Source organism: Enoplosus armatus, chromosome 8 (genome assembly GCF_043641665.1).
Source record: "Enoplosus armatus isolate fEnoArm2 chromosome 8, fEnoArm2.hap1, whole genome shotgun sequence".
Classification (NCBI taxonomy): domain Eukaryota; kingdom Metazoa; phylum Chordata; class Actinopteri; order Centrarchiformes; family Enoplosidae; genus Enoplosus; species Enoplosus armatus.
In genome coordinates, this window is record NC_092187.1 from 1,109,080 (window position 1) to 1,181,168 (window position 72,089).

Consider the following 72,089-nt stretch of genomic DNA (forward strand, 5'->3'; position numbering starts at 1 on the left):
TTACACTCCGTTTTAACTATTTAACTGACTTATTTTTGTCTCATCTGATAACCATACTTATATAGTATGTATATATATAAGTATATATAAAGTATATAAATCTATGGGTACAAGTTTGATAAAACAACACATGACCCACCAAATGTCCCATTTTATTCTGTGTCCCCAGATTAAGCCAACACCACCCCACCACTCATCACAGCTACCACTGCCATTATGCCTGGTGAGGATAAACCACCCCAACGTACCCGCCAGAGGAAAAAGAACAAAAAGTCCCGCTCCAAGGGGATAAGCCCGGGTGGGAGTCCCAGTGCTGGCCTGGGAGGCGCCATAGATGGCCAGGATGACCATGTCTTATCCCTCCTACTCCAGCCTACTCCTAAAAAGCAGGCAGAGGAGAGGCCGAAAGTGTCCGTCGCCAAAGTGGAGGAGGAGTCATCCGTTGCTATCTGCCTTCAGATACTTTTCCCCTACCTGCTGGCCGGGATGGGCATGGTGATGGCCGGCATGGTGCTGGACAGCGTGCAGGTGAGGCTGGTTTTGACACAGTGGCATCACAAATTTCAAGGTTTGTGGATATTTGTTATTACATCTTCAATAACTTGCAAAGCAAAGTTGTCAAAGTTGTTAGAATATATTCTAATAGTGTTTTTTTTAAGTTTGACATTTAGAAAAACGCGTTATAACAGCTGCTGTTAAAGCTAGCGAAATGTCCTCTGTTCTATGCCACTGTCTAGTCGTCAGTCTGTGTCTTCCCTTTGAATCAATGTGGAGTGTGTGTGTGGTCCCGTTGTGTCCTTATACCCTGCCAGGTCTCCCTTGCATTTGGTCTGCAGCCAACTGGGCTGAGAGAAATCAGTCACACTGCTGTCTACTTATGATGAGCCGGTACCACTGTCTTCCTCTCTGTCCCCCACTCATACGCCTGTGTGAGTCCTCATATGGCTTATTCCCTTCGCTCCATCTGTTGCTCATCAGTATTCCTTCCACCCTCTCCTCCACAGTATCTGTTGCCCTATTGCGTCCGAGGGAGGACGACTAGTCATGAGTTTGGCTGAGTGTTGTGTCTCAATGCGCAGGGGACGTAGAAGGACACGGAGACAAGCCTATCTGAATGGAAAGGAGATAAAGACAAGAACACTACACTATCAGCAATTAGCCTGTTGTTGGTTGTGGATCTTGTCTGAACAACCACCTCCATGTAATGTCCCACATCCTATGTCAACCAATGGGCTTTTTCAGTTTCTGTCCCCCACAGTTTGCCAGTACTTTCCAAGTTATGGCTCTCTCAGTTTTACCATGCTTGGTCTGCATTGCACAATTCTGCGAATATATTTCTGACGGCTCCATAATATTATTTGTTGGATTGAAATGGACACTTTGACATGGTTTGACTTAAGTTGATGTCATGTTACTTTTAATACAGGTTTGCGAAAATGTTGCAGCTGCGTTATTTATTGGTCATGATGTTGATGTGACTTGTTATATTTGTCACACACAATGAAGCACATGAAATTGGAAAAGTGGGATTTCGGCCAGGAAACACACAGAGCTGTACCCAGCCCAGCCAGCAAGAGATCCGTGGGCAGACACCGGTCTAGCGGTCCCTGGTTGGCCCTGTGTTGACCCTTTGGTTGGCATGCTGCTCGGAATGCAAATGTAAGGATTCGGTGAAGCTGAATAAACATGTGGTAGAGCTTTTGGATTTTGCCTTTTAGTTGATGACGGCGCAGAACAGTCAGTGTGGTTTGGGTGGTTTGCAGGTGAAAAGATATCTACCCATCTATTTAAAGTGGACCGAAATGTATTGTAGATTATAACCTTCTTTTCAACAACATTTCGATGACCATATTTACAACATGTAGTAGGTTCTAAGGGATCCTCTGGACAGATATCTTGATAAATGTGTCCTTTCATAGGTCAGTGTCATTGCACAGGTTTAAAAATGAGGTGCCACTGCAGTGGTGACGGCTTGTTTACTTCCGTCCTTAAACTGGATTCATCTACTTAATTCATCAATCAAGTCTTGAATACTACTCTTCACATTACATGTTTCTTTCTTTTTAAAGGGGCACTTCACTGGTTTTAGGTTTGTTACTAGTTAGCCTATGAAAACAGTTGTATAATGTCTTCTGGGGTTCTAGAGGAGCTTTGTCAAGTCCCAAAACCCCGGTGATGTCATCAGGGTGGTCTTTAGTTGCATTGTGGGAAACATTTCGATCCACACTAGGGACTAAAAGTCATTATGCCTCTGCCTCAGCTGCTTTACCCATTCTTTTTTTTTTTAACCTGTTTCTTGTGAGTCCCCCAACCTTTATGAAAGTGCAATACTAAATTGCTGGAGTGGCCCTCTAAGTAGCGCCCTGGTTATTCTGAGAAAGAAAATGTATGATACATCCATATTTGAAGCTAATGAGAGACACAGAGAGGTAGATCAATGGAAGCAGTCTTCATGTATTGATTTGATTAGTATTTTTCAAAAGGAAACTGTACCATTTTGATTTGACAGAAACACATTTGTCAAATGTTTCACCCTTAACAGTCTAGTGAGTTTGATTGTTAATGTCTTTATGACTAAAGGAAAAAATCTATTAAGAAGCAAAAGACCCTTAGTAGTGAGGTGGAAATCAAATTTGAAAATGATAAAAGTAGAAAGTGACAGCATTGTAAACGCATGTTTGCATTCAAGAGAAAAGTGATTTATGCCCTTAAATGAATCAATAACTTAGTTCAGGGAAGCTTCTGGAAAGCAGGGCGATGTTTTTTTGTCACACATTACAGCAAGTGTGTGTTTTATCTCACATGTGGCGTCGCAGAACAAAGAAACACAGTGCCGGGGCCTATGACAGGATCGAATATATATCGGGTGGACCGGAGGTAGAGATGGATAGAACAGACAGAGTGAAAGAATGAGTCACAACGTAGACGGAGAGATAAGAAAAAGAGGGATGAGAGAGGGAGAAACGCAGCGGAACAGGCGCCGTGGAAAGGAGGATGTCACATGGAAAAAGGGAGGTAGGACGAGAGGCAGACACGCAGCAAGAAAATAGCGAGAGGGAGACTGAGGCGGTAAGCCGGTCGTTTCCCCCATGAGTTGGCATGTCGGGCAGTGCAGACAGCCCTGCCTCTTTCTCTGCTACGTCACAGCAGAGCAGAGGGAGCAGGACTACCCTGATGCTGACAGGAGGAAAGGAGCACTCCAGCCTGCCAGAAGCCGGCTGCTGCATCTTGTCAGTGGACCTCTCAGAGATTATGGACATTATGGAGCGCATTTTGTCGTCCTCTTCCCCCTAATTGTGAGCCTGCCGAAAGAGAGGAGCGGGATCGACAAAGACGTAAAGGAATCCGGCTGCCTCTAAGTCTTGAGACCTTTTGGACTACTCTTCATCTTCCGGCCGCTGTCAATCATTCAGCTGTCACAGCAAGCATTCGTCGTGCCTTTACAATGCGGGTTAAGTGGATTTCAGACTGGATCAACTGGATTGAGGACTAGATCCAACAAATACTGAAGTCCTTTGAAAAGACTTTGAACTACATCAAATTCACTATGGAGTTGATCAGAGAAACTGGATCTTAATCAGGACTTCTTGACAGCTCCATTGTCGGGTTCATTCTCTCTAACCTCTGCGTGCCATCTCACTAACCTTTACGCGAAAAAGGCAGGTTGGTGAAAGGCAAACTCATTCTTTGACTGCACATCCGGAGCATCTGTGCTTGTGGACGAACATCGTGACCTATGAAATGGTTTGAATGATTGTGTTCCCCATTGGTCCTGACGAATGGATACCTCACCACTGCTGACTCACCACTGGGCCAAAGATGCCACACTCCATTGCCCTCAAGTCAGTTTGATTTTGCCAAGGAAAAAAGATTATTAATTGAAGTGACTTGTTTCAGTAGATTTTCACTTCTGAACATCTGAAGACATGGCAGTAGCTGATAACTTTATTCTTCAATTTTCCTAGGAGGCAAAAAAAAAGGGTTAATATAAGGTGATTGTTTTGCTTGCTCATTGTCAAGAATGATTGAAGAAAAGCCTGTCGTTTCTTTGGAATCCTCTGAGTGCAGTACAACCATGGATTCACAAATCTTGTCCGGCAGTCCGTCAAGATTGGCTTTGGGGACTGCTTGAAACATTTTGCACTTGCCCTTTTTAAACCAATGACAACAACATTGATTGGTTTCTTCTTCAGCATTCACCCTGCTCGCAACTTAGGAAAGGTTCCAAGTTTATTTGGACATATCTGAAGGTGGTTTTCCTTTTACATTTGGATTGCAGATTACACTTACCATGGGATAACTATATGTTGAACTAATTGCTTAAGCAACCCCTCGTTCAACATGGTGGTGACTCGTCTGGAGCTGGAGCTACGCTACCAGGGCAAGAAGCTACGTGGCGTGACATGGAAATTGACTCGATCTGAACATGGTTTCCTACCCGAGAGCTCCTGGCTCATTGCTGCCCAGATTCTAGTGCCGTACCTGGTGTCAGGGCTCGGAATGGTCTCAGCTGGTATTGTTATGGACCTTATACAAGTATGAACATTTAAGAAAAATAATTTCTTTTTGAGAGATCGATTGATAGCTGGATGAATGGGGTTGGGTACCATCTAAAATGGTTAGATGTTAGTGCTCGGTGCTGATACCAAAACAATAAGATAGTAGTTATGGCAAGTTAGCTGTGGCTATGGTAATGCTAGGGCTAAGCAACTAAAACACTTAAGTTCGGGAAAGGTCATAGTTACAGTTAAAAGTAATTGCAGGTCTGTAACGGGACCTGACTCCGATCAGCATGAAAGTCGGACTCGTTACACGCCTGTCCATGACCCTAACCTACACACCCTCGCATTCCACCTCGCTACAAACAGTATAGGGAACACTACTCTCTGCAGAAAGTTGCATTGGATGTAAAGGTGCGGAATCGTCCAATATGGAAGTAAGTCCGAGGATACGGGGCTGAAACAACAACACAAGTAGACCTACAAGAATCTTTACTGCAAAAACTTGCTTTTTTTTTTTAAATTTGAATTAGTCTGATCAAAGAGGAGTATTAATCTGAGCAAGAATTGACTTTACAGTACTATGGTACCATGGACACATTTCGGTAGGTCCCATGGAAGTAAGCAGTCCATTTAATTAAAGTGATTGGAAGATGAAAGAAAGGAGGCCAGAGAGAGGGGGAGGTTTAAGAAACTTTGATTTCTTGGTATCACATAGAAGAAAGGAAGTACATAGAAATGCAGTCAAAGAAAGTCCACGCTGTTGGCAATATTTCCAATATTTCTTCCATTAGTGTTGACCTAAAATGTAGCTTGAACCGTTCTGAAAATAGCTTAAGTGCACATGCTGACGATACAATAATGATGTCTCTAGAGAGATGTGAAGTATTGATACCAGTGATCGTAATGACAATAAAAACAAAAAGTATTTCTTCAGAGAGCTCTGGTGTAGCACTGTGTTTAGTTACCTTGGCTTCTAGCCCATAACACTCGAGCAGCAGCCGCAGCAGTATTACAGCAGAAGTGGGCCATGTCCCAAGATAGCCTCCCAACATGAGGAAGCCGACATAGGCGTCAGCTAGATCCACCAGTCCAGAACCTGACTCCATGAATACATAAAAAGCATACCTCTGCCGTTCGCTGTATTCTCCTTCATGCCTCTGTCCGCCCTTGTGGCCTTGTTTAGCCCTCTTAAACCTCATCGCCCCCTCCCTAGTTGCTGTTACATAAACAATTCAGGAGGCAGAAATTATCTCACGGGTTGTGTTTCACGTTGGTGGGTGGAGCTAAAGCACAAGTGCACAAGAGATAATCTGGCCAAGAATAAATCCAAATATTAAAAAATATATTTTTTAAACATATTCTTGAACCTGGCATTCATGACTTTGGGTAAGCAGGCTGGCTAACTACCTAATGCAAAGAAAAGGTGGAACATGTTCCTGAGGATGCCAAGGATACCAAACACAGAAATATAAAAAGAAAAACAATGATACCATTTTGTTTTGTTTTTTTGGAGCTTGCCACATAACTTTCAAGGCTGTCAAAACAGAACCCAGATGTTCCAGTTTCATTTTGGCTCTTTATAGATAACTGGTGGGGGGGCGGAAATCAGTTTCTGTCATTTCTCCACTAGCAAACTATTTACTTCTGTCATTGCATCCATTTAAATTTAATTGAATCACTTGGAAGCGTTTTTTTTATGACAAAACTCCTTATCTGATTCCTTTTCCATCCTTTCCCCTCTTTCCGTGCTCCATTTCCGGCCTGTTCTGTTCTGTCAGTCCCCTCCTCTCATCTACAACTCCCTCCCTGCCCCCTGCTCCACATCACTCTGCTCTTGGCAGCTATGTTGTTCTTTTATACGTGCATCTATTTAAAGATCTAAACTGTCTTGGACCTGCCAGCTGGAGTTGTTGTCAGAAAATCAGAGGCAGACTCTGCGAACTGAACGTCTTCTAAACCCATTGAACCTGTGCGGTATAGCGTGGCGTCATGACAATGCTCAGAGATGTGGAAAAAGAAAAGTAGGCTACTGGGTTAGCCTAGAATATGTGATGTGTTTATTTTAACTGCCATCAGTAAGGGGGCGAGGTTCAGAGGGTTCATCTGTGGAGGTGGAGATGTCACTGCTGTTGAAGTATGTCGGTGTTATGATGGAAGAAATGTTGTTCCTTTATATATATATGTGTGTGTGTTTTGTGTTGTGTAATGCTCTGCAAGTGTTCATACGATATTTATTTTCCAACGTGTGTGTTCCAGCACTGGGAGGTGTTTAAGGTGATAACGGAGGTGTTCATCCTTGTACCTGCACTGGTTGGACTCAAAGGGAACCTGGAGATGACCCTGGCTGCTCGCCTCTCCACTGCAGTAAGGGCTCGCTGTTCAATCATGTTTAGCTCCTCATGCAAAATCGTATTTGGTTCAGAACTTGACAACTTTCTTCAAGCCCTATGTTTGTTTGTCTAATTTTGTCAAATCCATATAACTTGAATGATTGAAACTGCCCCCCCCCCCCCCACATTATGATTAAAATGACTGGTTTCTCCATGTTTTTAGGCCAACACAGGCCAAATGGACGACCCTGGTAAACAGTGGACCATGATGTGCAGCAATCTGGCACTCATACAGGTAACATACTTTCGGTATACTAACATAGCTTACTGTGTTCACCAGTTTATAACCATTGCGATACTTTGTTTTGGTACCTGTGGTCTAGTTTTAGTTTGCGTTTAGTGTTGTAGGTGCTATACATAGTGTCTCAGCTGCAGTGTCAGTGGAGTGTACTGCCCAAATGTGTCCAAACATCATCTTTATATCATAGTTTGTGAGTGCTGATTAGAAACACAGTAAAAGGTGGCATGCTTTGTATTCTGTGGCGTCTCACAGAATGTTAGTCAGGACTGTGAAATCAGGTTACTACAAACTTCATAACTGATGCAACATTTGAGTTGTATTTGTGGAAAATGCAACTAAAACCTTTTGCACACGCGTCGCAGTCTAGTTGAATCTTCTGAGAATGCCCCGTCTCTTCGTTCTCTGCAGGTTCAGGCGACCGTGGTGGGCTTTCTGGCAGCAGTGGCAGCCGTGTGTTTAGGGGCGATTTCTAGAGGGGGGGTTGAGCTTGACCAGGCGGCTGTTCTCTGTGCGAGCAGCATCACCACTGCCTTTGTCGCTGCTCTTTCCTTAGGTAAGTAGCCAAGGATGCTTTCGTTGTTTTGCATCACAAGTTGAATAAAACTGACAATAGTTTTTTGTTTTTTTTTCAATTAGCAAAACTCTCAATGCTGTACTAATCTCACATAACACACAAAATGAAAACAGGTCATCAAATTGGGTAAGGTTTGCAATTGAATATAAAGTGGTCACCGAATGGCATCGAGGGACGCTGCTAAATGGTGACTATTTTTCATCAAAGCCGAGTAATGTTTATTTTCTCAAAATTTTACAAACGGCAGTGAGGGGGGAAAAAAAATGTGTTTAAAGGTAAGAATTTAGTCAGAAAGGCTTTATTGCAGAGAGTTAGATGAGAAGATTGATACCAGTCTCACGTCTGTTCATTAGATACTGCACGAACCCACAGCCAGTTAGCTTAGCTTAGCACTGAAAACAGGGACACTGCTAGCCTTGCTCTGCCCAAAGGTAATAGAATCTGCCTACCAGCACCTCTGAAGCTCATTATTACCACGTTATGTCTCGTTAGTTAAATGCATACATGAAATGAAGTATAAAAAGGGCAACAAGTGGTTTTACGGTGCTGGACTCATTCCTGGCTGGGTGCACTGACCTCCTGGACTCTCTGCTGGGTTTTATTATTTTTTTTTTTACCTTACCTACCTCATAGTACCAGAGATCAACCTTCTCATCTAACGCTCAGCAAGAAAGCAAATGTCTTTTCCAAAATGTCACAGTGTTGCTGCAATTGAAAGTCAAAGATTTACACATTTACTCAGTCCAGCTCAGCATGCAGACCTAGCAGGTTTTCCACGTAGCTGCAGGTGAGTCTGTCCCCATAGCACCCTCCCCCCTCTGTAGTTGCTGCGTAATAGTGTTTAGCAGGCTTGATGAATAGCCCCTCAACATATTTTGCTAATGTCTCAGCAGGGAGTAACCGCTTCCTCGTTTCCCTCTCCTTGCGCTGCCATTTTTAATATTTCTCTGTAAATCAGTTTTCTCACATCCCATTTTTTTCCTCTTCAGTTGAGAGTGATGATAGCTTTGCTTTTTTCTCCGTCATCCCAGTTTCCCCTTTCACACTAACTCAGTTCTCTCCTGTTTCTGTCTGTCTTCACTCTCGCCCCCCCCCCCCCTCCCTGTAGGCCTGGTGATGATTGGAGTGATCATCGGCTCCAGGAAGGTGGGGATCAATCCTGACAACGTAGCCACCCCCATTGCTGCCAGCCTGGGTGATTTGATCACCCTGTCCCTGCTGGCCGGGGTCAGCAGCACACTCTATGAATATATAGGTGAGGAAGTGCTGTAACGCGTGAGCTAGCTGGTCTGTCTCTGGTATGTTAAGGCTGTCAGTAGTCAGTGACTCCTTGTAGACCCCCTCACACCCATGACTGAATAGGCCAACAAAACTCACTTCTGGATTTATACATTTTCTCCCGGTAAGAGGACATTTTGAATGTCTTTGTTTTTTGTAGTAATGAGAACAATGTTGGGGTGAATAACGTGATTTTATTATTGATATTAAGTCAAATAAGAGGCATTTTGACAATTACACAATGTTGGGTTTTTTTGGGTTTGTCATGCTGATGTCCAGAACACAAGATGGCAGCAGAAGTCAGCTTGTCGTGTGTGTGTGTGTGTGTGTGTATGGATCCAGTGAAGTACAGCAGTGTATTGCTTGTATGTGTGCGTTCATACTGCATCTCCTGTATTCACAGAACCTCTCTTTGTTTAATTTAATGTAAGCAGCCTATCCCTCACCTGTTCTAGGGCCTGTGTGTGTGTGTGTGTGTGTGTGTGTGTGTGTGCGCGCAAATGTGTGTGAGCCTCTTGGCTCTAGGTTCACAGTTTGGGAAAGTGTTTCGGCATGTGTGAGTGGGTGCATTCTAAATGTTTATCTTGCATATATACTTTATAGTCTGGAGTACAATGAGACCTGAACTTGGAGTTTATCACCTTTTCTCTTTTTAACTTGACATAAATATTAGTGTCCCCTGTACAACGAAATATAAGCCAACACAATATCCCCTCTATAAGTTCTACATTTGTACATCTTATGGTGTTTGATGTTTTGATTGAGCGCTGATTATTCCGTTTCATATATATATAAAATTCTTCGGTGAGCGTCAATATAAGTAGGATATAAGAGGATGTCAGTTAATTTCTTCACCTCCTCATTCCTGTCCCTGTGCCCACAGATATATGGTACCTGTCCCCCCTGGTGTGTCTGGTCTTCCTGGCTCTGATCCCACTGTGGGTGGTGGTGGCCCGACAGAGCCCTCAGATCAGGGAGGTTCTCCGCTCCGGCTGGCAGCCTGTTATAGTAGCCATGTCCATTAGCAGGTACACATCCAAACATGTTGTAGTTATTTTTCTTGAATTATGAATTCACACATAATCGTATTTAGCACAATGTATAACTGATGTGTGAAGACACTTGAACTCTGTAGCTGAGCACTATAGAACAAACAGTGCTGTGAAAATCATCATCTATGTATTTTAATTGAATCCATCACAGTAGTAAGATGTTCACCCTGGCGGTGACTGCATGTAAGTCTGATTCCCTCTCTGTGTTTGTGATTGCCAGCTTCGGAGGTCTTATACTGGACAAGACAGTGAGTGATCCCAACTTTGAGGGCATGGCTGTCTTTACGCCCGTCATCAACGGTGAGCTGACACTTCAGAAACATTGGTATCATTTAAAATTAAGTCATTGTTGCACAGGGGTTTATACGACGGCGTCTGGCGGCACAGGCTGCGCTGTCCAAACAAACTTATATCGATGTAAAAACAGGAGTGAATGCGGTCAAGGTGGTAAAGGGGAAGTCATACAGGGAAAAATCAAACAGAATGTCAGTGATTGGGTCATCTGATGGTCAGCTGACACTCGGTCACATAGTCAAACCTGTCCCTGTCTCGGAAAGCTCTGCAGTCACATTTGGAGGTCCAGGTTGTGTTCTTTGGGTGGTTTGTTGTATGAATCTGAGTTGACAACGCAGCCCGACTCTGGGAACAGAAAAATCATGCTTCTGACTGAGAGTTCACCGAGATTTGATGTCGAGTGCATCACTCATCCCCCTCAACATACCTTGGCGTCATCAAATGAGGTTTTTGGTTGATTTCTTTCCTTCTAGACATCCAAAGGCAGCTGGTAGTCTCATCTTCTTTTCTCACTCACAAGTTCTATTTGAAAACGCTTAGTAGTAGGTGAGTTTAAGGACCCCCCCCCCCCGACATGTGACATTAGAAATTGAAATGCTGTAAAGCATTGCTGTCAGGAGCGGTGTAATCAGAAAATGGAACCAACCAAAGACAAACAACAGTATCACTAAAAGGATAATGTGAATGTGGTTATTTCTTGTATTTAAAGGTGTCCTGTCCAGCGTGCGTCAACAAGTAGGGCTGGGTGTCAATACATTTGAGGTGCACAAACGTTTGTAATAGCAGCCGAAGGCAAATTTCTCAAACGTTAAATGTCAAATATAAGCGGCTGTACGCAAATATTGGCTGAATGAAATACAGTCTGAAATAGGCAAAATTATGTTGTACTTAGTCACATTCATTGGTTTGTTTACTGATTTCTAAGCATTTGGTGCAAACTCTCTGCACTTTGATGCTCAGTACCAAAAAAAAAGTATTATGGTACGATACCTAGTCCTAGCAAGAAGGGTAGTGATCAGAGCGTCCCTTGCTCAAAACTGATTTACCACACAAGCTGACCTATCGCTATTTTTCTTCAAGTTGATTTGAGTTGCGATTGGGAAATGAACTGAAACCGGTGACAGCCTGGAAGGAAGTCTTAAAATCAAAACACCAAATTCGCCCAAATGTTCTGCAAATGAAGCCTTAAAACCACCGGAAACATTTCGCTGCAAGATCTAAATGGAGAGAAACAATCAGGAGCAGAGGGAAGAAGAAAGTGGAGAGGAAACATTTCGCAGTGTGCACTGACAGTTTAATTTGACTTTTTGGACTTGGCGTGCAGGTGTTTTCAGTCAACCGTCGAAATCAGAGGATGAAACTATGTCTGAAGGTTACTTTATACTCACTGAAAACTGACTTTCACTCCATAATGCCATTTTAGAAGGAGGAAAAATGCAGAGACAGGGAGGCAGAAGAGAAGCAGCCTTTGGAATAAGTGGTTTGGCTGTGAGGTGATGCATGCAGGAATCCACTGAGTGTAGGACAGAAGTTGATATAAACCATTAATGGCGCGCACCCAGTGTCCTGGCACAGCTGGCGGCCCCCGTCATCTAATAATAATTGATAACCACCGACTCTCACTGTCACTGCTTCTCATTTTGTCCTTGCCCGTCTTACTGCTGTTTCTCTATCTCCCTCTCTCTTTGCACCACTCGCTGCTAAATTCTAAAATCTGGTTTCCCATTTTCCCCTCACTGGCTTGCATATAAACCAGTATTATGTTTTACTAAAAGTTCCCTCAAGTCTTTTCCGTCTCACAAAAGAACATCTGTGCCGTCTTTTTTGGGGGTAAATGCTTGGAAAGGTGTTTGATGGAACTGAATTAGGCGCAGATACCCTTGTCAACACCCAAATTAAAATGGACTTTGAAAAAAAAAAAAAAGTCTGCTTGTTTTGCGTTCCACAGGGACGCACAGGCTCAACAGAGTGAAAGGATAAAACCTTATCTTATGTCCCTCTTATGTTTAACCCCCGGTGAGCTGTTGTGTTGCTTTAAAGCGCGTCACATCTGGGACCGGTTTTATCAAACAGATCGGATATGTCAACACAGAGTTTTGAATTTCAGAATTTCAGAAAAGGCACATAATGGTTTTTGCACTGCCGGGGTCACATTTCACTGTTGGCCCCATTTTTTTTTTTTCCATACGTTTCTGCTCTCTTGTCTTTCGGAGGTATCGGGTGGAGTATGTGTCTTTTCAAATTCTGGGACTCCACTGGCCAGATTTGAGCTGTTCTTCGGCCTGCGTGGCTTATTAAGGCGGACTCTGCTCTCTGTAAACCCCGGCCTGGATCACGGCTGAGCCAAGCTTTTGTCATTACTTGGCTCAAATTTGACTGATTCTGAAGCTGTTTACTGTCCCTTGTGGGGGAATAACTTTCTGTTTCGGGTTGATTACGATTAAACAAAATCAGTATGGGCTTTTCAAATCAATCTGTGTGGGGAAAACAATAATGTCTTTGTCAGACATACGTAGGGTTTTCTTTTTTCTCAACACACATAATAAATTGTGATGTTTTCTTGGTAGAAATGAAGTTGCAGCCAGTAGATTAAAATGGTTAGTCAGTCTGTCCTCTGTCTGTCCCTCCCCTGCGTAGGAGTGGGTGGCAACTTGGTGGCCATCCAGGCCAGTAGGATCTCGACCTACCTGCACTTCTGGAGCATCCCAGGGGTGCTGCCCTACAAGATGAGGCAGCACTGGCCCAATCCCTGCATCACCTTCTTCTCCTCAGGTATCACTGCCATACTGCATGCACACCTTGGCATCTATATACATCAAATCTTACATCTAAGCACAGTGTTACTTACAAATTAAGAGCAACTGTAGAACACATTTGAATTCCTAGATAGGAGGATTTAAGCAACCGACAATAGGATGTTGAAATGTGACTCTCATGACACATGCACACATTCTGCGCCACATCTTTAAAGCTGCTCTAGTCAGTATTTTTATACTAACAATGGACAGAATGACATGATAGGGTCGCTTGTGGTGACGAAAAAAAAAAAAAAAAAAAAAAAGATCACCTGACTCTGCAGTTCCCCTCGGCACTAAGAAGCTTTTTAGAGCCTTTCAACATGGTTTTGGGTCTACTGTGTGCGACTTTGCTGTTTGATTCCCTCTTACCACACTCATTAGGGTCAGGATAAAAGCTTGACAAAGCCACTCTCCACCACCTACCCAAATGGAGGAAAGATCTTAATGGACTTAATGGAGCAACTCCAAATAATAATGCTAATGTTGATCCGGGTCAGTCTACAAAAAGTAATCCAAAAGATGAAGTAGAAATGTACGATAAGAATATGTACAATATTTGTTTAATACTACAAAGAGCTGTATAATTGAAATAATTGAAATAATGCAGATTTACTATTATTATCTTTGATTATGTGATAGTAATTAGCTTTTAGAGAACTAACCCTTTACGCTCATACTGCCAAAATAAAGCAGCCTGTCCGTTTAGCAGTCTGAATGAAGTACTTCCTCCCTCTTTCTCCCAGGGGTGAACTCCAAGTCGGCACGGGTGCTCCTGATGCTGGTTGTCCCGGGTCACCTAGTCTTCCTCTACGCCATCTCTCTGCTGCAAGGAGAGGAGGCGCCTATCACTGTAGCCTTCACCGTCTGCTACCTGTGTGCTTCTCTGCTGCAGGTAAACTCTAGCAACTTTCATGCGCATCCTTTTTGTGGGACGTAGTAGAAAATAAATATATATTCCTGTCAATGGTGGTTAACATTGAACGGTTTCTCATGAACTCACTGGCCCTCAGTTGGCCCCTGAAGTTTCTCACGACACTCTGATACAAACTGTGGAAAGCAGGCATCAGACTTTGTATAGTCTGATAAAAATGGCTGCTGCCACCTGTTACCTAACTGTGAAACGACCCCGCGCCAGGTGTTGGTGTTTCAGCAGCTCAGTGAGATACACACTCGTTCCAGGACAGAACCAAAAAGTACACCGCACTCCTGCCATGGTCACCTTCCTGACCTCCTCGACATAACGTCATCTCAGCTGTTAAGCGTTTGCAAAAACCTGAGACTCATTTAAACATGTAATGTTTGACGGTGTTGTTAGTATCGCTGCGCACGGCGTGTCCTTTGGTACCAAGTCAACGACTGTCTGGCAATCTCCACGATCTCTCGGCAAATAAATCTCAGATGTCATGTGTGCCTGAGTCCAGAAAAGCAGACTTAGGCCTTGAATGATTTCACTGCTTGGGAGATTCATATGAAGCTGCTATTGACATCACTCACCTGGCTGGCGTGATAAAATAACACACAAAACATACGCAGGTGCAGGGAGAAACACACTTATACATATGGACAACACCCGCCATGTGCCAAACATGTTCTTTTGAATGGATTTTAAACTGGATTAAACACTACTGATTGTAGAAGAAGTAGACACGTGTTACAATACAATTGTTGTCACTGTAAAGGTTGGTTTGGTTATCCATTACTTTTAGCAAACGAACTATTTGGGAATCATGACACGAGATATGTGTGTTGATGCTCATGGAGATGCTTACGTATATATATATATATATATATATATATATATATATAATACAATGCTGGGAATTGCAGCTTTAATTCCATTCAGTTCAATTTTATTTATATAGCCCCATATCACAACAGAGGTTATCTCATGAGCAAGCACTTGGCGACAGTGGCGAGGCAAAAACCCCTTTTTAAGTTTTTATTTCCAATTATGTCCATGTTTTGTTTTGGGTTTTTTTTTTCCGAATTGCAGCCTTTTCAGCTCTGTTTTCTTCTCCCCCCCCCCCCCCCCCCCCAGGTGGCCATCCTCCTTTACGTTGCTGACCTCATCATCCGTGTGATGTGGAGACGGAGTCTGGACCCTGACAACTTCTCCATCCCCTACCTGACCGCCCTGGGAGACCTGCTGGGCACCGGCTTCCTGGCCCTCTGCTTCCGCTGCGTCTCGGTGGTTCAGAGCCTGGGTCTCTGAATCTCTCCGCTGAACTCTTAGCCAGCCACTCTCTTCTTGCACCAGTTTTGTTACAGTTACACGGAGACGCTTTTGATTGGACAATAAAGCATGTTCTGACGGTTGTCGCCGGGCCAGTTCATACAGAGGAATCCGTCTGTTGTCACAAGTTCAAACCTTTAAGGTGACACCCACCTATTTACACCCATTGATCTGGGTGAAAGGTTTGCTGCCTGAACACATCCAGCCAGTCTGATTATTTTATTTGAGGGCAAAAAAACTTAGTTCCCTGACCTTCAGAGCATCTACTACAGTATATTGAGTTTTATTTTATAATCATTCCTCTTTATGTGTCAGTTTTTTGTTTTTTTTCTGCACTAACTAAATATGAGTTTGGTGGCTCTGTGCTCACCTCGTCTCTCGGCTCATCTCTTTGGCCTCATCAGAAGAACACGTAGCTAGCTTTACTTGAAGCAGAACATGTTTGGTTGGGCTGTATTATTCATCAATGTTTCAAGTTGGTGTATGTGGTACACCAACTTTTTTTTTTTCAACAGTTGTATGTTCAATATATGAGTTTGAAATCATTAGTTATTTGGAATACATAATAAATACACAACACACAGAGGAATGTTTCGTCATCACATTAAAAAAAAACCTGAATCTCCATTACTTTAAGTTTTACCTTTTCTTAACGTTTTCTGCAACGTTTTTTGAGGTACAGTGTGATTAGGAAGAAAGACACTCATCAGTAGGTGTGGCATTCATCAGTTGGTATACTGCACCTGAGAAAAAATGAACGGAAGATAACATATTTGGTTTGTTGGAGAACCATTAACCAATGTTTTAGTTGAATGAGGTAAAAAGTCAAACGGAACTGACCACCAGCAAGTTCTTGTCAGATATAAATTATGTGTTTGTTTCCAGAATTCCTGCTGTGGTAGAACCATGTATGCACCTACTGGCATGCATGCTTACATTGGAAGGTTTAAGAAAATCAAAATCCACCCAAAGCCAAAAGGAATTTTTCAGTATATTGGGATATACTCTTTGTCGCTTTATGGCTGAGAGTGAGATGAGAAGATCGAGACCACTCTCATGTCTGCACACTAAATGTCAAGGTACCCCCAGGGGTAGCTTTACAAAGACTGGAAAGGGGGAAACAGCTAACCGAATCTGGCTAGCATCACCTCTAAAGCTCACAAATTAGCATGCCGTATCACGTTCTTTAGAGGTGCTTGTAGGCGGATTTTGCCCAGATTCTGACAGTGCTGGACTAGCTGTTTCCCTCTGTTTTGTGTACATTGGTGTTAAACCTTTTCATGTAACTCTTCACAAGAAAGTGAATAAGCGTATTTCCCAAAATATCGAAATTTTCCTTTGGGGTTTGGAATAGGATCAGTTCATGTGCACTTGCACACAAATCCCTGTAACCATTGACAGCCACTCCTCCTTCCACTGTGGAGAGTCAATTTAACAGCAAGTCACTGAAATACCAAACAGGTGAGGGAAGGACTTATTTGTGCCTGGCGAAAATGCCACAACTGTCTGACTAAAATTCCCATGATCCATCACAAAAACAGTTTCCAGAATATCTAATATGCAGATGATGTACTGCTTTTTGTTGAACATACAGTGTGTAATTAGCATGGCACTTGCAAACAATACAGTAATAACTATAAGCAATGAGATTGTTTTTCATTGTACACCATACTAGAAATTGTTCAAGGCCCAAACACTTAATCGTGTTTCAAAGCACTGTGAAAAAAAAAGCTTTTATTTGAAAAGATTTTATTTAGTGTGAACTTTGTGCTACCACTCAATGTGTAATGTTATGTGTTTACTGACTGTGTAGCTGCAGTGGATGTTGGGTATTCCCTCCTTATTCTCCTTAGGTATTCGCTTGATACAAAGACTCCCTTTAATGGAGGGGTTCACAAAGCCTTACTGTTCATTCTGACATTGTCAGAACTGTAAAACCTCATCATATACATGCACACGTTGCTCTTAAAGGTGCATTGAGACAGAAAGCAAAGAGAATTTTCGCCTCGCATAATTTGCACAAATTTGTCCACTGAAGCGTTTGTGTTCAGCTCAAGTCAGAAATCACCTTTAACTCAAGTTCTTTATTATACCTCCAGTCTCTCTCACTTTTCTTCCCATTTCTGTACATTTATAAAGCAAATTAGTCAAGCCCCGGGATGCACAATTTTGACACATTTACAACTCGACTTGCCTTTGCATCAGTTTACGCTGCCCTGCGGCCGTCATTTCATTGACTTTGTACGTATGCAATTGCGCCACATATAAAATTCGCTTTGCATTCTGTCTGGTCATGCAGTAGCACTCATCATTCATTTCACATGTTGAGTCATGTTTGAGCATCCTCATATCCCAGTTATGCATTATAACATGAACACACAAAAGATTGGTATGGGTAGAAACAGTATATAGGATACAGAGGTTATAGTCTGAGGTACACTGGCTATCTCCATCCTTGCTATCATTACTTGAATTTCTAAGTGTATATGAGCTACATCTCAAAGATTTACACGATTTCTTAAAATGGTAGAACTATTAACGTGTGTAAATGCACTCATTAAGTCACATGGAACGTTTTAGCTGTTGGCTGTTACTAGTAATACCTATTTTTTTGAGACAAACCTCACAAACACTCAAATCTGAGGCATTTCTAAAAACAGCCCGTCTTTATGTGATGAATAGCTTTTATTGTGACACTGTACTTTCTACACTAGAAGGTAATGAAATATAGACATGTACTATTTGAATCACAGTTGATCTCACTCAAGCTTACTGTATGAGCTCTATGTGTTAACTGTGATACTGTGAAAATTAGACCACAGCTAAGGTCGTGTCGTACCAGCACATAAGTGTGTCTTCAGTAGGGCTGGACAACATATCATGCAGTCTTTTAGCATTATAAAATGTCACTTTTACATAGATAACAACACATGTAATAATAACCTTTTTTAAATATATATCATTGCATTTACTTCCATTATTGTGTTGGCTCACTTCTGATACAGTCCGACCAGTGAAAGAGTTGGATGTCATTGGTTTTCTGTTGCTTATTCTTATTTGGTCGAATAGTTTATTTGAAATTTTGATCATGACAAAATGTTGGTTGGTTATAATGACGGTAATTTAAAAGAATAGTTAAATATTTTGGGAAATATGTTTATTTACTTTATAGCCAGGATGAGAAGATTGAGAGAGAGCTGACACTCTCAGCTCTCTCTCAGCTGGGGGGGGGGGGGGGGGGGGGGCTTCTGTTCCAGGAATAACAAAACCTCATTCAAAACCCCATTGACTTTCACGACAACACAGATAACTCAACATCCAGCCTTGAAACCAAACGTCACACTATGTTGTCTGGTTCGCTCCATATATCTGAACTAATAAATATTGTTGTTTATTCGATATTTCTGTTTTTAGTGGCCTTTAACAAATGCCATTGCCCATTAATGTGGGCTTTCTATAACGCTACTATGTCCTCATGCTAAATATGAAGCTCAAGCCAAGACGCTATTAGCTTAGCTTAACATTAAGACCGGAAGCATTGTAAAACAGCTAGTGCCAATCTGTTCAATGTAAAAAAAAAAAATAGATAAAATAAAATACAAAAACTTAAATGTAACTGTTTTTTTGACAGGCCTGCGAATGTTACATTTTACATTTGTTCGTGTGTGGAGTGAACAAACAAAATATGATGTATTAATTAAGTCAAATTCAGAGGCCAATTTTTTACATTTTGGACAAAGCCGGGCTAGCTGCAACCAGTCCTTATGCTAAGCTAGCTAAGATAGCTGCCTGCTGGCTGTGGCTTCATATTTAGCGAACAGACATGAGCGTGGTATCAATCCTCTCTTCTAACTCCGAACAAGACAGTAAATAAGCGTATTTCCAAAAATGTCATCATCCAGCCCTATTAATTACGGAGGATTTTGTTTTTGTAATAGTCTAAGGTTGCCTTGAAAACAAAGTTAATGTTAACTGTGTCTCATGTAAAACCGCCACATCTACGACCATGTCAATGTCATAACAACAGTAGCTTTATTTAAATGTTGCAACAGTCCGTTCTCTTTTGCTTTCTGCAGGCAAAACTTCGTACTGTACTTCAATGTTGACACTGCCACTTTGTGACTTTAGGGGCTTTTAAAATGCCTTCATTTTCAAATCTCGCTGTGTTCGTTGTCACATGAGCTTCCACACCTACAGTATGTTACGGTCTTATGTGTGCGCAAAGATGTGTGGAATCAAAAGTGTGACAGATGTTTGTTGAGTGTTCGTGTGATTTTGTGGCTATCAACAGTTATATTTTAATAAAAACCAACAGTGTAATGAAATCCGTGTTACTTTGCCAACATCACCTAAATCAGCCAAAAAAAAACAGTATGTGTATGATTCAATAATCTCTTACTTTGGTGCCATCAGGTGGAAGTATCAATAATGACACCTGCCAGGTTTCCATCCAAATTAAGAGCAAATTTCAACCACATTTGCCGGAGAATCTGCAAAGACGATGCAAATTAATGCGCATTTCCATCCATGCGAGTAGTAAGAGTCGGTCCATCAAGATGGAACAGCTGGTGGCGCCAGTTAAAGCTCAAATAGTGGAGAACAACGTAGCAAACGTGATGGGAATATGGCGTGCTTGTTTACCATGGTGACAGCCTGGAAGAGGGTTGTAGGGTTGGCGGTCGCATACATTGGAATTATGCAGAAACAGAATGCGAATGTTTAGGGTCTAAGATCTCCTTCTTATGACACACTGTGAAATAATCTAGAGGCTGCTTACATGGTCGACCTGGATCTTATTCCTTCGGACTCCGTCCTCACGTCAACTACCCCTCCTCTGTGTCATCTTCCTCCTCCTCCTTTTTCCTCTTGGTCCTTCTCTTCGTCTTCCTCCTCTTCCTCTATCTCTCCCTCCAAAATTGGCCTCCGTCATCCGCAAAAAAAAGAGAAAACCTGAATCCTGTGCAGTGTTCAAGCTCTGATTTCTAAGCGATCTCATTGGTTACAGGTGTTTACCACGTGTGCGTTCTGGGTGCAGGGGATTGATGACTGAGTGTATTTAGCAAACACACACACAGGCTTGAAGTTTTGAATGATTTGTCTAATGTATATAAACAGTGTAGTTATTTGCAAAAAAGCGTGTTTTAGAATTTCAAACTGTGTAAAGCAGACAAGTGTGCTTATGTTTTAGCATCTGGTCAATAGATGATGCTACATGAAATTGCAGAAAACCGGAAATAAATTGACTACTGCATTCAAACGTACGTACTGACTGATTTTCGTCCCTTCAATGGAGGGGAAGAGATTCAGTGGACGTCACATTTTTTCCATTGTACTTTGTTGCCTTTTGCTTTTATTGGTACACCAACTTTTCCACATCAGCCAAGCGTGAAAACATTTTTGTGATTTTGTTTTTTTTCCTCCTGCGTTTCCACTCGGGTTGAATTGAATTGAATCCGTAACATTGCAAACATCAGGAAGATCCTGTCTCAAACAGATGCAGAAAAATTAGTCCATGCATTTGTTACGTCTCGGCTGGATTATTGTAATTCCTTATTATCAGGCTGTCCCAATAAGTCCCTGAGGACTCTCCAGCTGATCCAGAATGCTGCAGCAGGTGTACTGACAACAACCAGGAAAAGAGATCATATTTCTCCAGTATTAGCTTCGCTGCACTGGCTCCCTGTAAAATCTAGAATAGAGTTTAAAATCCTTCTCCTGATTTACGAAGCTCTTACTGGTCAGGCACCTTCATATCTTACCCCACTAGAGCACTAGTCGGTCAAAGCAGCTCCCAGAATGCAGGGTTGCTTGTGGTTCCTAGAGTCTCCAAAAGCAGAACAGGAGCCAGAGCCTTCAGCTATCAAGCTCCTCTCCTGTGGAATCGGCTCCCAGTTTGGGTCCGGGAGGCAGACACACTCTCTACTTTTAAGAGCAGGCTTAAAACTTTGCTTTTTGATAACGCTTATAGTTAAGGGCTGGCTCAGGCCTCCCTGGACCAGCCCCCTAGTTATGCTGCTATAGGCCTACACTGCTGGGGAGACTTCCCATGATGCACTGAGCTTTCCTCCTCTCCCTCTTCATCTTTGCACATTCATCACTGTCCAATGCATGTTACAAACTTTATTTCTTCCCCGGAGTTTCTTTGTGCTTTGTCGTCTCGCAGGTTGCTGTGGATCGTGGTCCTGGTACGCCTGGCTGCTGCCATGGGCCTGCCTGACTCTCATCACTACAGTTATTATGTTTAGTCGTAGTTCTGTTACTATTAAGGCTGCTATTATTAATCTCAGCTAGTATTACAGCTGTAACTACTATTATCAGTCATATTTCCAGTATTATTATAACTATAGCTGCTATTTCTACTGCTAGTGCTGCCATACATCTCTGCCTGTCTGTCTGTCTGTCTGTCTGTCTATCTGTGTCTCTACGTCTACATCTCTCTCTCTCTCTCTCTCTCTCTCTCAAACCCAACCGGTCAAAGCAGATGACCCCCCCCACCTAGAGTCTGGTTCTGCCTCTTAAAAGGAAGTTTTTCCTTGCCACTGCAAAGTGCTTGCTCATGGTGGGAACTGTTGGGTCTCTGTAATAACATTATAAAGAGCCGGTCTAGACCTGCCCTATTTTGTAAAGTGTCATGAGATGACTTTGTTGTGATTTGGCGCTGTATAAATAAAATTGAACTGAAATTGAATTGAATTGGTTGGACTACATGATTCGACACATAGTAACTCTAAAAAAATAATATTTTTTCAGCTACATGAATCCTGAGCAGAGCGCTGAGGAGAATAACAAGGTGATCTCAGTCCAGTATCACTCTGTGGGTGGCCTCCCATGCCGTCACGGGGAAAAAACAAAACTGCCTTTGGGAGAATATGTCTGCGCTCGACTTTGTTTGTGAGGAGAAACGAAAACAACAAACAAACAAAACATACCACAAACACACAGTGCTCAGTGCTGCGGTTAAGGGAATGTATTTGTTGAAGCTTCAAGGCAGCCAGTCGGTCAACAAGTTATCACAAGTTATCACAAGTTATCACAGTGGCACCAGTAAACTGGTGCATGAGAGACTCTTATCAGATTGTGCTCTGTTCACTATTTCACAATGACTCACCAAGTCACAGGTATTTCTACAGAAATGTCTGATGAGCCGCATTCGAGCACGGCAGCGTCTGGACATTTGAGATGGATGTACAACATGTTGTATCCCATTGAAAGAGCACGTTACTTGTTATTTTACAGAAAAAAGAAAGAAAAAAAAAAGGTTTGGTTTTTGGCAAGTCACGTCTTACAAATGACGGGCGAAGTCGCACACCGCCACACAAGGGAGCGTTAAAAATGAAACTCTTGTGACCTGTGCCTGCAATCACAGCCAGACAGAAAACTGAAAAGTGGCACAAGCATTGTGGCACAAATGTACGGCTTGAATAAAAGAGGATGTTACTTGTGAAGACGGCTTTTAACACATTACGGATACTCACACACAGACATCGCACTTTTCGGGCCGTGTCTTTTTTTTGTTTTTGGAATGGAAATGTTGACTTGTTGTTGTTGTTGTTGTTGTGGTGGTGGTGACTCGTTGTTATTCTCAGGGAGCTAGCTGTCAGGTCCGGATGGATCCCGGCATTGAATGTTCCCAATTCATCTAGGCTAGATTGGTATCTTGATAAACGGGGTGGCCCCAAGATGTTCTGAGCGAGGGATGAGACTTTGAATCCATTGTGCATCCTCACAAAACAACAAAATAGGACACACTGGTGATAACACTGTATCAAAGCAGGTTTTCTGGGTTTTCGTTCTGCTAATCATAGGCAAAATAGAAGTTTAGTTAGTTGAGTTCAAAAGCTGCAGTTGATCTCCAGAAGTTTCCTTGATAGGACTTTCTCTTTTAAACCCAACTAAATAGTCATTCACCATTCATTTATTATTGGAAACTTTATTCTTATAAACTGAATTGTGCGCTCACCTGTAGACAGTTTGCGCATGTTTTTTCATGTTCCGCTGATCTGCCGTGCACTGACTCAAAGCCAGCAATTCACTGGAAGGAATTCACAGGAATCTTTCATGAAACAATTTTGACTTTAACAAATCATTTCAAGCCAATTTATTTTTCTTTAAAAAGAAAATCTGCAGAAACAAGTGACAATGTCTTCGTAGTTTACTTTAGGGCGGGGCGAATAGCAATCAATGTTTGAAATAGGAGATGACCATTTCATCATATTTGAGTTTGCTGGTTTGTTGGCCACCCTAACCCTAACCCAACTAAATAAATCATCTGATCGTTTGGTACTCTATCCGCAGCATCCAGCTCCAAACCCTATTTGGAGGATGGCCTGTTTTAGGCCTGTATTTGAATTGACTTTAGCCGGCCTCGCAGCTGCTAACTAGCTAGCTTTTCCCAACAACTTGAACAGGGACTTTTCGTTTCTTTTCTGTGGCAGCAAACGCAACACGCAGCCTTTCACGCTGCGACCTGAGCTTATTTACACACTTCATGGCTGAAGTAACAGAACTACCCCTCACACACCAGGAAAGACTCACTTTCACAACAAACCCGCTAGACTCCGTCATGTTCGCACTATTAGAGAATTTACGGTTTGTCTTTTTAGAGAAAATGTCTATATCGAGATATATATCATATATAGAATAAAAATATCGACATATTATTTATAAGCCACATGGCACAGCCCTAGTTCACTCTGTTTGTTTTCTGATTTCTTTCGCAGTACAGGCCGTTAATAAACATTTTCCTAACTAACCTCTGTACTATTACCATAAATTCCGTCACATTTGCTGAACAAGGCCCTGTAGTGGAGATGACTGTAGGTGGATTAACCCCTCGTGTGCCTGCATTCACCCTAAACAAGTGGAGCTCTGATCAGGGCTGGTGCTGGGCTGGACCCAGAGCTGACTACAGCTATGTGGTTGTTTGTTTGTTTAGCCTACCTGCCCAGAGCTAAATACAGACGGCGAAAAAGAGGAGGAACGGCAAAGGAGTGACTGCAAGTTTCTCTGGTAATGACTCTTACATCTGCATTCAAGATGGCGCCAACGAGTGCTGTGACAGTTAGATGAGACAGGCCCGTGAAATGTTTTTTTGAGCTCGGGTTTGATCAGAAAAGAAAAGAATAGAATTTTTAAATTGTCCATAAGAATTATATTCAGCATCCGTTTCATGTGCAAAAGCTAAAACAGCAAGTAACTTTCCATGCAAAAAGAAAAAATGAAAAAACACACCCTTCTTTCATATAAAATGTTCACAAAATCAGGAGCCCACATCCTTCCTACCACACGTTTTCATAACAATAAATACTTACATACATAATAAATGCCATCTAGAGATATTGTACTGTAGGCGCATAAAGGTGAATCTGCTGTGTTCAGTTTCACAGTCAGCACATTCACCTGTATACCCACACAAAGAGGAGAACCAGCTCCTGTTACATTTATGGCTCATTAATTCTCAGAAAAACAAGCCATGGAAGAACTTTTACTGTAGTGGGCACCGCAGGGATGCTGGTAAGGCATATTACAAGACCACATGTAACAAAAGTCAAAGACAGGTTTGCTCAATTTGACAAAGTCATTTCTAGGTGAGAAATGGCAATCAGGTGAACAAAACATAAATACTGAATTCTAACTGACCCTAAAGACCTGACAGAGAGACAGTTAAGGTGTCGCCTGCATTTTCAAACACATTTTGGGAACGACCCATCTGTATTGTCTTCTGATAAAAATCAAAAACAATACATCGTTTAATATGACAGATGCCTGTTAGATCACAGCACAAACTGATATTTTCTTCTCAGGAAGAAATGTGGTTTCATTCACTGAAACCAGAAAATCAACTTCTTCCGCACAGCTTCATAGGAACAAGTCAGTGCTTGTGATTGACCACTCTAGGAAGGGATGAATATTATAGTCCATGGCAACCAAAAAGTGCAAAACAATCATCACTAACAAAAAAGTCTGAAGGGGATGTGAAAGTCCATCCATGGCACTGATGTCAACCGTCTTCTGTGCCCCTCAGTGAGTCCTGAGGTACTTTGGTGTGGAATAGTTGAAGAGCAGGAAGTCCATTCGATACAGGTTGAAAAGTTTCTTCTGGTAGAAGGGACTGATATGCTTAAAGAAGTGTGCTGCCATGTTGCCATCAGTCCTGGTGCTCTTACCAGACGTTGGAAATTGAAGTGTCCCCTCCACTCCAGCCAACGTGAGCACAGCCTGAGCATCTGGCTCCAGAGTCTCGTACTTCCCCACGACGTCATAATGGATCAGGCAGGGATGGCAAAGGGAGTGCACCCGCTCCCAGTGCTCATTGAAAGGTTCCTCCCGTTGGGTCCGAGGGTCCACGAGGTACTTGACGAACTCCTGGAAAGAAACGTCATTCCCTTTCTCCAGTGCCTCGTGCTCTGGGTCGGGCCGGTGCCGGCGGATGATCTTGGTTCCGTAGCGCTTGTGGAAAGCGGTGTTGTAGCTTCGGGTGAACTTGTTCCGGTAGGCGGACACCAGGCGCTCAAAGGGCTCCCGCACGAAGATGAACTTGAGGTAGCTGCGAAGGCGCTGGTTAATCTCAGGGACTGAGAACTCAGAAAGTGTGCGGAGGTTACCTGCCACGTGGGCCTCGTTTGCAGGGATCGCAAGGGGGTCAGTGTAGCGGCCATCACTGGTGAGGACCATAAGGACACGCTTCCAATTTGTGCAGGCTACCTGAAAGTGATTAAAAAAAAAAGATTTTCATTCAAGCCAAAATACACATTTGTACATAGAGAAAAGTGAGAGCGGCAGTGTTTTTAAACACTGTCATACATTTGCATCTCAACTTTACCTCTCCCCCTGGGGAGGCGCACCACACAGTTTGAAAACCTCTGGCCTAGAATTTAAGCTGCACTGCTTACTGTCATGGTAACAAACCTTGGGTACGTAGCAGTAAACAAGCTTGTGTTTATCATCCACAATGAGGTGTTTGAGATTCTCAGGCGAAAGAACCTGCCGCTTCCTCGTGTGGCTTAGACATGCCTGCCCCAACAGTTCCCTGCGGCCTTGGAGGGACCTCTGAGCTGCCAACAGATCCAGCTGCTTTAAGGGATGTGTTCAAGACGATGCAGGACCAATGACCCGAGGGCCCCGAATGGGCGATTCAGGGAGGAAGAAGCAGAAATAGAACGACCATTAAAAATGGTTGCAGGAAAGTTGTGTAGCAACTGTCATTTTACAAGCGTGAAACAGTTTGGTTATCACAAGACAAATTCAGGTGAGTTTTAATATTCTGAGAAGATATTACAAAAATACAGCAGTTTTGAAACAACATTCTTATTCATTTGGATCTGTGTTTCTGGTCAGCTGGAAAATGGAAGTCCACTATTCAGGTTAATGTGACCCTCAAACTTAATACCCTACCAGGCCAGCCTTGAACTGACATGAAAAAAACTGTTATGAAATTATGTTTTCTGAGACATTTGGGAGTATTACTGAACTTGTTCCCCTCCAATGTCAGTCGTGTTTCCATAAGAAATGTAATGTTTGTGGTTCACATGCATGTGCATTGAGCTAAATGCTAACATCAGGATTCTAGCACGCTCACATTGACAATGCTAATGTACTGATGTTTAGCAGGTATGATGTTTCTTTGTTCAGCGTGTTAGCATGCTAACATTTACCAACACAAAGGACAGCTGAGGCTTTTACTTTGGGAGGTATTCGGTCATAATCCAGAGAATTAGCCCAATTAAAATCTTGACCTCATGGTGGTGCGAGACGAAAAGTTCAAGGATCACCAAAGTTATTACAATTCATCCTGAGGGGGACATGAATGTGTGAACCGAATGTGTGAACCGACCAGCGGACTGACATAGTCATGCGTGGAGCCATGAAGCTAGCATTGCTAAGAAAACTAGCATGCATTGTGTGATAACATGTTTTCAGTAATTATTCAATCATTACAAAGCTGGCAAAGCCGCTAAAGATTTGACAAATAGGCCTTGATGTTTTGTGTGTGTTTGTGTGTGTGTGTGTGTGTGTGTTCTCACCTGGTCTCCATTGTAGAGGGTCTGCAGTGGACTTCTCCTGCTTTTCCCTGGCCTGCTGCCTGTCTTCACACCAGGTTCTAGAGTTAGAAAGACAAATCAAACGTCAACGTGATTACAGCTACTCACCACATTTTTGTGATTGCCTGTGTAGTGGGGTTGGTCACAGTCACCGGCCACTGAGCCCTCTGCCATGGTAACATTGGGATTCCCTCTGCAATCTCCCACCACATGATTTTTACTTTTTCATTAGCCCATATGGAGGTCAAGGATGACAAACACTTTTTTACAGTGTGTCGTGTATTTGCACAGAGGTTTATATTACACTATAAAGATGTCCATACAGAGTAACGGGGAAGATCAGTCAGAACCAACTTTCCAACCCTCCTCTGGTTCTGCCTTCATCATGACGTGATCCCTCTTTTAAAAAAATTTACAGATACCATAGGAACAGTGTGTTCCTTCCAAACTTGCTCTAGCTGCAGCTTTTCTTTTTCTGTTTCTGTCCTGTTTATTTTGACTGCAACCCTTTAGGAAATTGGTTATATATCCACAGCAAATTAACTGGAAGACACGGTCCAAAACAGAACAGATTTGGAGAACACCCATTTCCAGTTTCCTAAAGTTACACAACTAAACCATGATAAACGTGCAACACTGATTAGATTTGGGTTAGAACAATGCTTGGCAGTATAACATGTATTTGTGATGTTGGGCCTGCTGGAGGCTCTGCTGTTTTGAAGAAGTTAAAATATCTATCTTGATGGAGACCTTGTTATTATCTCTAGGAAGGGAGTGTGCTTCATGTATATTAGCATGTGGGAATCTACTTGTAAGACTCAATACCATCATATGGGAAGCATATCAGTTAATGAAAATGCTATGAAGTATGGAATCCAGAAGGAGCCAGAGCCTTATTCTCCCTCACTGTTTCTCTTCTTTCTGGTGAGTTCACATTAAGCAAATAAAACTGAACTGGCACCCAAATTTAATAAATCTCTTGTCAGCTCGGGGACTCTAATCTTGTGAAAAACATATAAACCACTATTGTTTACAAACACTCGCTCAAGATTAAAATCAAACTTTAAATCATAACTACTTCCTGCCATTTTGAGGAAACAGAGAAAACAAAAAAAAAGGAGAACAATTACAGCACTGGTGGCTGAGCAAATACAGTAGAACGTGTGGTACAAGAAGATCTGAGATAGACAGTGAGACGGAGGCTGCCATGATGAAGCCTCTCTCTCTCTCTCTGTTCCTCATCTTTGCATGAGCTCACATGATCCATCAAAATCCTCAACTTCCTCTGGGGGAATCTGTGCCACATCATCTTAACACCTAAGTCTTGCTGGACCATGATCAAAGCTTTACAGCAGGACACGTATGAAGTCCACATCTTAGGCCATGTGTGGATGCAGGGCATACACCCAGTTGCATCTAATTTATATATGCTAGTATGCAGTATATGCTTTTATGTGTATGATTAAGTACACACACGAGTGATAAAAATGTTTTGCACACTCCCCCACAAGTTACGGGGCATTCCTGTTAGTATGAAATGTTCAAGACAAAGGAAGATGAATGGTTTAGAGAGGTCACAATAACAGCAAGCTGCATCCCAGAGGTTTGAAACATAAAAGCCCACTGTGCATAAAAATCAGACAGTCTAAGTTCCACGTGGAACTGAACATAATAAATGAGTTGTCTAAGCTCGTAGTCAACAGCACTGCAGTTCACATTTTAAGCAGCTAAGCCTTCTGCAAACTCAGGATGCTTCCTCAGGAAGCTGGAAAGTAGGTCAAGAGACACTTGTAGAGGCTACTCATATTAATGGTTCAATGGCTGTTGTCAAGCATAAGCACTACGTTATGGGGAAGAAACACTTCCGTGTTTCATCCACACTAGTATCTCAAAGGGAAGACATGAAAAGGGGAAATATAGAGATAATTTGTCAACTAAAAAGATCAAGGGAGCGCTCCTGGTTTGAGTCCTAAAACATGAAAATACTGTTAAGTGGTATAACTTAACACACCAACTGTGGTTTAAGACAATACAACATCAGCTTATGGCACTCATATGTTGTTTATGTTCTTATAGAAATATGCCACTGTTCAAATGTCAATACTGTTGCTGCTGTGTGCATGAAAAAGGTATGTCGCTGTTGTTCCACCGGCAGATATGCCACTGGCTTTATGTTCCACTTACATATACCACTTCTCATAAATAAGTAAACAAATAAATAAAACTTTGTCCAAGACTGCGTTCGGTGCGCTGTTAGGTATACGGCTACCTTCACTGGTTTAACCATCAGGAAAGGTACAGTGTCCGAAATTAACGAGTGGAAGGGCAAAAATGTCCCAAGAAATCTCAAAGTGCCCCTAAAAACCGTGATCGAGGGGCAAAAATTGCCCCCAAGGTTTCTCCTAAACCTACATAACTCCACGATTGTATTTTCATTCAATTCATTTAATATCTGTCTTTTACACACACACAAACATCGCTGTTGTTCACACCAAGCTGCGAGGCCAGGCAATCCTGCACCTGCAGTGAAGTTGGCTGCTGCAATGGACCGGTACCGCATAACAAAAGCTCCAACTGTTACGGAAGACAGCAACCCAAGTTGACACTAAGTTACAATTAAAAAATGGAAAATAATAGGCTTGGTGTTGAGAGGTAAATAAGACGACTCTCCTCTTCTGTAAAGCAGGACAGCTAAAAGCTAATCACGACTTTGTTAAAGGAAGCGAACAGGTAGCTAAATAAACATATATATCCATGTTTAACCTGAATTTGATTCATTTACTGTTTATCATGCCGTCAGAGCGGAGTGTTTCTGGGGGCCGTGCCTCACTGATTACTGTACACACTGCTAAAAGAATTGTGGCCACATGTGGCCCAGACCACCTCCGAATGTGGTCTGAGCGATTGGATCTATATTATTTTACTTCATCCATGCTCAAAATGTCATCAGGGCTAAATTTGGGGATGAAATAAAGAATGCTAAACTGCAGTTATTTCCAGAACTACATTAACAAAGAAGGAATATTAAACTCATGATTGCACACTTCTCTTTGGAACAGCTAAAGTATGATTTTCATTTATGCATGTTGGCACAGGGTGGTGGTGGACTACTGTCTGCATCTTTTAATCTGGGCTCATTTCAAATTAAAAACAGCGACTTTATGCACTAATTACTATTTTTTAAAAGTGCCCCCGGATGTTTTTTTAATTTCCTACACTGCATCAGTATTAGTTGTCTACAATTAGTGGTTTTCTTCCAGTACAATGTTTTTCCGCAGTACCTGCTGAAGGAGTGTGGCAGATTTACTGGTGACAGTGACATAGCCTACCGTTTACATGTGGGACACAGCAGCGACATAACAATAGTCAGCAGCATGCCAGTAAATAGTCATTATAAGCCACAGGATTGGAGTATATGGCAGTCGAAAGCAGTGACACACTAGTTTACACACTAGTCAAAGTGCCATACGAAGACTTGGCATATGACACTATAACAAGAGTGGCGCGTCACTGTTATTCTGTGAGTCTATAGCAATCCAGAGTGCAAGATAATTCGATAACACTACTGTCCTGGGGGTTGTCAACATGGGTGTTGAAATCACCAACCATAAGTATATAATTAAAGTCAATGCAGATAATCGACAGTGGAAAGAAATTTCCACAATATTTTGGTTGTCTGTCGATCGAAAAATGCTTGGCACCGGACACTTTGTACTTTTTTGTTGTCCACTTGTCGAATTGCACTATATCGCCTGCCTGCTCAAAACTAAGAAAAAGATTTGGAGGAGAAAAAAAGGAGACAATTATTTTTGTGGCATTTACTTTACTGCTTGATAATCAAACCAATAATTAAAGGTGATTTGCCTGCCAAGGACCTGACATATAAAAATAACCTGGGTTTAGTATGTTCTCTGGGGCGGATTGTGGTCTTATGGGGACATTTATCCAGGCATGCAAACTAGATAGGTGTGGAAAAGGTGAGAAGGATGCGTGAGCAGAGACAAGCACAGACCCACGGGGGGGGGGGGGGGGGGGGGGGCTATTATCATTATATATTATAGAGTTAGAGAATCTTTTAAGTTTGTAAATAGGTTCTAGCTCTGTATTTCTCTGCTCTTGCATTAGCGTATCTAGCAGCCGCTATACTGTACGCTATATGTAGCATTTGTTGTGTATACAAAGTTTAACTCTGTGAAATGGAAAAGTACATTTCAGAGGCTAATCCACTCTGATCATCATGAGTCGCATCTTTTTCTGTCATATGTAGTATCACATGCACCAGAAAACCACCATTTCCTCTCAGACCCAGGAAGTGACACAATATAGACAGTTGAAGAAGTCTTTCAACACACACACACACACACAAACAAGTCCATGTTGAACAACGGTCTCTCTGGTTTAACAGCCTGTCAGGGATGTAAATATAGGCTGATGTTGTATCCTCAGACAAACAAGGTTCCATTAAGCCTGTGTACCGGTCAGGATCACTATAAAAAGACGGCACTATCTTATGACTCAGTTGACAGAAAGTTGCTGACAAGAAGTATCTCAAAATGCTTTCACTGTGTGTGTGTGTGTGTGTGTGTGTGTGTGTGTGTGTGTGGGCCCGATGCATCAAATCACTTTTGGTGTTCATGTTATTTGATCTTGTTTTTTTAATGAAGGGAAATCTCTGCCCTCCTCTGCTGGTAAATCAGCTTCCCTTTTTAGAAAAACACTTCCCTTGTATGATCATGATAAATAGCACAGGGGATTCCATAATGTAAATATTTACTTAACAAGGTAAAAATACACATAATTGCACTTGAAAAGGAGGCTTGTCTTTATGGGGGCCACGTAATGAAAGTTTCCATGAGCTGAAAGAAAACCACTATGTAATTTTCTCTGATTGGAGGTATATAACAGTCTGTTTCACCGTGCAGCTGAAAGTGACTGTGAGGGAAAATAGGATGTCAACAAATTAAAACAACTGAAGGCAGAAAGAGACAATGGGATTATCAGGAGTAACAAGACACTTGATTCAAAAGGTGTCACACCGTCCACATGCTATGAGCTGCAGATGGTGGTAATTAGACCAACAAGATGAGGTGACTTTACGATCAGTGATAAACTTTGTAGTGGGGGAGGCACTTCAGTTTAGTCTTTACTCTAACCCTCCCTATGTTCACTTGCACAGTTCTTTCACATCAAAATGCAGCAGAAACATTCTTCCAACGGATTTCTGGATTAAATCACTACATCAGGGGGTGGGGGGCGGCTGTGGCTCGGGATGGATGGAGAGCAGGTCGTCCACTGATCACAGGGTTTGCGGTTCGATCACCACCTCCTTCTGTGTCTACATGTTGAAATGTCCTTGGGCATTGACACTGACACCAGAAGCCCCAAAACTCTAAACCGATATCACTAAATCACAATACATACGTAGGCTCTACTCGCCGAGGTAAATAAAATCCGAAAAAAAAATTTCCAATCAAGACGCGCATTTGTCATTTCATAATACTCACAGGCCAGCAGACCCAAAATAGTTTATTTATCTCCACTACTCACATGCGTGGAACAGAAATTCAAAAGTTTTGGCAGCGCACCAGTTGTTGTCTATCAGCTGTAGCATGCTAGTCGACTTAGCCCTCTTAGCCCGGTTAGTCAGGCTCATGTGGTGTCACTGCCTCTGAATGGCAAACACGAATGACAGACCAGAGCTGGAGGATCCTCCCTGACATTTAGATCCATTGTATGGGAGCGTTACAGTTTCCCAGTTAGTTACAGCGAAAATGGACAACCATTAGCGTCGAACTGTATACTGATGTTGTTCAACTGAAGTCAGGTCTGTCTGAGGAAACACTTCAAAACATGACATTTATGACGGCATCGCCCGAATGTGACGATCCGTGGAACGAGACAAAACCAGACTGGAAAGCGAGTCCTTCTACCCAGCATACCCAGCGTTCAGGTATGTGCCTAAAGTAGGGCTGGTATGTTTTGGTATAATTACAGTATTACATTGTATGTGTATGAATGGGTGCGTGTGCGGGTAAATACACGTGTTCAATGACAAGAATAGAGTGTGTTTGTGTGTGCTTACAGTGTCTTACAGCACTGGCTGTGTGTGTCAGAGAAGGCATGTTGCCTCTTTTTAGAGTTGTGAGGTGGAATCCATCACTGTCAGACGAATCAGCAAAGTGGCTTCAGTGAACTGGGCTGCAGAGCATGTGATATCTGGCAAAAAACAATCTTCAAAAACCATCCATCTGTGTGACATCACAGTGGAACAATGTAAAGGACAACCACTGCTTTAAAATGTATTATTCAGGTGCTTGTGGGCATTTCGGCTTTATCAGACAATTCACTATTGTCTCCCATAGCTGGGAAAGAGAGGGACGAGTTTTCCCACCCTCTTGTATGTGAGGCCATGTACAACTGTCTAGCAAGCGAAGTGGAAAAGTTGGAGCGGGTGAATGCTGAGCAAACAGCACCACGAACAGAGAATATCTTCATGGTGCCATCACTCATGTTCTCATCAAAATTTTACATTTTATGGCAAGAGTGAGTTTGTTTTTGGTGGTCAGGGTGATGATAGAAAATGGCTTCCTGTGTCAAACAGCAGGGCTGAGGACATGTCAAAGTAGCACTGTTGGCACAACTGTGGATTTCACTTATCTTGTAAACGCTGACAAGTCCCTCCACCTTTGACAAGCGCACCACCCTTCCACGCTGCGCTACGATACTCTGCATAGTAACGAATACATACCCTCAAACGATGCACACAATGCCACTGCGCCACGGCGCTGCTGAGTCAATGCAACCACATTAAAGGGAGTCCGAGAGGAAAGAGAAACTGGGTGTTCATCTCTATTTTTGTTCAAATTATGATGTATTTAATAAGAGAGGCCGACTGGAAACACCACATGTCAGGGAAATTTCCTCAGAATGTCAAAACGTTTTTACCCTGGCTTGAGCAAGGACTTTTCTTTTCTTTTTTTTTTTTCTTAGGAAATCAAAGGTTGAAGTAGCATTGGGAAAACGTTTCTGCTGATGGAAATGCACCGTATTTGCATTGTATCATCAACACGACTCATACAGCTTCAAAACTCAACTCAAAACTCGGCCCGGTTATTTTCTTTATCGACTACTCTGTCAATTATTTTATTGATTCATTGTTTAGTCTATAAGATGTCAAATAATAGTGACAAATGTCTACCAGTTTCCCAAAGTACAACAAGGTGACGTCTTCAAATGTCTTCTTTTGTCCGGCCAACAGTCAAAAGTCCAAAGACATTCAGTTTACTATCATCGGGGACTAAGACAACCATCAAATATTCACATTTGAGAAATCAGACCCAGTGAATGTAAATTAATGACTTAATGATACTTAATGATTAATCAATTAACAAAATATTTCAATTATTTTTATGTTGATTAACTAATCGGCTCAGCGCTACAATCCAACAGGGCTACCACTGCAGGTTTTTGAAGTAGTTTCAATACACAACAGTAACTGCAGACAAAGATCACTATCAGTTTATGAAAGAAGTACTCGACAAAGCAAACCTCATTTTTTAATAACATGATAATAACTCTGATGATATTAAGACAATGGTTTTTTTGAATGGGCTTTTGGTTAGATGCCTGAAATAAGGTCTGTGGTTAACACAAGCTTATGTCGTTTTGTTCTACGACATAACATACGTCAGTAGATACCCCCCACTCATGAATTTTGAAGCTTTTTACGTGTCTTAAAAAAGGCGGTTGCTAACAAGCGGCTAAATGAGACTACAGAGGTTGTTTCACCTGGCTGTCTTTTTTGTTTTGGTTCAGCCTTAAGCTAAACACTACATCATTTATTTAGTCTTCCATGTGTGCTGCATATTGAAAACCACTGATCTCATCTCAACAAAACCTGAGGAAGTGCTGTCTCTCACTGCAAAAATCATTTGCGTTTGAAATTAAACTGCAAAGGAACTAAAACTAAAGCAAAAAAAGAGAGGTTTTTGAATCTCACCAACTCAAATTCCCAAACTAATTAATAGTTAATAACAACAAATCTGACACAACTTAACTAATGTAAGTGTAATAGCCCACTGGATAGGACTCATATTTCTTTCCTGAGTGCCAGACCCAGGGTCTTGGCACAGGAAGTCAGACAATGGACGCTGATATGCGCTTCATGTCCGACGTTAAACAGTAGGCTTAATTGGAAGATGGTGGTTCTGTAAGACAAGTGGACTGGAAACATGAGGCTATTTTAAAAGTACATCTAGAATGCTTGTGTTCAACTTACAAGTACAGGACATTCTTCACACTACATCGGTGTTTCCGCTGGTAACTGTCAGACATGACAAAAACTTTGGGGTTACAGACTCTGCAGGTTTGCAATGCACATTTAACAGATAACAGTTTCATTTTGTTGGTTGTTTTGTTACTGAAGTATCTGCAGACGGGGGAGAGGTTGTTCTTAAACTGCACTCATCACTATATCTATCCTTATACTAGATTCTCATTTTCCTACTTTATTACTTTGATATTTGTATTTCATCATCTTTGTTGTTTTACGTATTTTTCCTTTTTAGCCTTGCCTCTCTGTATTATATGTATTATTGCATTATTATAGTTTAAGTAACATATAGCTATATATATACTGCAACAGATCATTCTAGTTAAGAACTACTGGCTGGTTCCTGCTATCGGTTTCATTTCACTGTGCTCCCGTCAGATCAAAACCCAGCAGAAGTGAGAAATGAAAAGCAATGGAAATGACTCAGATAATACAGAACTAAACTAGAAATGTGGTGTCGGTTTTGTCGTTCTGTCTCTGACTAGATACACAGTAATTAAGGACGCCCTGTGCTTTGTTGACATCCTGTGAATTAGTCCTCTCTAATGTGGCTCCAACGTGCTTTTCATGTGGCCTGCATGTCTACTGGTGGGGCTGTAAAGCAGACAAGCCTAAACAGGTCAGGCAGTAGGGATAAATATACCTAGTTAGTGTGTGTGTGTGTGTGTGTGTGTGTGTGTGTGTGGGGGGGGGGGGGGGGGGTCAATGGGAGTGCTAAACTGTGTTGCTTGTAGGTTTGGCTACATGTGGTTTGTGTGTGCCACTGACAGCTACACATATATTCAATGCGTGGTTGTCTGTAAAAGGCGATTTATTGCTGTGGTTGTGAAATGTTCCATCATGGGGTGCGTGCTGGAAGACAGTTCAGATGGAACTATGGGTGTCATTTTAATCCTTTACTTTCCCTTAATCATATTTTATATATTGTGACACATGACAACTGCAGACTGTGCCTTGACGTGTGTCTCATCATCCAAAGCGCGCTGCGCAGGAGTTCATCTCAACACTTTTCCATTTCAACAAAAACCCACATGGATTGATCGAGCTCCTCTCGCCCCACAATCACCAAAAACAGGGCACTGGTTTCTCCTCTCTGCACCGTCCTCCTCCTCTATTCCTCACTAAACACCTCTTTTCTCCATCAAATGCTCTTCCACCCTCTCCTCTTTGCCCATGTGCCATTTTTGCTTCAGCATGCACAGTGAGCGCAAACCAATCGTCTCTACCTCTTTCTCTCCGACTCCTCTCCCTGGGAGTCTGCAGTCCCCTGGGGGCCAATCTGTCTTTCAATGTCCAGAATAGGCTCTGCCCAGGAAACAAAGGGGGGAGGGAGAGGAGGGGAGAGGTAAGAAGAGGATAGCAGAGGAATACAGGGGTTCTCTCTTCAGAGGGGGGGGGGGGGGGGGGCTTTCAAAACATTCCACTGTTCGCCATGAGCTTATTCATACTTCATTTCATTCACATCACATCTCATTTAGTCTCTGCACATGGCCATCTGTTTCGCACATGCACATTACCACACACAGGTGTGCCAGTGTTACTTTATGTGGCAAAATGACTGTTTACCAAAGACCCGCGACTCTCGCAGAACCACACGGCCATATTTAAAAGCCCGAATGCTGCATTAAAATTGCAAAGAAGACCACCACACTAGTTCTTAATTCTATACTGTATGTATGTAGCCGTGTAATACCCGTATAGTGTACAGCAATTTGTTTGCTAACCATAAGTCCAGTGTGCCATTTTTCACTGCAGTTATCAGCATTCATGATACAAACGTCTATTTAACACAACACCGGACAAGATATTACGAGTGCAGTGTAGCTAACGTAACGTTAGTTTATGTACGTACACTCGCTAGCAAGTATGAGGACTTGGGTGTACTACAAACTCTGTACTTTTACTTTGTTTAGAACCTGTCCACTGTATTAAGCAGCGCTGCTGCTTTTTGTCAAGGGGCAGACTATGAACGGGGTCTTACCTGACTTGGTGATGCTCTGAAAGTAAAGCACGACAACGAAGAGCGAGCCGAGGCACGCCGCCAGGAACAGGCGTCCTCCTCTGGGCATCACCATCCTGAAGCCCGGCTCTGCTGGCGGAGCCCCCGATCCCTCGCCGCCGCCTCGACACGGTTCATACGAGACCACCCGGCGGAGGATGCGAGTCTCTCCGAAGAATTAGGAGCCGATTTCTTATTCGCGGGAAACAAAAAAAAAAAAAAAACAAGTCACCCGGGAATAACGTTAGCTGGGCTACTTGAGCGACACAGTAATTAGCGGTGAAATTTAACGGGAGTGGGACATAAATCCAGAACCGCACGCTCTGGTCTCTGCCGGGTTCTTTGGATAACGTGTACTTAATAATGACGACAAATTATAGCAAGGTCACCGCAGCCAAATGAAAAGTTATGAATAAATAGGTTTGCTTCTCCTAAGCTCTAATTGTTACCCAAACCAAATGGTATCCAGAGTTTGTCGAAGCTACACAAACTTCTTCTCCGCCAAACATGGACGGGGCACCGTGCCATGACGTCACACCCACCCGTCTCACTCGCCCTCTCTCCGATGCATCGGCTGTTATGCTGTCTTCAGGTAGTGCCGGAAATGTTAAAACTACACTCAGAAAATCGGATTTTACGTGTAATGTGTGTTCAGTTGTCAGGTGTTACGTATGGCGTGTATAGTACAAGCAAGACGTATCATCACTTCAAAAAAGAAAAATTACAATCACCATTCAGCCGGACGATCAAAACTTACCATGCGCCCACTACATTTCCATTATAGTCTGTGGCTAAGCCGTATAAAGCAGGAGCTTACGAGGAGCACTAAAAGGCGGCATTACAGTCGTTTTTATGTACAGTCTATGATCGTTGAGAGATTTCAACTTGGGCTGAAGTACAGCGTGTCCTCTCTCATGCAACAACTGACAGCTAAATGGCGATGGCAGCAAGACGTTTTGAATGAATAAAAAAAAAAAAAAAGAACTACACACACATGATACTTCCAAATAAAGGTTTACCAAAACAGTTTGAAAAGAAACGTACAAAACACACACAATATATGTGGAACATAAGTCAAATGTGTCTTCCTATACAGCATTCTCTGACCTTTTTTACTCAAGTTCTTAAACTTCACCGTCTGGACATTCAATTTCCACTCTGCTAGACACTCTGGACGTCAAATGAGTTCTATAAATTGCAACCCAGTCTTTTTCAAACCAAAATCAAAATCCCCTTGAACGAGAGCCCATTCCTATGCACGCCAGGTCTCGGAGAAGTTAATGCAGAATTCGAGCAATGCTTTGAATCACATGTCATTACGAGAGGGGAAAGTTTTTGACAAATTGTAACACATTACCAGTGGAGGATGACGACAAATGTATCAAGTTAGAGGACGACTGTAAAAGAACCCAATGTGAAGATTCAATCTGTGTGTGAATTGTATATTAGAGATTGTCTCAGTTGCTTATCCTTAAAAGATGAACTGTATGCTCTCTTGACTGTATGTAATGCCCCACGGTCACAGAATTATATCATGGTCAATGGACGGACTCAGCATGCTTTTCATGAAAAATAACAGCGCCATACACATAAACATACAGTAACTCTGAGAACTGCACACATACACATCCAGATTGTGACAACTCCTTCGCTCCACTGGGTGTCCTTTGGTCTTCTGTTGTTGTTTTTGTTTCGCAGGATCCAGGTCAGGGCGGAGGGTCATCATTTTCTTCATGTACCACACCTGGGCCCGGTGTGGTGCTGCATAAAAATGTCATCACTTCCCCACAGATGTCTCTACCATCGTGGGCATGGCTGTCCTTTTGTTTTGTTATTACTAATTTCCACATTTTTCCTGTTTTGTTAGCCTGATGTAAATAAACACATCTGCTCATAGTTTAAAAACTCTTCCTGGCTGCAACAAATGGGGGCTAGTCCGATTTTATGAATGAAACCTGTGGTCAGTGGAATGTGTTGTAGTGTCCACAATCGCCTCATGCTGTGATTGAGTTGCGCAATCTGGTTGTTGGGAGACATTGACGAGGGTGGTAAGAATTAACCCAACTGGTTCCTCAGTTTCGTGAACGAGACGTAGGAAGCCTACTCGGCTCTCACGGTGGCTGAGAGTAAAGTTTATGCAACGGTCAAGGCTGTGTTACGGGCGTACGAGTTGGTGCCAAAGGTTCCGGACATGGGAGAAGTCCAGTAAGCAGACGCATGCTGAGTTTGCCAGGGTTACTCATTTCAGTAGGTGGTGTACTGCATTGAAGGTTGAGTCTTATGGTGCTTTATGTGATTTGGCGGTTTTGGAGCAATTTAAAAATTCTGTTCCCAGTAACATTGCTGTTTACATCAGTGAGCATAAAGTGACAACTGCTGCGGAAGCCGCTGCACTGGCGGATGAATATGTGCTTATACACCGGGGTAATCATGAGCACCGAGCTCAAGATGATGTTGGTTACTGGTGGAATGGCAGCACCTTTCGTGCAACAGGTAACTGGGAGGAAGGAGCTGGTCCTCGTCTGGGCAGGCCAGAACGGGCTACACGAGGTCTGGTGCACTTTGACTACCACAATATGTAACTTCTGCAAAGGCAGGGGGCACTGGAAAGCTGATTGTCCTACAGCCAATGTGAGGCGTGGGAATGGTGGGGCGCAGGGTAAGTCTGCTGCATTTGCTGGTCTGTTAAACATGTTAGCCCATTTCTCCCCGTCAGCAGGTGGAAACTGGAATGAAAGGCAGCTTGGAGGAGTCCAACTTTTCGTTTAATTCATATATTGTGAGCTCTGGGCTGCCTTTTTCTGGTAGCAATTACCTGCTTACAGTAATGTGTCAGAGCACATGGTATCCTGCTGCATATCCATTGCATTCCATTACTGCCAAGTCAGTGGTGAAAGCGATAACACAGTTTATTTCCACGTTTGGAATTCCTGAGGGACCAGGACTCAAACTTTCTGGCTCATCCATTTGCTCAAGTTCTAAGGCAACTACGGGTTAAACATAACCAGGCTTCCACGTACCAGAGTCAAGGGGCTCTGGAAAGATTTCACCAGACCCTGAAGTCTCTGTTGCGTGGGTATTGCGTTGAACTTAACCAGGAGTGGGAAGAAGGGCTGCCGGGGTTATTGTTAGCTGCTAGAGAGAACCTGCAGGAAAGCACCGGTTTTAGTCCGAACGAACTTGTTGCAGGATGCTGTGGCGCAACCAGAACCGCGGATGGCTAAAGCAAAGTTAACCTCTTGGCATGAGAAAATGAAGGGTCTGTGCGCCCATAAAGCTGAGCAGCGCTGATTTAGTCTGGGTGACCAGGTTCTTGCTCTCCTTTCTCCTTTTCAAGCTCATATGATCTAGTGGATAAGGCTTATTAAAGCCCTAGGTGTTACATAGACTATCGTAAGGTGAATGGGGTTACAAAACCAGATGCTTATCCCTTGCCATGTATTGAAGACTGCGTTGATCAGGTCGGCTCAGCTCAGTATGTTAGCAAATTTGATTTACTGAAGATTTACTGGCGAGTACCTCTGTCCGAAAGGGCCAGAGAAATCTCCCCTTTCATTACGCCTTCCGGCCTGTTCTCCTATACAGTAATGAGTTTTGCGCACCGGCGACGTTCCGGCGTCTGATGAACATGGCTGTGTCAGAGCTGGAGGGATGTGTTGTTTACCTAGATGGCGTTGTGCTTCACAGCAATACGTGGGAAGAGCATTTGGGTCGTATTAAAAAGCTGTTTGTTTGTCTGGGTGATGCACGTTTATGTAAAAACTTCTCAACTGTGGTAGCTCCTTTGATGGATTTACTAAAAGGGAAAGCAAAGTACAATTGGTTAGCTTCTTGTCAGCAAGCAGCAATGTTAAGTCCGTTCTTTGTTCAACTCCTGTTCTTGCAGCCCCATGCATGGTTCGACCTTTCAAACTGCACGTGGATGCTAGTGATGTGCTTGCAGGTGCTGTGAGTTTCTACCCGAAGAAATTTAACCCGCAGACTCAGTTAAGTTTTTCTGTTATTGAGGGAGACACTTGCACTCATTTAGGTTTAACAGCATTTCGAAGTCTATGTGGACTCTGGCTGTGTTCCTCTGGTGGTCTACACAGACCACAACTCAATAACTTTTTTGCATTGTCCCAACTGCAGGTTGATCCAATGGGTTTTGTTTTTGCAGCCTTATTGTTGGGATATCTGCCACATCAAAGGCTCTGAAAATATCGTGGCAGATGTTCCAAGATTTGTCCCAAGCACCTTGCTCTTAAATGTTGTGCTGTTCTGTTTACTGTTTTACCTCTCCAGTCTCCTATCTCTCTCTCTCATTGTCTCCCTTAAATGCTTGTCCAGGTGCCAGAATTGCTGGGTTGCAGGGTGGAAATAGGTGGGGTGGCTGGAGGAGTTTTCACAGAACCGGTCATTATGGAATATGTATGTGGACATGGTTAAGTTAGGCTGTGTAGTCCTTGTTTTGAATTACATAGTCCGCCGGTACTACCGGTGGGAACCCCGTTTTTTTTTGTGTGTGTGTGTGTGTGTGTGTGTGTATGGGGGGGGGGGGGGTGATGACTCCTCCGCTCCACTGGGTGTCCTTCTGTCTTCTGTTGTCGTTTTTGTTTTGCAGGATCCAGGTCAGGGCGGGGGGGTCGTCATTTCCTTCATGTACCACACCTGGGCCCGGTGTTGTGATGTATACTTCCCCACAGATGTCTCTACCATCATGGGCGTGGCTGTCCTTCTCCTTGATTTTTTATTACTGATTTCCACATTTTTCCTGTTTTGTCTGCACACTGTAACTAAACACACCTGCTCATAGTTTCAAAAGCCTGTCTGGTCTCCCGTCCTGGTCGCAGCCTCAGAGCCGGGCTGTTTATTTTTCTGAATTTTTGAATGCAAACCAATATTAAAGGTACTACATGCAACAATTTACATGTATTGTAACATCACTTAAAAAATGAGACCCTCCCCGACTTTCTAGCCTGTGTATTGATTTCTGTGTGAAGGATTCGGGACAAATTTTCCGGTGGAAACCCAAAGGTGACATTGTGAGCGCTCTTGAGTGCCTAGCCTCCATGTTCAGCTCAGTCAGCTAACCCACCAAAACACAGAGCCCAACACAAAGTCCACGTAGCTTGCTTGCTAACCCAGATGAATTGCTAGCTAGCTAATGTAGCAAAATACTGTCTCGAGTGGATAACGTCAGCTAATTTATCCACACTCTCGGGCTGATCTGGCTGATAAATTGGTTAGCTTTTTGTTTGCAAATCACTTCATCGGCTAACGATATGAAGCAAACCAACGCCAGATCCGTGCAGCGTAGCGAAGTTACAGCTAGCTGACTAACCTTAGCTCGCTTGCAAACACTATGGCTTTCAAAATACTACCTGTGTGGATCTATTAGTTAGCTAGCTTGCCAAATTACTCCACCAGCTAACAATAGCCAACAATAAATTATGTAAAAGGTACAAAGCAAAGGTGGAGGTGTTTTCTGGGGGAGGATTTTTGTCATTTTATTTGGCTGATTGAGAGCCACTGCTCTGCAACGGGCTCTTGATCGGCGAGCTAACCCAGAGAGGCCAGCGGTGACATAGAGGCAGCTGGGGAACACAGTGTGTAACGTTAGAGCCAGAGTAGTTTTACATCTAACTTGGTGGATTATGGATTTATTCTGACCAAAACGGAGTTGGTGTGTAGTAAGGAAAGTATTTCATTTAACATTTTGTGAATATATTCACTAAACTAAAAATAGTTAAGATAGCTTGTGATGCGTAGCGAACTTGCCACTCGCACAACTGTCGCTAACTGTAACCTGAGCTAAGGTTAAAACGTTAAGTTTTAGCCAGCTAGCAAAATCTTCCCTGTATAGCCGAGTTATTTTCATTTGTGACAAAATGAATGAAATGAAGTGCCAATGCATACAAGCAAGACTATTGTGTACTATAGTCTGTATAGTGTACTATAGTACTAATGTCAGTACTTGTTTTTCCTTCAAAATGGAGTCCAAACTGCATTCTCCTGAGGCAGGACTGAACCTGATCAAAGTCTAAAGACACGGCAGAAACTGAGCCACTGAGGAAGTGCCAGGTCAGCGTGTGAGCAACATAACCATTCATGCTTGCCATGTCTAAGAAGGCTGTAATTACCCACATAACCATCATTATACCTACCAAATGCAATGCCTCCTAGGTTTCTTGAAAACACCAAACAGAGATTTCAGACTTGAAAATGAGAGGGCCTAGGTTAGGGATGATTTGGCAAATGATGAGGTTGTTTGGTCCGATGTTAGCTTTTACCACACAACTCTCACCAGCAGATGGTTTACTGACCACCCACTGGGTCTTGATCTACTCCCTCCTTGTCACTGACAAGTTTCTTATGGCCTGAGGAGGTGGAGTATCGTTAACACTGACTAGTACTGCAGGAAATGGCTGCTGCTCTGTGAACAAGGGATATATGTGGTTTATTCATACGTTCAATTCTGTGGCAAGTAAGATGTGTCATTTCACCTGAGCTACATGTCTTTTGACTGTAGGAGGAAACAAATCGTGGGAACTATGTCTTACAGCTTCAGTGTTATCATTTCTGTCAGCAGAATGTATATAGTCAGCTATAGAGAGAAAAAAGAAGAAGAAACGTTTCTATAGGTCTCTCCATGCTTTGGTAACAGTTTCTTGAGTGAAATTGATACTAATAGCCTAGTTAGCATTTTGCATGCTCTGGCTTATCAGAGATCATTGCATTTGCAACATTTTGAGTGAGATAAGGTCATATACGGTGTTTTCTACACAGTATAAACCACTGTAGGTTTGCACTTCCAGGTGTGAATGATGTGAACTAAACCCATGTGCAAGTAGATATTCTGACTCATTTCGCTTTCTTTCTGAGAGAGTTAGCTGGAAAAATTGATACCACTCGCTCGAGCCAGAAGTTGATTAGCTTAGCATGAAGACTGGAAGCAGGGGGAAAGAGCTAGCTTGGCTCTGCCCAGTGATAAAAAACTTTTTACATTTCAGTTTGTGTACAGACGGGATAAAATATGTTGATTATTGAGCTTTAAAAGTGTTGGTAGGAGGATTTTCAACTTTGGAGTGTGCTCGTAGTTTTGCTTCCATAAGATAAGCTAATCAACTTCCTGGTCTAGCTCCATATGATAGACATTTACAAATTCAACAGATTGAGAATAGATTTTTTGAGTGAGGAAAAAGTAGTGCATTAATGTCACCCGCTGTCCTCAAGTTTTTTATTAATATTAATATATGCACTGCAGTGCATTAAATGCCGGAATGGAGCCATCGTTAATGTTATTAGTCCCACTGGTGCTTTTCCCCGCTAAAACAAGTCAAAATGACTGCCATGAAAAAGATCCGTGTGTGTGAATCATTTGGGAATGATAAAGAAACGAGAGTGCTTCGATGTTGGCAGGCTATCAAGATTCAGTTTAGCAAGATTTAATTTTGGCCCCCAACGGAAGGCATGACAGAAAAATGTTGGAAACCACTGCTGTATACTGTACCATTAGTGTCCCAAAAGGTGCCTATAATCTGCGACTCCTCTGCAACTTCTGAGTGAAGCAGCCCGCAAAACATAGATACAGAAGAACATTGGTACAACTTCCACCGAACAAACTGGCTGACTCTTAATCGTTTTTGGGCACACATGATCAATCAACAAATGTCACATCAGCCAGAAATTTAAATGAAATAATCAAAGTGTGGGTGTAGCTGGTGATATTATCACTCAGGAACACTGATTGCAGGTAAATGAATCCAAGCTGGAATGAATCAGACTTAACATTCATTTAATTTGTGACTGATGGAACTTTAGGGAAGTAAACATTTGCAGTTTTCCTTCTAACATGTGCTGTAAGACCTGCAGTTAGCGGTTAGCTTCATTGCCATCCTTTGATCTCATATGGTTTTGTGTTTGTGGTGCTGGGATGGGCCGGGATGACTGGCTTAGTTTGGAGACGTCCCCTGTAAAACTGGAAGACAGTAATAGGGCCCTAAAACATGCCGCACAACATGCTGGACATGAACTTGAGTCAGATTTTAAGTCGAGGAAAAGATTTAAATCATAAGCCCGTTCTGCCTATGTGAACTATGTTGCATGGAGGAGCGCTCTGCTGCACATGTAATCATGATGACCTGGGTTCAAACCCAGCCACAGCCTTTGTTGTTTGTCATCCGCCGCTCTCTCCCAACCTCGCACTACACATGAATCTGTCTGATAAGGGTTAAAAACCTTTTAAAAACAGGTCAATATACAGTATGTCTATGCTTCACATTGAAATCATCATATTCGAATCCATCACATGTGCTTTTAAGTGTAGGTAGAGCATGATGACCATTGAAATGACTACACTTCCACTGTGTGATGAACTGTTGACTCTCCTGTGGTGCTTTGTCACAAGAGCTGGCTTCATGTCCAGCGCAACTAATTATATTCTCCAATTCGGTTGTACCCAAAAATATTTGTTGTTACCCATGGATATGGAGCCATGTATACACTGTATACAGCAGTTTAATCGAAGAGTGATTATGTATAGCGATGCACCGACTTGATGTTTTTCTCTCCTGATACTGATCCTGATACCTAAACTCTGTGTATCTGCCTGTGGTGTTCTAAAAACCTGCCGTTTATGAGATGTAACATCAGTCCTTGTCCTTGAGTCACTCTGTTTTATTGAGCTTTGTTAAAAAATATATTAAAAACAAATGTTTCTTCTTAGTCAAGTAAGTAAAAAGCCTCACCATAGAGACTTGCCACTGCCCCTCACATTAAAATGTATTTATCGCAAAGCGCATGCAGGAAGTGACACGTAACAGCAGCGGCTTAACACATCAAAATTAGCTCGCTGCAGCAAATGAACAGAAACGATTACAGTATTTAACGTGAATCGGTCACATCTGACCAATGTCAGGGCCAATACCACTCGCTCTACTTCTCAGATCATTTGATTAGAATAATTCAGAGGCACAGAACGTCAGAAGAATGAACCAAAGATTAGATACAAGTCTGAAAAATAAACTGAAGTTTGTTTTACTTATTTTTTGCCCCAGTAATCATCTTGTAACCCTTTGTTGGGGTCCCAACCCCCAGGTTGCAACATTTGATCTTTTTTCCCTCCCTCTGTTCCAGCTGATGAGGCTGTTTAGTCACCCTATAGGAGATTAGTGGACTGTGAAAAGACTTTTATTGAACCATTACTTGCACCATGGAAAGCATGAATCACTATTTGTGTGTGTGTGTGTGTGTGTGTGTGTGTGTGTGTGAGAGAGAGAGAGAGAGTGCGCACACTCATTTTCTTTCAGCTGTTGTGGTTGTAATGGTACATGTTAAATGCTGAAGAAGAAGAAATTAAGCAAACAGCACCCTGGCTGTTGCTGCTAAGAACGCTTAGAGACTTTCTCTAGAAGGCTCCATAAATGTGTGTGTTTATAACCTACAGATAACTGCCAAAAAAAACTGCCCCTTTTTTTTCTGAGCATTACGTGTCTTTATAGGGTGTTATACTATTAAAAGATGCCAAAACACCTTCAATATGTGTCTGAAACTCAGTTGGAGAGGTGCAACGCCATCCCTCCACAAACCATGACATCATCTGATGTTTTGCTGACAGTGGAAAATACCGTCTCTCACATGGCACACCAGACTCAGACCAGAAATGTTCAGCTGGGTCTACATCTGAGGTGCCATGTGTTTTTTTTTTTTTTTTGTGGTTTGTTTTCATGGTCATCAAACCATTTGGTGACCATTTGTGGCCCCTGCAGATTAGGAGCAAAAGTCGACTCCCGTCAAGACTCGAATCACTACTGAAGGCTCCTAAGTGAGAACACAGACTGGCCCTGTGTTTCCTTGCCCTTTGAGTAACTGGGAAGTTGTTTGGAAGGTCGGACGTGCGGGTCGAATCTTGGTGTAGTATACCTGACAGACTGACTGCGTATTTATTGTTAACATGTGTAAGACTGTATGTACAAAGGCGAACGTGGCCATTTGCAGAGGGGATCAAAGCAGGACAAGCATGGAATATAACATTTTGTTGTTTTACATTTCTTTTTATTTTAAATTCACACTTTCAACCCAACAAGCTTTTCTCCTCGATGCAACAAAACACAAAATAATTCACGATCATGAAGAAGCAGGTTATCTTTTTATTCGTGGCGATCTTGACTTTTTCTGGTGATTGTGAATAATTCTTTTGTCAACTCAAAAATACATCACTTCGGGGAGACACCTTTCACATTACGTGATCGTCATCCACTGTTAATATAAAAATATTGATTACAGCAGCTCTAGTGTAAAAGTATATTGAGTTATTCTTGCAGAGGTGTAATGACAAAAGGTTGTATATATTCTTTCCAACTAAATTCAGAAGGGACAAAAAAGTATTTAAACTTAATTTAAAGAACATATTTTACCAAAGGCCAACATTTATGTGTATGTATGATATTTTGTGTTTGTATATTCTTAATGACTGCTGATTAGAGATGGCCATTGAATGGTTATTTAGCCAAGAGCACCAGAAGACACCCTGCAATCTTCCAGACTCTAGAGTCATAATGTTGGTTTAACATCTTCTATGAGGACACAAATGTACAGCATCACAATAACCAGGGCACATAAACATTTAGTTTAATTCAGAGCTTGTGGAGTCAGCAAAACACTGATGTAATGTAACAAACAAGGGATATATTGTATATGTAAGTAGCAGCGTTGCACGTTTGTCAGGGCTGAACAATACAAGTATTTTCAAGTATTATTCTCTGAACTTTAACTTGAAGGGGAACAGTTTTTTCAAAGTTAGTAGAGTTCAGCTTTCCTCCCTGGTCTGTGAACTGAAAGTCAGCACAGAAAAGGCAGGGCTCAGCATGCAGCGGAGGCAGGTACAATAAGCCAGTGTTGAATTTCACAGACAGTTTTTGATGCAAGGAAATGAGTTCAGTAGGTCCATCCTGTCTGAAATGCAGGCAAGGGGCCATCCAGCTCCCCTCTAACTGGTAATCCCCGGGAAGCCATTGAAGGGAAGACATCAACCTGATAAAAAGGTTGGCAATTCACTGCGGTTATTTTGTACATGGTTAAAGGGGGTGTGCTAATTGTGTGACTCGCACAGCGCTACCCTGCATGAATCCACGATTTTAAGCTATTCACTCCACTGCAGTCAAATAAAGGGGAGAGGATAAGTTAAAGAGAAATCTCCTCATCTAACTCTCGGGAAGAAAGTAAATTAGCATTTTATCCAAAATTGTATCAATGCCATTAACCTTCTAACTAATTTTTAAGGCCATCGATTCGAGACAAGACAAGCAGAACTTCTTGTTTGGACATCTTCCCTGTTTCCTTCCTCTAATAGTGGCAGAATCATAACAATGAATAAATCCAAAAAAAACAGCTGATTTCTGTAATTTTTCTCAAACATTATTCAAACAGGAGTAACACATTTTATGATATCACGGTAAAGGCAAAAAGGGAAGAAAACACAATCCACTGTGATTTATAGTTCTATCCCATGTGCTGATTTGTGACCTCATGAAACCGGGGATCTTACACAAATAAACACCAAAGGGCAAAGATGTCACATGGAGTAAATCTGGGCTGCCCCACATCGCTTTGATTATCTCTTTTGCAGTAATTGCTGTTCTCTTCAGAGGGGAGTAGCCCCAACACAGCCTGAGTATTTCCACATGCTGCATCTCAGCGAATGGTGTGGCACACTGGCTTTAATAAGAGCCCAAGTCTTGGCAATCATGACCAGGGTACTTTCTATGATGCCACATCAATAACAGGACACGGGGCTTGTCATTAAATTGATCTAATCAAGTCTGGAGGTCTTACAATATGCAGACTAAGCCTGTGATTTTTCCTGCACGAAGCTTCTGTGCATTCCGAGTGAGGTAGAAGCTGTGCAGCGAGGCATGCCTGGCGACTGGGCCATTATCCACGCTGACGCTGCGAATTGCTGTAGAATTTGCACCTTTCCAAACGTTTGGAGGAGCTCATGGCAGTAAGATGCCTCTGCATTCCATCCATAAAGCCTCAGCTTCTTCTACCTCAGCCTTCAGCTGGAAGGTAAAGCTACAGCGAATATATTGCAAACGGGTTGCCTAACCACAGTGAGACCACTTGAATAGTTCCCAAAGTATACAACTCCACTCATGTGGCAGTCGGGCCCCAGCAGTCCCTCAGCACTCTGTCTTGGCTGAGGTTGAGGAGTTTTTCGAGGACTCCAGGATAACTTCATCAGAATAGAAGAATTAGAAGACATTGCTCAGAAGTAACCACAAAATATGGACTCATTACAAACTGACATTATTCTGCTTGGTGAATAAACTATAATATTTTACAACAGAAAAACTTTCAGGAATTTAAGGCATGCCCCGTGCCGGCAAGGGAAGAGCAAGTGGTCCAAAAGGAGTTTGAGGCAAAAGTGATTCTGAGATTGACATCTGGCCGTAGGCATTGAGGGAACAGCTGGACAATTTGGGACTTTTTTGAAATAGCTAACTTGTTAGCAGACAGTTGCACATTTAAACACCCAGTAGATGTGGAGCAACACTAGCATCCATTTGGAGTCTGTTTCTGGCGACCCCGATAAATGTCCAATATTTACTCTACTTTCAGCTCCATTTATTTTTGTTTGTTTGTTTCATTTTCAGAAATATTTCTTTTTTTTTTTTTGCCGAGCATTAAATGAGAAGATTCCACGATACCACGCTCATGTCTCTCCATTCAATATGAAGCTATCGCCAGCAGCCAGTTAGCTTAGCTTAGCATAAAGACTGGGAGCAAGGGCAAACAGCTAGCCTGGCGTAATTTCCACAGGGGTCCAGGGGGACGATGTACGAAAGAGGGAAATCCCCCCCCCCCCCAAACAAAAAAAAAGTTGTTATCCATTGATACAAGTTTAAGCCATACAGCCCATTGCATGGTTCAAGCTCATGCTTTTCTGTGTGTAATTAAACTCGGCTGTGAGGAGGCAGCATTCATTGTACTATATATACTATACTCAGCATGCGCATATGTGTGTGTTTGTGTTTGTGTGTGTGTGTATGTGCGCGCACACCTTCCGGTAAAGAGAGGCAACGGAGGGGGCAAAAGAGACTGGGGGGGGGGGATCACATTGAATCACTCAAACAACACTCCCATAACAGTATTGTTGGCAGCTTTCATTGTTTCAGAGTTTGTCCGGGGCGAGAGAAAGAAAAGTTTGTCGACCTCGGCTAGCAGCCAACCTCCATATCGCTAGCTGTCCTGAGGTCTCTGTCTCTCTTTGGGTTACTTGCTGCACTAAAACTATCAAAGACCAGTTACAGCGACAATTAAAAGTGGTATTCAACAAAGTGAAATGTAAACAATATAATCACATAACAAGAAGCTTTTGTGGACGTCTGTGGATATAAGAGGGAGTACTTTTTGCTTTTTTGTGCTGCACATAAAAAGTATATCAATATCTATTTGTCCTTAATACTTACATTAGTGTAAACTCAGTAGGACTTTTTTCCTGTCCTAGGATGAACAGAATTGTATGGGACAGTATGCTTTCTTTATTTTCACTATTATGCATCATGTTGTCACAGGGCACAGCGAGGAGGAAAGGGTCGGCAGGGACAGTGCAGCAGAGACAGAGGGGGAGTTAGCAAATAAAATATCCGTCTTCAACCTTAAGGAAATGAAAACAATAACCTATTAAACTATCTGTGACGCTGAAATTACACATGCTAATATATTAAAGTTAGACGCATGGTTTTTGACTTGCTTTAACAACTAAAAAGGTATGTAACTTCAGGGTCCCACACACAGTGTGGGAACTTTGAGAGCTTCACAGTTTTCTGCCTTGTTCCTGAACATAATTTCACAAGATAACAATTTTTGAAGCGCTGCTAATACACAACTATGGAAGCAAATATTATGGTATTTACTTATCGATTTAACACATTATATCTTCTTTGTTTAATCTATACAAAAATAGCCAGGCTAGTTGTTTCCCCTGTTTTTTCCCCACTCTTTACGCTAAGCTAAGCTGAGTGGTGTCAAACATCTCATCTAACTATTGGCGAGTAGTGAATAGTGAATACGCATATTTCCCAAAACGTCAAACTATTTCTTTAACTCTAGTTCAGTAATACTAATGAAGGGGTTTTATCATCAGATCTTGGTGAGAAAAATAAACAGAAGCGCTATAAAGCACAGCTCTGTCTTCGTGATCGTTCTGACCTTCAGCTATGGTCACAAGCTTTTGGCTTGAGGAAAGACACACCGTCTAAAACAGAAACATATATAGGAGATCTACATTTTTGCACTGATGGTACAAATTGTAGGTGTGTAAAACTGCCTTGAAAGAAATAGTTATAATTGAATAATAATAATTTACTTATATACAGGACAGCCCATGTGCACAAGCTTTTGTTGTGCGAAGGAACATTTGTAACACAAGTGCAAGAGTTAGTTGAAGTGGTTCAGGCAACTGGTAGGAATAGAAAGGATGACCCCCGGATCAACCTGTGGAGGTGTTCTGATCCTGTCTAAAAAAAAGAAAAGAAAAGACCCCTGTGCAGACACAAAACATGCTGGAGGGATTACAACTCCCAGATGTCCCGGGAGCATTTTGGGATCCCCCAGGAGCTGGAGGAATGTTTGGAAAAACACATCCAGGCTTCTCTTCTCTGCCTGCTGCCACTCACTGTGTAAACCTCACCTGGTTGGGTGCCTGGGAAATGAATGGAGTAGCATTATGGTCCAATATCAGGGTATCTTCCATTCTGATTCTTTGGAGAAATAATTTCCACTTAAAATGTATAGAAAATTGCACCGTTTAGTGCAAATTTAAACGTAGTTTCATAGCTATAGCTGTGATGTATTTCCTTTCAACAGGCAGCAGTTCTGACTGGTGCCTACAGTGAGCCACCAATGAATAGTAGATAATTGACTCTTTTGTATTATCGTGTCATGCATACAACTATGACAGCATGGGCTTACAAGGCACCATAAATTCATGAAAGCCAAAACCATAGCGCTGCGTATACAGTTTCAAACCTTCATTTTCTACGACAATATTCATGAATCACTAACAAAAACATTTACTGTGTAATACTAAAACAAAGTGAATACTAATGAAATAATCCATCGTGCCTCCTTTTCCGTGCTTTTGAGACAAAGTTAGCAAAGTTAAACACGAGAGATTTTTCATCTCCCTGCTCCTTTACAATCATAGAATGTGTATGTTGTTGTTACATACAGTAGCTTATAGTTTGTGTGGAATCGTGTGATAAAAATGATTTTTTTTTCATTTTTTTGTAGAACCATTTGATGAAAAAAATTGATAGTTAGAAAATTATCTTAAATCATCATAATTTGTACAATGGTACTCATTTTTAATCTCACACAGACTGTTTCCCTCTTGAATATTTTCAACTTCAATAGCTGGAGGAAGAATATCAGTTCTCAATTGTGCAACTAAATATCTTCCAGATAAACAAGATACAACATATGATTCAGGGCCAAACTTTAGTTTGATGTGCATATACAAGTATGTCCTTAATTTTGGCTTTGAAGAGATATTCAATGCAAGCTTACAACTTTACCATTTATTCTATCCTCTGACATTTTTGTTCGACGACTCCACAGTCGGATTATTCCACATTTATGTTGGCGAGATTTAAATTCTACAAAAATGTCACACTATAAAAATGCAGTTTTCCAAAGTGAATTTGTGGACAGTTCTGTTCCTGTTATGTGCCACCCGTCACAGTTTGCTTCCTGTGTGTTTAGTTCAGCACATTTAGGTTTTCGTGGTTTCCGGTTTTATTTTGTTAATTCACTCTCCTCTCGTCTCGGTCTACTTCACTTCCTGTCTTTGTGTGTTTTCACCGCCTGTGTGATTGTCTTCACCTGTCCTGATTAGTTTCACCTGCCCCTTGTTATCGCCACCTGGCTTCTGTATTTAGTCTATGTGCCCCCCCCCCCCCCCCCCCCCCCCTCAATTAATTGTTGTTAATTCAACAAATTGTTGTTAATTTAACAAAATAAACATGAAAACCTTAATGTCTGAACTAAACACACAGGAAGCACTGTGACACCACCTGGGCATCAGATGCAGCAGTCCATTATGTGCCAGCATAATATTTTTCTACTCTACACTTTCTGTCAAACACACACTCACGTGCACGCCACACAAACACAGTAACCCATCCGCTTCCCCGATCAGTGTTTGCTGTTATTATACAGTAATGCCAGACGACTTAATGAAGAGTAACCAAAGTTAAATAACTGTGCAGTCCACAACATGGACTCCATGTGGCCTTCAGACTACCTGGTTGGGTCTTGAGGATCTGGCAGATCAGGGAACGGTCCACACTTGTCCGTCTCCTCCCACTGATAAACAGCTCACCAGTCTCACTCTCTCTGTTTATAAGACCAAGAGCAGCAGATAATCCAAGCACCAACCAACAGGTACGAAAAGTGAAGCCAACGCAGAAGTGCCTTAAACCTGCATTCTTTCCAATGGCCAGCAGGGGGCGACTCCACTGGTTACAAAAATGAGTCAGATTTTATAGAAGTCTATGAGAAAATGACCCTACTTCTCAGTAAACATTTTCCTAATGAGTTTATGGTCTCAATCACTAGTAAAACAGATAATACAGCAGATGCCAAAGGCTTCAAAACGGTAGTCCACAAACCACTGGGTGACATCATGGTTCCGACGTCCACATCTTTTATACAGTCTACGGTTTGGTAGTTAGATTGAGCAGCAATAGCCATCATGCCTGAATAGGCAGTAGTGTCACTGGGCACATCTGTCCCAAGTTAAGAAAACTCAGTCCAGCTGTTAGTGGTCCATGACCTCCACACCTCCTGCAGGGTAGCCCGCAGTTAAACGGTCACACATGCTTTTCTGATTTGTTGCTCTGCAGTGGCAACTTTTCTTATTCAGACATTTAGCTTTTTCAAACTAGTGGGAAAAACAACCTGTTGGCAGCTTTTATGCATTTTGAATGTTACAAAGCTTTACAACCAGGGACCAGGGGTAAGACAATATCCCAATTCAAAATCCAGAAACTGAACCGAAACAAGCTGTCGGTGGGTGAAAATGTGTTGTGAACGTTTTAACTTTTGTCAAGGCTGTACCTGCGGTGACAGATTAAAGAGGAAAGAGACAAAACATTACAGTAAACCTGACTTATGTGGCAGGAAACATGTGCTCCCAACATGTTAGCCCAGAACTAAAGTCTATAGACTTTGAAGACTGTAGTGGCATTTACAGTATGTACACAGTATGTATACATACTGCACAGTGTGTATTCGTACTGTAAATGTCACTACAGTCTTCAAAGGCACGCATGCATTTTAACAGAAAATGTACAGCACACAGTATTCAAGCTAGACAACAATATGAAGGAACAACAGTCTTCTTTCCTGTGAGAGACAGGAGCAGAATAAAATATGACAAGGGATTGTTTGATTGTTTTGATTCTGGTCAAATATGAATAAGCATAACGACTTCTGTCAGTCAGTGCAATAAAAGATTCTTCGAGATGCCAAACTGGTCGATGTCCAGTTTACCTCAGCAGTCCCGGTAAAGATGGGTAAACTATGACCTCTGCTGATCGCAAAGAAAAAGTTTAAAAGTTGCATTGCTGTGACACTTTGATGTACACAATGGCATTATGACATAAATGAATGCATTAGGTTATAGAGGCTGGGAGGTGAGTTCAATGGGTTTAACATTGTCATGCCGAATCACCTGAGCGTAGTGTTTCTATTGAGAGAAAACACACAAAACAGTGTTCCAATACATTTTTAACTCATGAAAGACAAAGCCGGGGGAGGAGAGTGTTTTTTAATTTTGATGCTGTGTGTTATGTCCTCAACCTGGTCTTGGGGAGAGGGGAGTGACATAAACTAGATGAAGAATAGGAGGGGTCAATATGTTCAGCATTTCAATCTTTTATTGCCAGATATGGAGGCTTAAATGAAACATCAGGGACAACAACCCAGGCCAAAATACCAAACCAACCAGCCCCGAGTAGAAAGAAAACCCACAATAATAAAGGCTAGGGCTGAGGCCCAAAGAGCATGAGGAGCAACACAGCACGAGTTAACACATTCAGCAGCAGGTGCCATAAGGAAACCTTAGGAGGAGGCAGGAGGTTGGGCTGCAAGGGATGCGAGAAGTACGTTTATCCCTTATAAAATTGCACATAGATGTTATTTTACACCCCTGAAGCTGTTTAAAATGGGCTTAACCCAGGACAATAGATGCTGAACAAATTTCTCCATGCTCTATGGGACTGTCTCATGGTACGGCCTTTTTGGAAGGTGGTACTGGAAAAACCTTGAGGGGTGGCTCAAACAACCTCTACCAGAATCCCTCCAATTATGTCTGTTGGGAGACAAATCTATGCTCGGTCTGAGCCAACAGCGAGCCAACTGTATGACTGCCCAATGCACATATTTTGTTCCTATCCAAATGGCAGCACATAATAGGCAAACTTCCAGATCATAATTCCTCCACCCAACACAACGCAATGCAGAGTCAAGGGTTTGCTTAACAAGCCAGCTTCAGTGGCGTCTGGCTGAGCTCAGGTACATCAAGTTAAGTTAGCTTGAAGCAGGGACTGGAGGTATGGGGGGAGGCAGTTAGCCTCTACCACGGATGTATGAAAAACTGGATACTGTGTTCAAAGTACATAGCATGGACGCCACACCAAATTTTTTTTCTCACCAATAAAGCGAAAGAGGTCTTCTTCACTATTAAGCATAGGCGCCAGCCCTGTAATGAATCAGTCTCCAAGTACTGTCGTGATGTCAGAAAGGAACACAGCTTTTGTAATATAGAAACTGAGTTCATAGTTCAACACCTGGTGGTTAACTGTCCACGTACAGAGAAAGTCTGGAAAGATTAGGAAAACTTCTTGACAGAGTCACTCAGTGTCAATAGATGCATTGAGGAAGAAAATGCCAACTCGAGCCCTATTCCAGTCAGGCCGGCTGACTTCCTCTTTGTTCCCTGCACACATGAATGGAATAAAATAATTGAATCATACAGCTCCTCCAGCCTATCCAAATGTCATCGGACCAAATGGATCAAATTCTGATGATAAAATTTGTCATTTCGAAGGGGGGGGGGGGGGGTTCTGGAGTTGTGGAGCAATTTTAAAGCCACTACATTTTCCAATTATTATGTTAATTTGATTTGCGTACATCACATGATGAATGCAGAAGTTGCAATACCCCATCTGGCCACTAACGCTTCATACCCCAGCTTCGTTCCTGGGGGGGGGGGGGGGGGGGGGGGTTGGCCTCTACCAAAATATCATGTTATTTCGAAAAAATAAACTATAGTTTTAAACTGAACAAAATTCTGCTGATCCACCCAGTCCTTACAGGCCATCTGTTCCAAAAACCTTTGCTCAGGTCAGGTCAGTTTTTGACGTCTCCGTTGAGAAAAGATTGTTCACCACCTTACAAACATAGTGGCACAGCTATCACTAACACACCAACCATAGTTTTCAACAGACAGAGTCCACTTTCCTCAGTATCTTTTACTTCTACAACAGTATGAAAGAGTAAAGGAGCTCCGAGTAGGAGAGCGTGAGGAGAAAGGCCTCTGGGGGATTCAATTCCCTGGGCAGCAGGGGTAAAAATAGTCTGACAGGTGGGGGGGCTTAACCACTGTGCCATCCATTCACAGAAAAGAATGTGTCAAATATTTGAACCGTATTTCAACACAAAATGCGCAGATCACCACGACAGGAAAACCCAGGCAGAGATATTCTTGACTTTTGCTATGTTGCATTTTTGCAAGAGTTAGCCTTGATAACATTATTTGTTAAGATGGGTGTTTTTATACCGCGGCAGTTTTGTGCAGCACATTTTTGAGGATACAGACTTTCTTTCTGTTCCTGTGTTTTATGACATTGCACCTTTTGTTCTGAGACATCCCAAGATGCAAGCATAAACGACATAGGTGGGGGGACCCCAAAACTGGCTTTTGCGCCTTTGTTCGGTGGTTTCAATTCATTTGTTGATTGTAGTTTGAAGTTAGCAGAAAGTCTTTAGAATCCCAAACAATTGAGAGGAAGCAGCATAAGCCATTATGACGACTGTACAAGAAGGGTGGGTGGCCACAGCAGGGCATTTGACAGAGCCAGCAGACAACACCTTCATAAGATGTGGTATTCTCTGCTCAGTTATTTTCCGCATAAGGACTTTGCAATGCCTGAAGAAGCTCAAAGGTTTGTTCGAGGATGGTGGGTGGGTGGTGCATGACAGAAGAGTTGGGAATTTTTCTCGCATTTTGTTTTTGCTTTCTTTGTGTTTACGTCCCAAACTTTTGCTTGGGTTTTTGCAACAGAAGCCAGCATCAGCGTAGACCCGCTGTTGGGGGGGGGGTGGGGGTGTCTACGCTGATGCAGTCCTAAATGTAAGCAGGTCTGAATTACAGTGATTCATTGCAAGGAAGAAAATAACGGCCACTTCGTTCAGATATGTCAGTCATGTGGGGGCAGAGTATTTAAACTGAACTCTAAACTTCCGGGAAGGATGCTCTCATGTATCCTCGCTCATGGCTCCTCAGAGATATCCCAATTTATATACAAATACACCATGAACTAGGTGGATAGTGCACTATCTTGGCAGTTGGTATACAAGAAATAAATAATGTTTATTTCACCAGGCAGTTATTGCCCAATCTTGGCAAGGGGCTGTCCAATTATACAGAATTAATTAATAGAATTTCTGAAGGATTCCAAATCTTGTGTTTTGAATGGACAGATATCTGGAAATAATAATTTTACCTATGCAATTGGATTATATGATTACTCCTCACAGTTGTTTAAATACTTGTATTGAGTTGAATATCCACAGCCCAAGTTAACTGATTGAGAATGGGAGCAACAGTTGTCTCAACCTGCTGGGTGACCGGTGTAGAGTTCTTGGTCTTGACCTTCCAAGCAGGTGGAGGCTCTGATGACGATTGTGTGGCTTCAGAGAATGCTGAATTTAGACAATCTCCACAGAAGAGTACTTTTACTCTTCTCCTCTAGTGAGTTCCAAATTGGGCTTACTGAGTCGTAGCTAGGCTTACTCAAGTGCAACATGGACAGTTGAAAGTACTGGGGGGGGGGGGGGGGGGGGGGGGGGGTGAGGAGGGCAGACAAAAGATTTCTAAAGTGTGATGGTAAGGATATGAGGAAGCAACAGTTAAAAATGACTTTAAGGTTAAACAACTTGCAAAAGAAAATATGTGGGGGGGGGGGGGGGGGGGCAAGCATTAAAAATAGAGCATCTCCAAACCAATAACACCCAGTTCTTTTGGAATATGATGCATAATTTGGGCCTGAAAGATTTTAAAAAATAGAAAATGGATCCTTTGTCTTTGCCGTTGATTTTGTTCTGAAAAAAATGGGAAACGGATTTTGGTTCTTTATTCTCTGGAAGTAACTGCCCTGCTGAGTGGGATAAATGTTTTCTTGGGAGGATATTTGATCTTAAAAATATTATGGAGGCTAATATGCAGCAGGATTCTTACTCCTTCAATCAGTACCTAAATGTTAGTATCACTGAAGAAAAAGTTAAAAGGGCAATTAGCAGAAAAGCAGCAGGTACCGATAACCTGTCCACTGAACTATTGAAAATAACCTGTTTATTTCCAATTTTATATCATCCTCTCTCTATTTGCTTTGAGTATAGCCTGGCTCCTTCTATTTGCCATAATCTATAATAAAACCAATCCCAAAATAATGATCCCAGAGTTCCTTTGAATTATTGGGGGATAAGTCTTCTCTATTCTAGTATTTTAAATGAGAGACTATACTGTTATTTGGAAACATTTGGTCTGTTGGTAGACGAACAAAATGGCTTTTGAAAGAATAGAGCTTGTATTGACCACATATATGACCACATATATTCTTTATCTGCTATAGTTCATGCTAAAAACACAAGAAGGAGGCCTATTTTTAGTCGTTTCGTAGATTTTCAGAAAGCCTTTGTATACATCGTGACTTTCTCAGTTTCAAATGACTAAAATCGGGTATAGATGGTACATTTTATAATGCCTTAAAAGTTCTTTACCAAACCCCAGTTGCATGTGTGCAGGTCAAATGCTTGGTACAGTGGTTTGACAGCTAAAATTAGGAACAAACCAGGATTATGCAGGTTATGCAAAATAATATTATTCTGTATTTATTAAATTAACTCCCTCAAACTCATATTGGTGGTGAAGAACTCAAAAAAGGTCTGCTGCCAGTACAGCTCAGAGTAGAACAACAGAAGCTGCATCATATGTACATTATTAATGGGTACGCTCCGAAATACTCGTGCTGTCAGATAACAATGGTTCAACCATTGGGCGTAAAACAGGGGAATGTTCTCTCTCCCACATCGTTTGCCATCTACATAAACAATCTAATAATAGAAATTAAGCAAGCAGCTATTGGGATGTTAGATTGGGTGACTTTATGGTCGGTAGTCTTCTATATGCAGATGATATAGTCCTCCTGGCAGAGACTGAAAATGATGTCCAACGTTTGTTGAACATTGTGTACTATTGGTGTAGTAAATGGAGATTGAAGATAAACAAATACAAAACTCAAATTATGCATTTCAGGAAGAAGGTAGAGTTACAGTCTACGTTTAAATTTCACTTTTGGTTTTTCGTATACTGAATATTACAAATACTTAGGACTTCCTCTTGATGACCATCTTACCTCTGAAGAAGAAATAAAAGTGTGTTCTGGGTGTGCATAAAATGGCCCCAAAACTTACTGTATGCAGTGACATGGGATGGGAGCCATGTGAAAGGCGGGTGACATGCTGTGATTGTGGAATAGACTGTTCAGTAAGCCCAATAACAGACTTACCAAACACATTTTTGAATAATTATTCCTGGGCAAGGGAGCCTGTGAAAATATTTAGCAAGGCAGGTCTCCAATATATAGAAATAAACTATCTTGAAGGGTTAGTAAAATTGAAACAATACTATGTGAAAACTATCAACAGAAATAGTCAGAAGAGGTTCTGTGTAAACCATCCAGAACACTATGTCACCCTAAACTTGACTAGAGCCCAGAGGTCAGAGTTGAGATGCGGTATCTTGCCTCTGGTGGTGGAAACCGGACGCTTCCTCTCAATTTCAGAGAATAGAAAGTGTCACCTGTGTGATCTGGGAGAGGTTGAAAATTAAATGCACTTTTTGCTTTATTGTCCATTATATCATAATTTCAGCGATAGGCGTTTGCAGAATGTCCTGATTTGTCTTCCATACCTGAATGAATGTAGACTTCAGTACCTGTTTACGGACAAAGTGGTTCACCTGGCACAGTTTCTGTTAAATGCTTACCAACAGCGTAGGGAGGCGCTTTATGTCTGATAGGATATGTGTGTAATGTCTAAAGAGCAGGATTATGTATGGAGGACATGTATGGAGGTGTATTATATTTGTCCTTTTTGCTCTCATTATGTTAATGCTCTTGTTTGTTAGTATTTGTAGTGTCTTGTAAGCCCTTGTAAGCGCTTTTTTGTGCATGACACTCTGGAAAAAAAAATTAATTACTGAATTAGTCATCAAAACATCAATCAACACTCCCGACACGATAAACTATACGTCTGAACAGGGACTTGAACCCTGGGCCCTCAGAAACTAGGTGGATAGTGCATTATCACGGCATTTGTTATACAAGAAATATATAATCTTTACTTCACCAGGCAGTCATTGCACAATCCAACACAATCTTGGCAGGGGGGCTGTCAATTTATATAATCTAATACACCATGAACTAGGTGGATACATTGCACTACTAGGAATTAAATTTATAACGAAACGAATGAAACACGCTATTATTGATGACCATTATCAAAAGCAAAGTCAGTGTAGAAAGACAGGGCTGGCAGCAGCAGCAGCAACGCCGTCTGTGTGGACACCACAGCAGTTCAGTGAGATGGCCGTCACGCACAGGTAGAGGGAGGATGTGTGGCCCAAACATTATGCCCTGTGCAGAATAAAAATCAGATCACGGTTGCTCACAGAATGACGGTAAAAGGTCAGTTGCTGCCTGACTTCTTTATTAAACGAAAATAGTGTGTTTTGCTGCCCCCAGAATTCTGTGACCTGTAGTATTATTAAACTGCACTTGGTGTTAGACCTGCCACCAGTAACCACAGGTGTCCCCAAATCAACCAGGATGGAAATCTTAAGGATTACAACTTTAAAACATTCTTTTATTTGATGGTCTTGCTGCCCAGCTGGCATTTTGGCCTTTGTGCCAAGTGGCCTTGCCCATAAAAAGATGACATTTCAGGCATGCCCCACACAGTATCTTTGCCCCACATGTCTCCCTTCTCGCCCCCCCCTTCAACTGTCCCAGAGGGAGGCGCACCTCACAGTTTGAAATCCTCTGATCTAGGCAGTTAAGAGTTTTGTTCAACAATCTGCTCTTAACATCATTAAAGTTACGGACCTTTTCCACAACGCCGTGGTAATGAGCGCTAACATAGACACATCAATAATGAACAGATTTATCTTTGATTTCTGCGTGCTTCCAGTGTTGCAAAGGAATCAAACCAAACTGATGCAACCTTGACTGAAAATCTAGTTAGTGGTCCTGCACAACAAAATAAGAGTCAAAGTTGTTGCCTAGCAACAGATATATCACTTTGGTTTTCCTCCAGCAGCAGATGCTGTTGGGGGATGTTTTTCCACCTATGACAGAAAAATACAAGTTGGCATGACTCTCTTGGTTAGCTCTCTTCAGTCAAGCAAAATGAGATTTCATTGACTTCTGTGAGAAATTTGCAAGGCCAGAGGTCAATAGTGGCATATTACTGTAGATGTGGATGTTGTGTATTCTTCAGACTTTTAAACAGCATGGAGGATTTCATTGCCGGAGCAGGATGGTTGGTGTCTTTTACCCTTTATCATGTCAAACATCTATTTCAAACTAGAGCAATGCATTAATTCCATCAGCCTTACTTTCCTCCATCTCCTGCGATTTCATGTTTTATTCAAACAGATAATCAACCACAAGCAGCTCGGTGTGCACCTCTGCCGACCATGTGATGGCGCCATTGCTTCATGTAAGAGACATCCTCGCAGCTGGAGCCTCTCACAGGTGAAGCTCTTTGCAGCACATATGGGAAAAATAACTCTTCTTACATCAGTATGATAATGACGGGAGTTTCCAAATACGGGCTTCAATTTGTACCCTCACACTATGGCATGAGCACTTAGGCTAGTTGATCCTTTGATGTCCCCGAAATAGGCTTGGAACCAGGTATGATTAGGGTTGTAGAGTGGGAGAGAGAGAGAGAGATAGAGAGAGAGAGAGAGAGAGAGAGTACCTTCTCCATCAAAGCATGTGTGATCCCCTTTGTAATGGAGACACTGGATGAGAGCTGCGCTGAAGGAGTTTATTCATGAATTTTCAAGTTTGAAAGGCAAATACAAAAAAAAACATGCCACACGGTGCACACAAATGTTTCACCTGCTTAGTGCTGAATCTGTAAAACAGAGTTCATATAAAAAAGGAAAAGTTACATGTTGTGCTCTATCATAATAACCATGTATGCACAAATTCACATGGTAATCACTTATTTACCGTATGAATCTATGTGAGTGACAGACAGTAGGCAGAATTGACATTTATGTCTCAGAAGGACTATATCAGTGTTTTTGCACGTTTTAGTTTCTTTACAAAGAAATCTCATTTTTCAAATGCGTGCTGCACATTTTTATATTTTTGGCGTTTCATTTACTTACCTATAATCCCATGTTGCGTAATCATCAACACTGAACAGTCAAAGTCTGCATACTTTTCTCTTTAAGTCATTGTGGTTGCATGGCATTACCTTCCAGCGCAGGGTGATTATAGCTTTCATTGTAGGAGTTGAATTGTAATTTGCTTTGAGACGAGAGCTGAAACAATTAGTTGAGCAAGTGATCACCCAAAATGTAACAACAAACGTAGCAGCAATTTTAGTCAATTAATCATTTAAAGTTGTTTAGTCAGGCAAATCGGCAGCTTCTCTGCGTTATTTATCATTTTGAATTTAATATCCTGTTGAGTGGGGCTGAGCTAGTGAACCCAAGTGCATACTCAGTTGAGGAGGCAGGTATGTGGAAAGCGCGATGTTTATTGGATTGATTGATGATTGGAAGATATGGGGCTGACGCAGGGAGTTGTTGGGGCCAAGGAGGGCAGGTCCGGTGTGGGATCCAGAGCAGGGGGAGCAAGGTTGGCGCAGCGGGAGACAGGGGCTGGAGTCAGAGCAGGTGGAACTTCAGGTAGAGAGGAAAAAACCATTAGGCAGGAGAACAAGAACAACAAGATAGCTAATCAGTAAATAAGGCCTGGAAGCAGAGACTAACTGGTAGTGACTACGATCTGACGGCGTGGAGGTGGCGGGGCTGAGTATTTGTAGAGGTCTTGATTATGGAACAGGTTGTAGCTGGTGGGCTCAGCTCTGACTCCGGCACACCTGTCTCCACTCCCAGTCACACGGGGAGAGAGAGAGCCACTCCGGAAGGCCCAGGATGGGAGGTGGAGGGGGGGGGAGGCAGGTGACGCAGATGCAACAGTGTTCAAACATCAACATAAATAAACACTGCTAACGAACAAATCTGGCAAGTTGCAAAAAATGATACTGAACTTACTAGCAAAACGTTCATTGTAAACTTATTTCATTTGTTTTCCTGCAAAATATGGTTATGTTTAGGCACTCAACGCACTTGGTTACTTGGTAATTAAAAAAAAAAAAAAAAAAGTCTGCAGTGACTTGAGGCACTCTTCATGACATTGGTTGCTATTTTTACCACTGACATTTAACTGAAACCACCATCTTTACCTGAACGTATCCAAAGTGCTTTTGTTGCCGAAGCCGAATCAAAAGTGGGTGTCGCGATGCAAACATCAGTCTCTGGTGTGTGCACTTTGAACACCCACCACCCACTGGAAAAAAAAGGGTTTTTCCGTGAACATAATCCAGGCAGCAAATGTGTTTCCCAAAACAACATCATTGGGGAAACAAATCAGTATTATCCGAACATAGCTTCTCGCTGGCGGGGTTGACATTTGAAGAAGTCACCTTGTCACTATCAAATTGACTATTATTGTTACTATTACTACTCTTACTGCTGTGACTGTTGCTACTTATTAATGTCACTATTTTTTTTTTTTTAAATAGGCTCATCAATGAATTGACTAATTGGGCAAAATCAAATTTCAGCTTTATTTGATCTATGTATATATACACATATATACATACATATATATATATATATATATATATATATACACACAGATATATGTATATGATGATTAGTGGATGGTGAACAGGTGTGCAGGATGAGAGACAGCCGGAGATGATTGAGGCCACGCCCAGGCAAACAAACAGTCACACACACACACACACAGACTTTCTAAAAAGTAATGTTAGCACATGCTGTGTAAAACTCCCACCGTCTGAAACTCTATCAGCTGTCCCCAAGTCCCACGGTGAAACTCTAAACACACGGCAGACTGTTCACCAAAGCATTGATTGTAGAGCCTGACACACATCAGTAATATTAAATAGACAGCTATGGACATACAGTCACAATGTGAGCTGTCTTACCATGAAATGGGCGTTTCGGTGCAAAAACCATCCATCACCTTATTCAAACCCGTGACTCTGACCAGATTACTAGATAAAGAGCTAACAGGAACATTTCCATCTTGGAATATTACACATTTTCCACCTATAAACATTTTAAAGTCATTTTTGTTTTGTTTTCTACCACTGCATGCATCTCATGATGATGTCGCCCCAAAGAAAACATAGTTCATAGTTACCCTTTACCTTTAGATTCAGATTTTCTTTACAACACATATGTTAAGAATATAAGACAGTATCCATGGGAAAAGGTTAGCTCCATCTCTACCAGCTGAAACAGTGAAACGCTGCTGTTTGTATGTTAATGCATCAGCAATGAGAATAATCCAGCAACACATATATACCTGATGATTGCTTTTACTTTAGATACTTTAAGTACATTACTGATTATACTTTCATACTTTTGAATGCAGGACTTTGACTTGTAATGGCGTATTTTACATTGTGGTATTGCTACTTTAACTTTAGCACAGGATCTAAATACTTCCCCCACCGCTGTCTCTTTCCATGTGCACTGTGAAATGTCCAAGCTGGTTTCCTGGATTTCAGTAAACAGGACATCTTAATTACAGCGTGAACAATAGAGCAGATCCTTGAGGGTGCGTTTATGTGTTTATACATTGTAAGAAACTTGCAAAAAAATAGAAAATAATACGCCACTGTTTCTGAAGATGATTGGGTGAATTCAATTTGACATTAAAATGTTAATAAATGACTTCAGTTGTTTTGCCCGAGCTGGAAATTACAATGCTGTGTTTTCGCCTAAGGTGAACTTGCACCTTGCAGGTTATATAGTTTTCCTACCCAATCAAGTGCTGCAGCCCCAGCAATATTTTCAAGGTTCAGCTGCCCTTAGATAACAATAGATAAAAAAAAAACTATGACAAGGTAAAGTCTGCAACGTTGTCTGTTCCTGTGCGGGCTAGCCTAATTAGGCTTATAAATCTGGCCAAATTCTATGCAGCAACCGCTAGCTCCACTCAGACTGTGACTTGACATATTCCAGTTTTTACCCCAAATCACCAGGGGCATCTCTTGGAGAACATTATCCTTTATGTTCCAATTCATCAAGACCCGGCACTGTAACAACGACACAATGCAGAGAAGAAAAAAAAAAGACAGCAGAGAGAGCGCAAACTTTCAGGTTGTTAAAACTCCGAGCTTATCCATTTGGCATCAAGGCCCTTTTGCTCTGCACTCACATTAGTTCAATCCCTTATCGCTCTCACGGTCCAGACACCCTCAGATCTGGGCAGCGGAGGGAACATTGAGTTTTATATAAATCAATACTATGTCCCCAACACTTTGCTGCTCCCGGCACCCCAGGGAAGATTATAAAACGCTTGGCCAGATCATCTCTCCCCCCCATCATTTCTTTCTGAGGTGGAAACTAAGAGCTGAATTGAAGAATGATTTTTTTTTGAGGGGGGGCACAAAGACAAACAACGTGGTGTTCTGCAGGGTAATCTGGGATCAGCTCCACTTTCACGACAGTCAATTCTCGCCTGCTGGACACGCTGCCACGAGTGAATGTTGTTATTGAAGCCATGAAGTAGTTACTTCTTGAACTGCTTGTTGAAGTCTTCTCCCCACAGTCCTGCAGTTAGAACAGTTAGAGGTTGCTCCAGCTTTAATACCAATGGATAAACTGACATGGTGTTATTGAAATCTTAGTAGAAAATGTTATTCACAAGACTCAGGGCTAACAAATAGTGAGCTTAGGAAGCCTTTCAATTCGACAGGTATTCAGACTTTGGGGAGATGGGAACAGGTTGGATTAGATGGGATAGTCTGTTGCCTAAGCAACTGCTACACTCCACTGTGTTCGAAGAGGTTGCTTTATCTGTGAGGATTACACTGGGCGCTTGGAGTGGCGGGGGGGGGGAAGAAGAAGAAAAAAGCTGTTTGCCTGGAGTCAAACAGTTCAGCTCCAAGGCCAAAAGCTGTGTCAGTGCAGGGCTAAATCCTCGCTTGGTTTAAACAACAAACAAAAAGAGCGGAATCTGTCAACAAGGCGCGAAAACAAAGTCAAGTGAATCAAAGAAAGGGTGACAAGGAAGAGGGAGGAAAGATAAGAAGCACAAAATGAGGCTGATGTATGCTAAGTCCACTCCAGACAAAATTATCATGAAACAGCGGCGCTGCGCACTTAAGCTCTTAGGTGAAAAGCGGCTGGATTAGATTTTTCTTTGTAGCTGACAGGTGGAAACAGTGAAGCCACATGGGATATGTCACTATCCCCAAGAGCTCCTTGAGCCCCCCCCCCCCCGGTGAGGTGACACTTGTTATTATTATTTATTTACATCTTCGTTTCATCATGTGACGCACCTACATCGGAGGCCTATGTTGCGGTGGTTTTTACGATTATGGATTTCCATAAGGAGATTATGGAAGTTGTTTGATGACAGAGGGATAGAAAGGCGGCACAACAACCCTCTGCATCAGAAAACGCAAAAAGCAAAACAACAACCTTGCTTTCATCTCTGGAGTTTGACTTTGACCTAATACCAACAAACACAGGAGCGTGGTTTCTGCTAATGTCATCGTAGAGCGCGTTAAAGACATGTGCATGATGATGTTACATAAACAGGCAAAGTGATTCTACAGCCATGTTAGCAGCAGGGTTGCAGATACACATTAAAAATCACCTGATAAGATACAGTTCGTCTGTTCAAATATTGTATATTTACAATATAGGAGTCATACCACACGGGCCATCCTTCAACCCAAGTATGAATCAAACTCAGTCAAGTCTGAGGAACGTCATTATCTCGGATGTGCGTCATGAATCCGTTAGATATCACAGAAAAACGATGCTCCTTATAACTCCAGAACTTGTCTGAGAGTCATTAAGTTTCCGTCAGTGTCAAAGTAATAGTGATGGTTGTAATGCATTCATTGACATTACGAACACGAACCGTAAAGTAATTAATCTTATAAAGAGTCGGTCTAGACCTGCTCTATTTTGTAAAGTGTCATGAGATGACTTTGTTGTGATTTGGCGCTATATAAATAAAATTGAATTGAATTGAATTGAATTGAATTAAAGTAAACAAGCAAGATGGAGACGAGACGGAGAAGACAATAAATAAAACAATGAGAGATATGTGCGTGTAACTCACAGAGTCAAAATTAGAAAAAATCGAGAACGTGCCAAAGGAAAATAGTTTCTGGTGCTATTTTGGCTTCTCTGAGACTTTACTGGAGGATGTCCCGGAGTTGAGGAGCATCAAAAGCGAAAGCGCAAACACCTTTTAGTTTTCAGCCTTGCCTTTTTAAACAGCTGGAAGTCCCTGCTCTGAAGACACGAGGCTCCTCCCAGTGTTTTCAAAGGGCACAGCAAATCCTGTAAGCTCAGAGGTCCCTCAAAGGTAACATTTTATGAGTGACAGAGCCCGATTTGGCAGCATTTTCTTGGTTGGGAAATGTTCCCGCCCCAGATCCAGTTATTTTCTGGTGCCGTGTCGACCAGTCAGGGGCCGCCAGGGGAAGCCGAACATATTACACACATGCGGCTGTCGGGCGGAGATAAGCAGCGGCTCTCAATCAGCCGAATGAAATGATAAAAATTGTCCCCAAAAAGCACTTTATATCCTTTATGTAGAAATCAAGTCCACAGGCTGTTATAGGCAAAGTCGGGGGGAGGCTCTCATTTTTTAATTGATGTTACACTCATTGGCAACAAAAAAGCGATTAATACATGTGTATCATTGCATATTGTCACGTATGGCACCTTTAAGTAATTACTCCAAAGACGTTTCACACTGGTTTTAATCAACTTTATTGGGAAATAATTCTGCCTCGTCACACTTCATTTCGGGACAGGGTTAAAATTGTGAGACTTCATAAAGTATTGATCTTTTCCTACCTGACAGAAGCTTCTGTGTTTTTAGATCTTTGCCACGTCAGAGCTCAGATGAAGTCTATTCCCCTGTTGCAATGATTGCAATTGCAATAACAAACTGATCAACTGGCAACGAAAGCACAAAAATGTTGACATGTTAGACTGTTATTGAGTTATCCAATGACGGCTCAGTGAACTTCCTTGAGGTGCTTTCACAGTAAAAGCCTTCCAGCAGCACTCACATCTTTTCTACACTGTAGGTTAACTGTTTCTTTTTTTTCCCCTTCTCATTGCATATAACAGTGAAAATGTGAATCCACTGTTCTAAATGTTGTGCTTGGATCATGAAATATGAATGATCCCAGTTCATTTTCAGTTTTTAGCACTTTAAGCACTAAAACTTAGCTTAGCGTGGAGCTGCAGTGTGAGATAAAGACTTCTCTTCATCTGGTAAACCTTTTGCTTATATATATATATATATATGAAAAAAGGTCTTTCTCTGATATTATTTGGCTCGTCATGCCTCAATTGCAAGTCTTGGTTGACTAATCTTGTGATGGAAATCGACACATATTACACACATCCACAACCGCAAACATGTACGCTACATGCTACAAAGCCACAGCTGGAGCTGAACGGATGAGCTTCCTCAGAGGCGATCTCAACATAGAGGCTGATTTGTACTCGTGTGTGTGTGGTGTCATGTATGTCTGTGTGTGTGTGTGTGTGTGTGTGTGTGTGTGCCAAAAGCTGTACTGCAGGGGAGCGGCGACACTGAGAGGAGCTGCTTGACTCATGCCATGTCTTCACAGTGGAGGCTTGGATACTGCAGTAAGGAGTGGTGTGTGTGTTGTGTACACAGACGCCGCTGTGATTGGATTCAGCAGAGAACAAACAAATCCGTAACGCTAGACTTGCAAGTGCTCATACACACACACACAACCAGACACATCCTCAGAGACGCTATTTAGAAAGAAAGCAATAAAAGCAACACTAATGTAAATATGATGAATACAGCGAACGCTCCATTAGCGTTGTGATGGGGTGAGTTGCCGAGCTGAACCCTGCTTGTTGTGTTCGTTTAGTTTGTTGTATTGCGATCCGGTCACAACAGCGGGACCTCCATTTACCCAGGGTTCCCAGCAGGTCAGCGCATTAACGGCAAAGCGCTGAGCGCTGTCGGATGCGGGACCAACGGGAACAGTGAGGACTTATTTCATGTAAGCGCTCGGCGGTGAACGTGGGAGGACGCGCTCGCACACTGACAGTATTCAGAGAAGGACAGATGAGAGAGGTAGCGCATATGAGCTGTGGCAGAGACTTGAGAGAGGCACTAATGGCGTGTATCTTCAAGCTGCGCATGGTCCGTGGGCCTTTCATCACACGCTTTATGAAAACCAAGCGAGAGAACGTCAGTGAGTCCAGCTTGTTCCTGCTCGCTGCCGTTAAAAAAAGAGACCTTTTCGGATTTCGCTCCGAAGTTTTGATCCTCGCCTCCTGTGGATGCGAGCGGAGGGGGGCACAGCTAGTCATTTTGCGCCCTTGGAAACAGCTCAAAACAGCTGGGACGCAGTTAAATATTCACTCGGCAGTTTCAGTGCGCATTGAAGGATTTGGTATATACAGCCAGCTCGTGGTTTGGTATGATACACAATACAGGCTTAACAGTTTGACGCACTCACAATGTTCAACACTGTCTCCTCGAAATGACCTTTATATGCTACTAATTTGTTTTTCCAAATATATTTAGCAAAGTAATTGCTGCATGGATTATTTTAACTCAGTATTTTTCAGCACTCGAGTAAAATTACTTTAAAGTAACAGTGCTCTTTTTATCCCTTCTAAGGACACACGCGATTTGACTGTGTAGTGCCTAAAAATGGCCGCAAATCATGAATATCTTCCATAATCTATTGGACCCGTGAGGCCAGTTGGATGTTCCAACAGATAATCATAAATCTTCCGTACAGGAGGGATAGAATCTCACAAAGTGTTCAGTTCGAATACAACAATTACTCAAAATTCAGAACTTGTAAAGTCGTTTTTCAGAGCTGAATTGCACACTTTGTCTGCACACAGACAGACAGACAGACGTGCTGCTGCCAGTTGGAAACACAAGGATTTGGACAAGCATCTTAAGAAAACACTCCAGATAAGGACTCCTCGTACGAGAGCCTCGCAATCGCAGCCGAGCGAAGATAAGCACATCGTAGGATAACCTCAGCGACACACCACTACACCACCACCACCACAGACAACCCCAACACGATGTTAACTCAACTGCTTCTCCATCTCAATTTAAAAAAAAATTATATTGGATCAGCAAAACATTCTCCCTATTAGCAGTATGTAACTGAAGGTATCCAAAATGGCTGGTTAGACTTCTATAAAGATATAATAAGTAAGATATATAAGTAATGCTATCACTTATATTGTGAAAAATAGTGACTTGAGTGTGATTAATACTTCAGTGAATTTTTGCATAATAATTCTTCTCATAGAATCATAATCTAAAGCATGTAAAACGCTGGTACAGCGTGGGTGCAAGTGTCACATCATTGACGCCTGCATTAACAATGAAATGAAAGCCTCGTGAGTTGAAGTGTCATTTTCATCATCTGCTGAGAATGTCACGAGCCTCGCTCGCTTCTTTGAGTTGATTATCAAGAGGCGCGCCGGCATGTTGTCACACTTCTGCTAGCTGCTGAGTGCACAGCCGGCCGGCTCCTCGCTCCAACCTCCTCTCCGAAGAATGAGAACACGCAGCGCGGTAAGGCGTTGTGGCATACCTACTCTCCAGAGTGCAACGTGTTGCCGGCTTTATGCTGTCAGTCCCGCAGCTGGTGAGAAGTGACACGGATCCGTATCAGAGGTGCAGTCACAGTTG

The 72,089-nt window shown here is 42.2% G+C and overlaps 2 protein-coding genes across 3 annotated transcripts; one reads left to right on the forward strand and one right to left on the reverse strand.

Annotated features, from left to right (window-relative positions):
• The first annotated feature begins 216 nt into the window (after positions 1 to 216).
• Positions 217 to 15,895, forward strand: LOC139288716 (solute carrier family 41 member 3). Of its 2 annotated transcripts, none has more exons than XM_070910109.1 (10): positions 217 to 528; positions 6,759 to 6,866; positions 7,056 to 7,127; positions 7,542 to 7,686; positions 8,816 to 8,962; positions 9,869 to 10,013; positions 10,258 to 10,337; positions 12,969 to 13,103; positions 13,873 to 14,021; positions 15,168 to 15,895. In XM_070910109.1, exons 1-10 carry the CDS (start codon positions 217 to 219, stop codon positions 15,339 to 15,341), a joined length of 1,467 nt encoding a protein of 488 aa, XP_070766210.1. In that variant the 3' UTR covers positions 15,342 to 15,895. The 2 variants fall into 2 exon arrangements, with proteins under 2 accessions (XP_070766210.1, XP_070766211.1); XM_070910110.1 differs by lacking the exon at positions 217 to 528 and adding an exon at positions 4,342 to 4,536.
• An 8,700-nt stretch (positions 15,896 to 24,595) lies between these two features.
• LOC139288890 (carbohydrate sulfotransferase 11-like) lies at positions 24,596 to 37,847 on the reverse strand. The gene is made up of 4 exons (XM_070910340.1): positions 37,717 to 37,847; positions 27,386 to 27,462; positions 26,271 to 26,435; positions 24,596 to 26,066 (listed from the first exon to the last, which is right to left on the reverse strand). The coding sequence occupies exons 1-4, from the start codon at positions 37,808 to 37,810 to the stop codon at positions 25,383 to 25,385; spliced, it is 1,020 nt and encodes a 339-aa protein (XP_070766441.1). The 5' UTR covers positions 37,811 to 37,847; the 3' UTR covers positions 24,596 to 25,382.
• Positions 37,848 to 72,089: the final 34,242 nt, after the last annotated feature.

Coding starts and splice junctions, on each gene's coding strand:
- LOC139288890 (XM_070910340.1), bottom strand. CDS start 37,810: ATGGTGATGCCCAGAGGAGGACGCCTGTTCCTGGCGGCGTGCCTCGGC. Junction 26,436..27,385: donor CCCTCTACAATGGAGACCAG/GTGAGAACACAC, acceptor CATCCCTTAAAG/CAGCTGGATCTGTTGGCAGC. Junction 26,067..26,270: donor TTTACTGCTACGTACCCAAG/GTTTGTTACCAT, acceptor AATCACTTTCAG/GTAGCCTGCACAAATTGGAA.
- LOC139288716 (XM_070910109.1), top strand. CDS start 217: ATGCCTGGTGAGGATAAACCACCCCAACGTACCCGCCAGAGGAAAAAG. Junction 6,867..7,055: donor CTGCTCGCCTCTCCACTGCA/GTAAGGGCTCGC, acceptor CCATGTTTTTAG/GCCAACACAGGCCAAATGGA. Junction 7,128..7,541: donor GCAATCTGGCACTCATACAG/GTAACATACTTT, acceptor CGTTCTCTGCAG/GTTCAGGCGACCGTGGTGGG.